Source organism: Plasmodium sp. gorilla clade G2 (genome assembly GCF_900097015.1).
Source record: "Plasmodium sp. gorilla clade G2 genome assembly, chromosome: 3".
NCBI classification, from domain to species: domain Eukaryota; phylum Apicomplexa; class Aconoidasida; order Haemosporida; family Plasmodiidae; genus Plasmodium; species Plasmodium adleri (nom. inval.).
The window spans coordinates 1-72,089 of NC_041695.1; the positions used below are offsets into that span (position 1 = coordinate 1).

Sequence of the window (72,089 nt, forward strand, 5' to 3'; positions counted from 1 at the left end):
CGATTTTATTACTTTGAAAAAATATACCCTGTTTATCATACGGTTCCATCCAAATGGACCTTTTATCTTTTGGATACATACAGTCAAAGGCTTGTTTCCATCATTGAATTCTTTAATTTCAACAGTTTTGCCATCACATGTATTACTACACTACCACTAGTGGCCTGGTTTTTATCGTCACACCACACTGGCAGATTTAAATTCACCTGCGGGTATAATCATCTAACGATTGGGCATAATCATCCCTTCGTGGTGGTCTGGACATTTTCTTCCATGCAACTACTTTTTACATCAAGCCATTTCAATGCATTATCTAAATTTTCGTGAGCATATTCGGAACGATTCCACAAAAGGAACATCCTCCATATTGAGCCTTTATCTCTATCGAATTTTCCTTTTTTGTTTTTTCATAATCAATTCTTCCACTCCCCACAAAACATTATAATGAGGTAGTATCTTAATACTACACATAGCTGGTAGAGCTTCTTCTACTATCCGATAACCGTTTTCTAGCAGCGGATATAATCGTCTCCTCACAAACATTACATTTTTCAATCCACCGACAGTCACATATTTTATTGAACAAACGGTGGGGAAACCAAAATGGCCAGAGAAACTCTTAAATAGTGGATTACGCCATATTTTAAACGCCAAATGGTCTACCACTTTTGGGGATTTTAAGATACTTACCTTCCATAATATTTCAGATACCATTACATTTTCACTGGCAACAGGATCGCTTAATTAATAACAATGGTAAGCGTGAACCACCGGACCTACGCATACTCAGTAGGATATATTTTGTACAAGTTAACTTTCAGTCAGACACTGATTTACGCACATAGAATTAAACTCAGGGCAGAAGAACGTACAAACTTGAGGTAGGAAAACACAGAAACATTCGAGATATATATTGAGCGAGAAAATGGGATGGTTTTGCAGACACCTACATTCTACATATCCTAGGAAGAATTTGGAAAGATTTAACCCGCAAGACGAGGGTGCGATACGCAAATACTATAATTTCACGTCAGTATACTATCTAGTGATTTAGTTATTGACCCTCCTGTGCACATACAATCGTTTATAATGTCCTCGTTGAATCTATGGTTTCTCTTTCACAGTATAAGAAAAGATAAGACACAAACAACATTGCCCATATTATCCAAACCCGTTTTTGTTCCCACCATTTTTTACGTTCTGCCTCATTAATTGGTGCTACCATTTTTTAAACATTACTATAAAATGGTTTTTCTCTATACTCGTTCGCCCGATTTTGCGTCACATCTAATTTTCTGACCGCGATTTGGTTCACTGTATATAGTGATGCCCTCGTATACTGTATTATTTAGAACAAAATACTGAAGGTCTTTGTATAGTTACAGACATAGATATTCACATAAAAGTCTGCGCAAAGAAGTTGGATGAAACGCATTTGGCTAGTATTGGATAGAGTAAGTTAGCTGCGTGGGATAGAAATCCGACTAATTTATAGATGGTTTTGTAGTGCCAGCCATTTTGAGATCCCCCACCGAATTTGGTTAACAGACTAAAATAAGGAAATATTTGCCATATTTGGGAAGTGGAATAGATATACGGAATATATCCCAGCCAGCAAGACGAGAATATATGGATTCAGATATTAAGACATCGATGACGCAATTGGTGAAGCTCAATATATATTGCGGTCACCTAATAGTTTGTTTGTTTAGGACGGATCAGATAGTTACTCACTAAAACATATTTTTATATTGCTATTCTACAGGATGGTCAGTCACGCTTCATTGGTATATAAGTAACCATTGGCATGGAATGATAACTATCCTCCAAGATCACAGAACTGACGGAAGGTTGTGTATTATTGTTCTGCACATACCAATTCGCCTATAGAGATTGTATCCTGCGATAGTGTGAATGTGGTATATAAGATTTTTCTTCGTCAGTTAGGTTTGACTTAGATAATGCCCTAGTTCACGCGTTACTTTTAGAGAATCATTCGCACTGGAGTGTCATAAAATGTTGAAATGGTTAAAGTAGTAATTTTCAATTGATCAACATAAACACATTGTCTGAGCCATGTGGATCTATTCTCTCGCTTTTGTTCCGTATCGTCTTGACGTCTCAAAGATTACAAGAGTAACACCCCCTGAATGTGGGGTGTAACAATTGTAGGTATTAACGTAATCCACCAGGTTTATTTACATCCGTATTTCTATATTTCCATAAAGTATAGTAATAGGGTTTCCGTCTGTATAAGCGAATCGCAATGTATCAGAAATACACCCTAATTATATTTTCCCGCTCTGCTTATTACAAATTTTTATCTTTTACTGTATTCCTGGAATCTTCACATATATTCGAAGTAAAGGATTCTTGAGATTACTCCCTCCAGTGGATGGAGCGTATCTTAACATGATGTTCGCTATAAATGAATTGGAAATGTAGATTGAATAAATATTCGAGTTGATATATAAACAATCAATTGTAGCAAGAGTTACCATAACCGATATATGGGAATCTCCAATATATTAATTTTCACATACATACCTCCGAATCATCTCTAGATTTCTTTTATATGGGATCACTAGATCAAGCTGCCTCCAACACTCATTAGTATAATTTTTTGGTATTGATCTTTAGTTTTTCCATTGAGGTTTCCATGTTTCAACGTGTTTTTTATATACTCCCGCACAGTCCTAAACACATTTTACATATTTTTTTTTTTTCTTACTCATATTTTCTTTGTTTATTTTTTTGCCACATATTTTTTACATGCTCCCACAAGAGAAAATGCGGCCTATAATTACCGTTCCAGTTGTTTTGCAATAGCTTTCTGTCCATTCAGGCATCCATTCTCATTTTTGTGGAATATAGTCATCTTGGTGGTATATAATTTTGAGTCACGACCACATTTAGATCTTGCCAGCGATATGTACCATCCGTTGATAGGTATTATTAAATGAGCTTCGTCCGGGGCAGTAGCAGGTCATTGCTTCCCATATTTCTTTTCTGTTCGCTTCCCACCAGTCTTCTCTCAATTTTTTATATGGGGGTTGGAATTTTCCGTTATCACTAGCATATTTTACCATTGTCCGCCTCCATTTTGGTTCGTGAATCTTTTTAAATATAGCTTTCAAATTAGTTTCTAGCTTTATCATATCGTCGTTTCTACTCCATATATCTCTTCCTCTAATTAATATCTCCAAAATCTGCAAAACTGTACTTCATGCATTACAATATACGGGAAGTAATCATCATAAAGTTTATGATGATATGAATTCTCCCCTCATATTTTGCTGCTAACAAGCTTGCGAAACGGTAAGAAAACTAACAATATACCGCTTTTACAAATTTATAATATTGATTCCTATCTTGGAAAGGGTTCTGGAAATCCCTGTGGAGTCCGATCTATAGATGCTAAAGAATGGAAATGTGATAAATATAGAAATAACAATCAATATAATCCAAAGGAAGATAATGTATGCCTGCCTCCACGAACACAAATTTTATGTGTTGGTAATTTAAACAAAGAAACAACTAATACACATAAAGGTAAGCAACAATCTAATATTGATGATATTGATAGTACTGAAAAACTGTTAACAGAAGTTCTTGTTGCTGCAAAATATGAAGGAGAAAATTTAAGTAAAAATTTTAAAAAAAATAACTTGGACGAAAAAATATTATGTTCAAAGGTAAAATATAGTTTTGGTGATCTTGCAGATATTATTAAAGGAAAGAAAATATACGACCCTCCTTCGAACGATAAAACTGAATCAAATTTAGGGACTATATTCCAAAAAATATATACTAATTTAAATATAGAAGAACAATCTAAATATAATGGCAGTAATGGTGAACCAAATTATACAAAATTACGAGAAGAGTGGTGGAACGCTAATAGACAATATGTATGGACAGTATTAGTAGATCGAGCCGCACCAACAGATCCTCCGGGGTGTTTAAAAAAATACGAAAATAATCCTCCGGATATTGATGGTACACCTCAATTTTTACGATGGTTCACTGAATGGAGCGAAGAATTTTATAAGGAATATGAACAAAAAATAAAAGAAATAAAAAGTGAATGTGAAAAAAACGGACAAAATAATATATGTACTAATGGAAAACCACCTGGAAATTGCGGAATAAAATGTAAGGAATATAAAAATTGGATAGAAAAAAAAAAGAAAGATGAATGGGAGAAACTCGAAAAAAAATTATAATGATGACCAAATTCAAATAAATATACTGACTATGACAATATGGCAGATATGCTTTCTCCTACAGCATATTTGAATTTTAGTTGTATGGAAGATAAATGTCCATCGATAAACTATCCAAAAGTTATGAAAATTGAAGATAAAAACATATAAATCGTATTGTAATTGTGATAGCGATGAGTATAAAAATCGAGTACAGGGTAAAGATGATAGTACTAGTAAGACTACAACAGACCCTTGTAGTATTTCGGAAACAAATTTTGGTTGTAACAAAAAAAATATTTTGGAAAATACTGGAGTCCTTATCATGTAGAAGATGAAAAATGGAAAAAAAAATTTATGGCGTCTATCGTCCTCCTAGACGTCAAAAATTATGTATAGCAAATATAATTCAGTATTCAACTAAAGATAATTTGTTAGAAAATGTACTTGTCGATGCCCAAAATGAAGCAAATTTAATATTAGAATATTATAAAAAGGAATACACAAATATAAAAAGTAATACTGATAATGATTTTCCAAGTAGCACGTATTATCAAAAAGCTTGCAGAGCTATTAAAAGAAGTTTTTATGATTTTGGAGATATAATTAAAGGTACAGATATGGAAAATGCAGCTTACTCGAACTATGCACGTTTGAGACTCAAGGACACATTTACAGAAATGGTAAAGAAAGAAAAGGATAAACAACAATTATCGTCATATGTTCCACTTGAAGAAGAAATAAAAAAAAAACGTGAAGAATGGTGGGTATCAAAAAAAGGTAATGTCTGGAAAGCGATGACGCAATGTAGGGGCATCACCAAGTGTGGAACCATCCCTGACAATGACAAGAAACCCCAGTTTTTACGCTGGTTAGAAGAATGGTACGAAGATTTTTGCGAAAAACGACAAAAAATTGGCGAACGAGGTGAAAGAAAAATGTGATACAAATAACAATAATTACTTGTGTAAGGTCTGTCATGATAAGTGCAAAGAATATAAAGATTATATGACAAAAAAGAAAAACAATGGAAAGGTCAAGGTAATCATTATAAACAACAACAAAAAAATTCAAGTAACAAAAAATATTATAAAAAAGAAAAAGCAAAGGAATACTTAAAGGAAATATAAATCTAACAATTCCGGTGGAGACGAATGCAAGGAAGTAGAAACTAATATCGAATTGTTAGATAAACAACCAGGTGATGATGTTGAAGAACACTGCAGTTGCAAAAAATATAATGATGATAAATTAAATAAAGATATTTTAGGTCAAAGTAATTGCGAAGGATTAGCAAAGGAGGCAACTACATCATCTGGGATTAAATGGATACATGATGATGGAACACCAGAAAATAAGTATTTTGGGTCAACGTGGATTATCTCAACAAGAATATGTACCACCTAGGAGACAAAAACTTTGTATGAAGGACTTGATACACTTGACGTTAATAGTGATGAAAACAAATTGAGACATCACCTTATAAAATTATTTGCAGGTGAAGGGTATAATTTAGGCCAATACTTACAAAAATAAGGAAACAAATAATGACGATGAAAAATATTCTTATCATGTCAGTCCATGTAGTGCTATGAAATATAGTTTTCTTGATTTAAGAGATATAATTTTAGGCCACGATATGGTAGAACCAGATAGCGAGGGAACAGAAAGTAAACTTAAAACCATATTTGACAAAATTGCATCAAAAGAAAAAGCAAATCAAAAAAAAGAAACGCATGAGTTAAGAAAAACATTTTGGGACAAAAACATAGAATGTTTTTGGGAAGCAATTAAATGCGGCTATAAACGTGGTAATGGTAAAGACCTAGAAAATTGTGATACAATACCTAGTGAGATTGAATACCCCGTTGGAAAGGATCGTAATGAAGGCAAAGAATACCAGTTTCTACGTTGGTTCACTGAATGGGGAGAAGATTTCTGTAAACACAAAGAAAAGAAATATACGAAATTGAAAGCGGAGTGTGATAACTATAAATGTGGCCAAAGTGGACAAAACAAAACAAATTGTGAAAAAGCGTGTCAAGATTATAGAACATTTGTTGAAAAATGGAAAGACGCATATAATAAACAAAGCCAAAAATATTTTAAAGATAAAGATAAAGATCCATATAATACTGTTCCTGAAGTAAATGATTCTCAACAAGCGTATAAATATTTATACAAATCTTTAAAAAAAAATTGTGCAAACGGTGAATGTAATTGTATGGAACAAGAATCGGAAACAACTTCCTCAAAACGTTCGCACGGTGGTAATGGTACTGTCGTAAGTGAAAATTATGATACACATAAGCCCGCATCATTGGATGAAACACCTAGTGCGTATAAAGAGAAATGCGGTTGTGACAATAATATGGCGCCCACTGCTGATAGTCTTAATCCTGGTAGTAGTGAACCAGATGGTGGTAAAGGCAAAACGAAGAATAAATCACAGGTGAAAAAGGTAACGAAAAAAGTGAAGAAACCAAAAAAAGATAATCCGGCAAAAGGTGCGAAAACTCCTAGTGCTGGTAGTCCTAAGGTTACAACCGTTACTGAACCTATAGCAGGAGGAGGAACACTTACAGTTTCTACTATCTCGTCTGATCCTGATGTGGATGACGATGATGAAGAGGAGGAGGATCCCCCGTCTAGTCTCCCTAATTCCACACCTGAACCCCCTGATGCCACTGTTGTCCCTGGATCGACACCTAGTGCCGCAGTGAACCCACAGATTAGTGGAGGAGGTATTGGTGGAGGAACTCAACCATCGTCTTCATCCACATCGAAAGATAATGTTCAACCAACACAAGGATCTCAAAAGGTACCAGATACTAACCCAAAAAAGGAAGATACAAATAAATGTAAGACTAAGAATCCTAAGAGTACTGAAACAATACCGAAGAATTGTGTAGAAAATATAGCAAAAATTTACAAGAATCTTATGAAAATAAGGTGGATTGTACATTGATGGGTAAAGGATTAACTCTTGATTGTACAAAGGAAATTACTGATTCATCTTCTAGAGACAATAGTTGCGATCATCATAAACGTTCTTCAACTAATAGATGTAATAGACAAAAAAAAAACCCATGTGGAACTAAAGGAGAAAATCGTTTTAATGTAAATACTGAATGGAAATGTTACAAAAATTTAAATCCTTATCGAATAAAAAAGGGAGTATGTATACCTCCCAGAAGAGAACATATATGCATAAGTAATTTAGATGAACAATATGTTAAAAGAGTTAACGATGGTAACTATCTTCTAAAAATGATTATGCTTGCTGCACGAAATGAAGGTATAGATATAATAAAAAATATAAAATCTAAAAACTATGGTAATCGTAATCCAATATGCGATGCTATGAAGTATAGTTTTGCAGATTTAGCAGATATAGTTAGAGGAAGAGATATATTACTTATTGATGGTGATGTTCCTCCTGTGGAAATAAAATTATATGAGGTTTTTAAAAATATATATGAAAAATGGAAAGAACAAAATAAAGGTACAAATATATACCACAATATACAATCATTTCGTTCTGCCTGGTGGGATGCTAATAGAGAATCAATATGGAAAGCATTGACTTGTTCTGCACCAACAGAAGAAAAAATTTATAAAACGGTAAAATAGAAGGATTTGAACGTTTAACTGTGATGCAGGATAAATGTGGACATAATGATGATCCCCCTGTGGACGACTATATACCTCAACCTTTACGTTGGATGACTGAATGGAGCGAATATTTCTGTAAAGCAATGAATAAAAAACTTGATGAAATGAAAGTTCAATGTGAAAAATGTAGAAGTGGGAATTCATGTAAAGATGACACTGACGGAAACATATGTAAGATCTGTAAAAATAAATGTGACGAATATAAGATTTTTATTAATAAATGGAAAGAACAGTTTGATATACAATCGATAAAATACAACGAATTGTATAAAAAAGCGGAGAGTGATAGAACTTTAGGTGAGGATATTAATAATTTTGTACAGAAGTTGAAGAAAAAAGAAAATAAATGCTCAGTTGAAAAGGCATCTGAATATATACATGAAACAAGTAGGTGCGTTAATTATAATTTTAATAAAAATGATGATTCTTCTAAACCCATATATGCTTTCGAGACTACACCAAATGGATATGACAAGGCTTGTAAATGTGAAATTCCTGACCCTTTAGATAAATGTCCCAGTAATAATACAAAAAACGAAATATGTAAACGCTTTGAGGGTGTTCATCATTGTTCAACAAACACATATGAAAATAAACTTTCTGAATGGAATAATATACTTATAAAGGATAATACTGGTGAGAATAAAGGTGTGTTACTTCCTCCTAGAAGAAGATATTTATGTATAGATCCTCTTAGAGGAAGAACTTATAAAAATAACGATCTTATTAATTTTAAAAAGGATTTGCTTGATGCTGCTTATAGTCAAGGAAGATTATTAGGAAAGAAATATCCTAATGATAATAATGAAGCATTACAAGCAATGAAATATAGTTTTGCTGACTATGGAGATATAATTAAAGGTATGGATATGGTAGATTATCAACCTTTAGATAAATTAAGAACACGATTAGATGACTTACTTAAAGAAAATAATGCTTCATCTAATAATTCTTCTGATGTTCGAAAAACATGGTGGGAACAAAATAGAACACATGTATGGCACGCTATGTTATGTGGATATAAAAGTGCTGGAGGAACAGTTACAATGAGTGACTGTATTTTACCGGATGACGATAAAACTTCACAATTTTTACGATGGTTAGAAGAATGGGCAAAACAGGCATGTAAAGAAAAATTAATTAAATCACGTATAATAAATACAAAATGTAAAGATATAGTTGATGGAAAAAAGTATGAAACTAAGGTTGATATATCAGATATACAATGTAAAAGATTATTTACTGAATATGAAAATTGGTTTAGGTATCGAAATAATGAATGGATGGAGTTATCTAAAAAATATGATAAGATTAAAAATGACAATAATTATGCTAGTAATACACCAACTGAAGAAAATGCTGAGAAATATATAAAAAATAAATGTGTAGATTGTAAGTGTGATTTAAACGATTTGAATGAAATAAACAAACATTCTAATAATGATAAAGAATTATTCAAAGAATTGATTAGTATAGCTAACTATGATGGTATTGGCCCAAATTCATTTATAAAACAAATAGGCAAAATATCTAACATTAATTCTACAACAGTTCGAAAAACTAAAGATTTCATAACAGACATGTTTCAAAAAGGATTAAACTATTCTATTCTTGGCGCGCAAATTGGAATAACAACTGGGATAGTAGGTGCTGGAAAACTGTATGATACAATAAATGATGTCATTAATAAAGTTAGCACTATTGATTCAACTCAACCCCCCGCAGAACCTCCTTCACCCCGACCACCACAAAATAACGAACCAGATATCACAAATAACATATTATCTTCCACTCTCCCTGTTGGAATAAGTTTTGCCTTAGGTTCCATCGCTTTACTATTTTACCTCAAGGTAACAAATACATATATATGTATATATGTGGGTATTTTATGTATATTATATGTGTTTTATATATATATATGTGTTATGTTTGGGTATATTATATATATGTATTAGGTTTTGATATGTTATATATATAAATTTAATATATGTATTTATATTAAAAAAAAGAAAAAGAAAATTAAAATAAAAAATTAGAAATTTTGTTAAAAAAATAAAAGAAAAAATTGGTTAAAAAAAAAAAGAAAAAAAATTTTTATTAAAAAAAAAAAAAAGTAAAAAAAATTTTATTAAAAAAAAAAAAAGAAAAAAATTTTTATTAAAAAAAAAAAGTAAAAAAATATTTTATTAAAAAAAAAAAAAAGTAAAAAAATATCTTGTGAAAAAAAAAAAAATTTTATTAAAAAAAAAATTCAACAAGAATTTTATTAAAAAAAAAATTATATAAAATTTTATACAATAAAAACTAAATTTAAATTTAAATAAAAAAAAATATATATATATTAAAATATATATATACATATATATATATACATATATATTTTTGCACCTACGTAAACATATACATATATATACCTACATATTTACATTTTTTAGAAAAAACCCAAAACTTCTCCTGTGGATATTTTTCGTGTCCTTGATATCCCACAAAACGATTATAACATACCTGATGAAACATCCACTAATAGATATGTTCCATACAGTAAATATAAAGGCAAAACATATATTTATGTGGAAGGAGAAGAAACGAACGATTATATTCGTGATAAATCTTCGTCGGATATCACTTCTTCATCAGAAAGTGAATATGAAGAAATGGATATCAATGATATATATGGTTATAAATCACCTAAATATAAAACTTTAATTGAAGTTGTTTTGAAACCAAGCAAAACATATGATGCACAAAATATACATATTGATAATAATATGGAGGATAGTAGTGATACACCCCCCAATAAACTTACAGATAATGAGTGGAATCAATTGAAACATGATTTTATTTCGCAATATTTACAAAACATACAAATGGAATTACCTAATGAAAATATCATTAATGATGATATATATAAAAATATCGAACCTAATATTTTACCAAAATATATGGAAGAAAAACCTTTTATTACATCTATTCAAGATAGAGTTTTACATGGTGATAGCGAGGTTACATATAATATTGATTGGAATGTTCCCGAAAATATTAATAGTACTACCAATATCATAAATAATCCAAAATATGTTTCAAATGATCAATATACTGGGATTGATTTAATTAATGATGCTTTAAATAGTGATCAACATATTGATATATATGATGAGTTACTCAAAAGGAAAGAAAACGAAATGTTTGGAACAAAACATCCAAAAACTTCAATTAGAACAAATAGTGTTGCAACAAAAAAACACAATGATTCGTTAAAAAGTCCAAATAGATTTATGTAGTAAATGGATTGATAGGAATCGTGATATGTGTAATTAATAGACAAAACAAAAAAGAATGGTTAAGCAAATAACAAAATTAATGGAATAACAGAAATAAAAATTATACCTGTAGTCATATCTATATTATTATATATGATATAAAAATTATTTATGAATACAAGTATTTCTATAGAAATAGTTTGGATTAAAGTGAAAAAATGTGGATTAATACCAATTAAAAAATCATGATCAGCAAAATATCCCCTTAATAAATAATAAATATTCTAATATTATGTATAAGCATAAAAAATATATTAATAAAAGAAATATTTCTTATAATCATCCTAACGGAGTCATATTATGTTAACTTTTGTAAAAGGTTAATAAATAATAAAAAGGTAAGTTAAACCCCCACGTCAAATAAAAGGATAATTTGTTCAAATATTAAATTATGGACTTTACAAAAAAAAAAAAAAATAAAATAAATATTTTATAATAAATATATAAAATATCCTCTTAATTATATTTTTAAAAGAAAAAAGTTAATTCTTTCGTTCATAGTATTTTTATTTTATTTTATTATTTTTTTTTTTTTTTGTCAAAAAACATAACGGTATATTAAAAAATTAAATTATAGTTTCAAATTTTCAAATAATTTTCATTCTTTTTTTCCTCAAACTACCAGACGACCTTTATTACAAAATACAATTCTACATATTATTCTATATTATAATAAAATATATTTAATAAACCTAAAGAAATGAGGAAATATAAGCCATTTATTTATTTAATATATATATATTTATTTATATGTATTTATATATATTAAAATAATTTCATAAAATCTCCATATAAATATCCATAATATTAAAAATATGGAAAAACATTTAGAGGTAAAATTAAATATAAATAAAAAATCAATGTCAGATTTTTAGTTTTGAATGAATTTTATATTGTTTATTTGTTAAATTTTATGATATAAAAAATAAAATCTTATTGAAAATATATTCGGTATGACTAAAACAAAAATTATATAAAGAAAAATATTCTAACAAAAAAAATTATTTTACGAACAAACAATTAAATAAAATTTTTCTAAAAATTAAAAAATAAATATTAAAAAAAAAAAAAAACTCAAAAAAAAGGAAAAAGAGAAGATAAATCTAAAAAGGAACAAATCATATACTTAATTAAAATATACAAATATAATATAAACAAACACAAATTCTAAATCATCATATATATAATTATGTATTAAAATAAAGGAATAAAAAGAAAAAAAAATGCAAAATAATTTAAAAAATATGAATATTACTATATATATATATATGTTTTTTAGTGAAATCTTGCAACCATTAATTCATCGTCGGGTACATCTAAATCCTTTTCATCGTCACTTTCTACCGATACCGATTCATTTATTTTTTCAACATCAATATAGGTACTCGTTGATTCCTTGGATACATTCGTGGTCTCATCAGTGTGTGAGAGTAATTGTGGTTGTAGTTGTGTTTCTTCCACTTCTTCAACGACAGGACAGTAATCACATCTTTCGTTTAAAAACTGTTCGTTTTTGCCACAATCGTCAAAAAAAGCAAAATCATCTACATATGTAGCCATTTTGTTTTTGAAAGCATGTTCCATATCGTATCTTCTTAAATTACTCATGGTTTCCTCGTTAGTGTCGTGCAAATAATTCATGATTTTATCTTTGGGCGACAATCTTGAAGCAATAACTTCACCTAAATACCCATATTTTTTCATATTTAAGTATGCTTCACGTTGATATTTTATTAAAAGATCACTTGTGAATTCTTTAAGTTTTGTTCTTGCATAGTTTATAAAATACTTATTGAATACTCCATAATATCTTTCCAAGAAACGGAAATTACTCGTAATATAAAAATTAATATTTTCAAAATATGCATACATTTGTGAAATCGTAAAAAAACAAAAGGCGTACATGAACCCGTTAGCTAATTCCATGAAAAAATTTCTATTAAAACTATGAACGGAAGGTTTGCGTTCGTATGTTTTTTCACTAACATGTTGTGTTTGTTCTTTTATTGCAGGACCAAACCCTCCAGGAAAATGTTTGCCGGCATCAAGATATAAATTAGTGAAAAAATAAAAAAACAAATATTGTGATGCTTGACCAGCAAGTGAGTGACTGAAGAAAAAACTTTGAGGGGATTTATAAGAATTAGTTATACTAGAAGAATCAGTACTATGATAACCTGAACAATGTTTACCAGTAGAAACGCTATTAGCATCATATTTCGGATCTGTTAATTGTGGAATTAAATGACATCCTGTTGTAATAGCATGTGTCCAACTAATTCTGAAAATAAGATAATATGTAGTTATGGGTAAAAATTTTCTGCCAATAAATTGACCTACTTTTTTGGCAGAGTAGAAATTCGCACTTGCTACTGCCTGGTATTCACATAAAAGACTTAAATTTTTATAATTCAACATATCGTACATTTTGGATGCTAGCATGAAATAGTTGGAGAAAACGAATGTTTTTCCATATTTTAATTGTGTTATTGGTTTTTTAGCATATGGTGGCAACAAACTGTTCGTCATACTATCCATAATACTTCCGTTATATACATATGCAAATGTAAGAAATGCGGACGTACTTGTTGCTACCTGGATATTTTCACTTAATCCATATGCTTTATCAAGATGATCCACATTATTACTTAACATTGTGGAAAACAACATTTGAAATGCTGCAAACATGGTTTTCGCATAATATCGTGATGCCATAGAATTATGGATTTCTTTTTCTCGTTCTTCTTTGTTTAATTTCGAATAATTATTTGCCACATTCATGAAAAAAACGTTATTAACACTCTAAAAAAAAACATATATGTAGTTGTATGTATGTATATGAATGTATATATCTATATATATTTTTGATGTATACATATAAACTTGTTTCAAATATTAATATATAAATATAAAAACATTTATGCGCACATCAATATACATATATATTATACCATCCTGTCATCTCTTCGTTGTGTCCTGTACGTTTCTTCTATTCTTCTAAATAGTAAATAAACTGTTTGTAGAAACGAAGTATCTGAAAATATATCTGTGTTAAAATTATAAATGGAAAACAGTTCGTCAACCACTTCTTTTAATATATCTTTATTTACTTTAAAGCCATATATAATACCATAATTGTAAAAATTGACAGAATTTCCCATAATACTATGCAAGGTATGATAGACGCGATCTATTACTTTTTTATATGTTGGGGTGGCAGTGATATATTTTCTCATATTAAATATATCTGCAAAAAATAATACGTCGTCAAAATGAGTTTTATACAATTCCATGGAGTCTCGCATTAACATTAATTTATTATTTATATTATAAATATTATGATATTTATATAAATTTTTCACATGTCGTTGATCAAAATACATATCATATGCGCACTCTATTAAGGATTTCAAAACTTTGTTCCATTGATTCATTTTAGGAGGTTCAAATTTTTGTGATAACACTTTATCGTGTAAATCTTTTCGTATATATGGATTGTGATAATTAGAAAAATAAAACCCTGCTGGCGAACTAATCATCCAATCTTTAAATTTATGTTCGAGAATTAACGATAAAGGATAGGATCTTGGTAATCCTAGAGGTGGTTCATTCAATTGATGGAAAAAATCTAGTTGTAAAAACGAATTTACATGGACCAAAAATGTGAGAGATTTTTTCATTTTTTCTAGTGTTCCAACTTTCATTAATTTTTCCAATTCTGTGAAAATGTAGGTGTACATATGTATAATTGTGTTTGTATGTATATGTTTATATATATGTATGTATATGTATGCGTATATATATATATAGAACCAGATACCCTATATATACAATAAATATATTTATTTTTTACCATCTACTAAATTGTTTGGAATGTGTTTTCTAACATATAATGTATAATATTTTTTTATAGGAGAAGGGAACCAATAGTTGGTCACGACGGTTCTGTTGAAGGTATCTTCATCTTTTATATTTAAATACATTGCTTCAGCGATATTTTTGGTTGAAATATCTATAATAAAAATAGATAAATACATATATGTATATATATATATATATATTTGAATATACACATATATGTATATATGTATATGTATATGTATTACCTTTAAAACTTGTAAGTCTAAATAAAAATAGGAAAGTGTACCAATTAATATCATGTGATAAGAAATTACTGTAATCTTGATAGACATCTAATGTTCTCATTAGTGATGATACTTTTTGTATTTTGAGCCCTTTAGTTAAGTATACATAAAATTTTTGCATCATCGAAGGTACTTCATCAAATTTCACTAATAAAAAAAAATAATACATATAAATATATACGTATATTTATTTATGTATATATATTAACTCGTTTAGTTTTATTTATTACTGTTTGTGTATAAAAAGGCTCCTTTACACAAATCACATTTTGTTATATCATTAAGGAAATTACTATCTTTTGATATTGTATATGTTTGATCTGAATGGCATTTTTCAATACCTATTAAAATAATATATATTTTTATTGTTTCATAAAGTACAAATAAAATATATTTATTAAACATATATATAATTATTTAATAATATGTTTATTTACATTGTATTAATTTTTCAAAGAGTGTTGAAAACTCCTTCTCTTCAGTAAATGACATTTCGACAGCTAAAAAAAAAATAATATAATATATGATGATATTTATATTATATACATGTATACATACATATATATATATACTTACTGTTATAATATCCTGGTAAATAAAGTGATGTGACATACGCTCTTGTATCATAATCTAAGAAAAAACATATATATATATATATATATATACAATCACATATACATGTATATATATATTTATTTTTTATTACTTAGAAGCCCTGTTAAATTTAATAAATGGACATATAATGTTTTTTTTGTTCCATAGGAACTATAACGTTTCATGAAATAATAATAATTCAAATATATATTATATGCACTTATTTCACGGTTAGGTTCTTCTGGGAACGTGTTTTCTTCGTTTGCTTCTTTTTTAAATTGATTCGTATGATAAATAATACATTCTTTAGGATCATTACACATGAATGAAAAGAAATAATCTTTTATATATTTATGTTCCATCATACCGTGTAAGTCAAAATCCGTATCTTGTGTCGTTTTAATTATTTCTAATTGATATTTATTAAAATAATGTATTAAATATTCCAATATATTACATTCCATACTTGTGTGTGATCGATCAACTTTCAAGTACGTTTTTCTACGTTTTTTCTCTGTGTAATAGACAGATTCATGATCACACATCATATCAAGAACTTTAAATCGATCAGACATGGAGAATTCTAAAATTTTTTGCCAACTAAAAAATTTTATACTTTTTGCTTGGAAATAACTATTATAATTTTTAAGAGCTAGTTTCAAAACAATAAAATGTCCCAGGGCTATAAAAAAAAATATATGTAGATGTATATACATGTATGTGTATGTGTAAATATATATATATTTATTTATTTATATGTGGTATATATTTTTATTTGTACCTATTAGATGAGGACCCAAATGATTAATTAACCCTAATCCATATTGATTAGTTATATCATCTAAAGCTTCCATAAAATTTATATTGGAGTTGGTCGTAAAAAAAAAATCGTTCGAATCCATTACATCTATTTTGTTATCTTCTAATATAAGTAATTCCCTTTTAGGTTTTATTTGCTGTGAATGTTGAATATCATAAACTCCAGATATAATATTTTTAAAACGAGTTAACAAATTGGTAAAAAACGTTCCGTGGTCACCTAAAGGACTAGCGGTTTTCTCTTCAACATTTTTTGATATAAATACATTATTTAATTCTTCGAGGGCAAATCTTAAATCATTATTTTGTTTATACGAATCTAACGGTATAAGCATTAATTTTATTGTTTTCAATGTTCTTACAATAAATATTTTTCTTTTCCTTTACTAGTATAACTTTTATAAAAAAACTAGAATACACAATTTTACAAAAAAAATAAAGAAATGTATATTTTGCCTTTTTTATATATTTTCATTTCAATCCATATAGGATATTACTATTTAAATACGAATTAAAAAATATTTATTATTTTATTTTATTATTTTTTTTTTTTTCACTAATATATGTTGTTCATTTTTTCATTTCACATAAATGAGATAACAACAAAATAAAGAAAATACAAATAAGAAGCTTGTATCAATACAAAATATACATTTAAATATTTATGCTATTTTGTAGTGTGCATTCTTTTTCTTAAATAAAAGCAAAAGAATTTAAACATATACATATATACATTATATATATAATTATTATATTGAATAATAAAATTTTATGGGACAAAAAGTTTTTCTTTCAATTTTTCTCAACAAGTTCGAAATCATTAAAATGTATATTTATATATATGCTTATTTAAAAAAAAATTTACAAATTCTTAATAATATGATGTATATAGCATATACATTATATATATTTTTAATACATATTATAATTTTGTTATAAAAAAAATATTACATCTTACAATATAAAATAAAATAATTATTTTAAAAAAAACAAATTACCTAAAAAAATTTACATCCTATTAAATTGTTGAATCAATATATAAATTATCATTTTCATTTGTTTTCTTTTAAAGAATATATTATCTATTTCATTTGCACATTATTTTGTTACAAGAAGGATGAAAAAAAAAAAAAGAAAAAAAAAAGAAATGATAATTCTTAAGATCTTATTATAAATTTTATTATTCAACAAATTAACCCTGTTATAAATATTATGTATTTATAAGTATTCTCTATTTTAAAGAATACTTTTAGTTTTAATTATGTTTTTATTTTAAAAAAAAAAGAAAAAAAATATATATTATTAAAATATCTTTTAATATATATATATATGATAATTCCTTTTTTCTAGAAATAAACTTTTACAATTGTCTACATAAATAAAATATATTAAAAAAAATAAACCAATTAATTTATTACATAACCTTTTTATCTAATATTCTAAAAGAACCAAAAAATTTATTATATTAATATAATATAATTATTTTTTTAATAACATTATATCATATATATTCAAAATTTAAACGTTATTATTTTTCTAACTTTTATAAAAAATAAATAAAATAATATACATTCTTATATTTTATCCACATATTCAATGTTATTAATATATTCTAATTCAATTTTAATTTATTCTTTATAATATATAAAGAAATTTCATTATTTTTAATATATATATATATATATTTATTTACATTTTCTGACTATTAAAAACATAATTATTCTCATAAGATGTTATTATCCAATATGTGCATTTAAATATTTATGTACACATAAATTTTCCACTTTTTATTTTCCTTTGACGAGATATAAAATATTCATCTTCTTATTTTGTTTTATTTTATTTTATCTTTTGTTTTACATGACTAAATTTTCATCTTAATAATATGTACATCATATATTTAAAAATACTAATAAAACAATTCAGGTATCATTTTTTTTTTTTTTTTATGAATAGTTCATTTATTTATAATTTCCCTTAAATTTTAAAATTTTTTATAATTTATATATATATATATATATTTTGTGTAATTTAAAATTTAACCTCTTAATTCTGGATATTTGTAAAATTAAGGAAAGGGTTAGTACCCTTGTAATTTTGTAAATATTACTAGGGAATTACAAGGTTATACAATTGAATCTACTATATAAGTTAAGGCATGCATGCATATTCTTTTTATTCAATAAAAACTCACGATATTTTATTTTTTCCATACATTATATTTTCTTTCTATATAAAATTTAAAGAAAAATTAAAAAAAAAGAAAAAGAATCCATAAAAATTAAGCATAATATATTAAATATATATATATTAATATATTTTTGTATAATTATTCTAAATATTGTTCTTATCAAAATTTAGTCTGCTTCATATTATGTATATAAGTCATTTTAATATATACAGTATTATATATTTACATGTATAAATATGTTATATATATATATATATATATATAATTTTAATGTATAATAATATTATATTATCAATTATTTATGTTACTAAAAAAAATAAGTACCTTTTTAAAAGTATATTGGGAAAATCAAGCTTATTAAATAATATACATATAATTATATATATATATAACTTTCCTTTTTTATGTATTAAATAATAATAATATTTATACATTTTATTTTTAAAACTTTTGTATATTATATAAATAAGTCCCTTTTAAATATATATATTTCAATATATCAAAACCGAAATAGTTTATATGAAATCAAATATTATTAATTTTACATACAATTAGTATAATAAAAATATATATATTCCCATTATTTTTCATTTATATAAATATTTATATATAATACCAGTTAATAAAAAAAAAAAAAAAACAAAATGAAAAAATGTTCTAATACAATAAATATACAACTGAAAATATATATATATATATATATATATATATATTATATATATAATGTTATTATATATTATTCATTTATTATTATATAATATATATATATCATAAATATAGAAAACTTAATAATTTTTTTCTTTTTTTTTTTTCCTTATTTTATTAAAACTTAAAGAAATATCCCAATTTTTATTTTTATACTATAAAATAAATATTTAAAAAAATATAATAAAGCAAAAGAAACAAAAACACAACTGTGTTATAATATATTACAATAAAATAAATAAAAATATTGGTTACCTCATTATTTGAACCAATGAAAAAAAAAAAAATAAAATAAATAAATAAAAATAAATTCAACACTGTAGAATTATATATATTATTATTAGCTTGTTTTTTTTTTTTTTTCTTTTTTTTTTCCTTTTTTAAAATAATTATTTAAAATATTTTCTATAAATTTTAAATATATAAAATAGAAACAATATTTTATATAATATAATATTATAATAATTAAATTAATAAAAGAAGGATAAATATATATCATAATAAAATATATTAAAACATATATATATTAATATTATATATATGTTTATAATATTGTTTATTCATTTATTTTTCTACTTATATATTTTATAAAATAAAAGAAAAAGAAAAAGCCTATAAATTTATTTGTAAATATTTTTCTAAAATAAATATTAAAATAATAAAAAAAAGAAAAAAATTTGAATCATAATAATTTGAATATTTTTTTTTTTATATTTATGTATTGAAAAAAATATATATTTTTTCTTAAATATAAAAATACCAAATTTATTATATTTTAAAAGATCCATTTTATAATTTTTGTGGTTGCAAAAATGTATTATTATTTTTCCGTACAATATTTATAATTAAATAAAAGAAAAAAAAAAAAAAAAGCACAGAGATATAATTTAAAATATTTTATATTTAAAATATCTAATAAAAAAAGACCGTATTAAATTAAAATATTATAATTTAAAATTTTTTACAAGTACTATTTTGTATGAAATATTAATAATATAAAATATAAATATTATTCTATCTATATATATATTTTTTTTTTATTTTTTTCTAAAAATATATAAATTATTCAAAATTTATATAATAATTTTTAAGTATAAATTTGTTTAATAAATAAATAAATATATATATATATATATCAATTTTGTAATAATATTTATTTTATATATCTACAATAATAATATAAGAACCAACATAAAAAATTATGTAGAATTTCTTTTTTATTCTTTCTTTTTTTTTGGTTTTGTTAATCCGTTTCATTTATATTATTAAAGTCTCCGTTTCAATCATTTTTATTGAATATTATTGATAAAAAAATATTTAGATATAATTAATTATTTTTTATTTTTGTATTATATGTAAAATATATTTATTTCATTAATATATATATGTATAAATATATTTTTTATTTTATAATATATTAAAATACGAAAGCGTCTTGTATCTTTTTATAATCTATATATAGTTTTTATATGTGAAAAAAATCAATATAGATTTTATCTTTTTTTCATATATATATATATATATATATATATATATATATATTTATTTATTTATATTTAAACTTATATATAACTCTTTTAATATGCTCACTTTTAGTAACATTTCTAATAAACTTATCCGAAATTTTTCAAACTTCCTTGATTATGCAGAAATGAAAAAATATACATATAATTCATTTAGCAATCAAAATAAAGAAAGAAACAAAATGAATAATAATATGAAATATAGAATGATTCAAAAATATTATATTATAACAATCGTTTTTTTCTTATGTCTATTAGGGTAAGTGAAAAGACAAGAATAAAAATAAAATAAATACATATTATATACATATATATTATATTTCTTATAATATCCATAGTTTTTATAATTTTAAATATATTCCTTGAATTAATATTCTTCATTTTTTTTTTTTTTTTTTTATTCTCTATATAGAATATATGTACTCCCCAATTCAAATAATTTATCGGATAAAAATATAAATATAAGAAACTTATCAAATGTAGAGTCAGAAGAGGAAAACCCAGATCAAGCAGTTAGTTCAATATTAGAATTGACATGGGGACTTGATTCTTTAGATGACCCAGATTTTCAAGTACTCGTAGATAAATGGAGTGATTTTGAAAAGAGGGTGGAAGCTGAATGGTATGAGATCGAAAGAATAGAAATTAGCCAATTAAGTAATACATTATTAGCAGCTTGGATATCAGCCATTTTAGTATCTACAATACCAGAACAACATTATGTTATATTTAACAACTGGTTCCAAATGAGCTTAACTTTATCTCATCAACGTAATATGAAAAATGAAGAAGATAATAAAACATTAGAATTCTTGATGAAAAAATTGAAATATAAAGCTTTGAATGGACATATTAAAAACTGGCATATAGAAGTATATGATTATTGGAGACATATTGTACAAATGAAAATGGCAAAAAATAAGGAATGGGCTATATATAATAATGAAATATGTAATACTTGGGTTAAAAGTTTATTTAATTAAATAAATATATAAATATATATGTATATATATATATATATATATATATATATATATATAGTTATGTATTAGTATTGTTTTATATATATCTTTTACAAATAAATTTGCTACACTTATTTATAAAATATTTCTTCAAATTAAATAATTTTATTATATTTCCGTTTATTCATAATTAAGTTGTATAAAATTAACAACACACATATATATTTTTAGATTTAATAATTATTATATTTCAAAATCATTTTAAATAAAATTTGTATTTCTTTCTTTTCATTTTTTAAAATAGTATATAAACATTTTAATATTAGACTTTTATATTTAGCATAAATTGTTTTTGAAAAATTAAATAGTAAATAAATAAAAACACAATTATACAAAAAAAAAAAATAATAAATAAAATAATAATAAATAAATTAAAAGCAAATGTGATTATATATACATATATTTATTTATTTATAAAATCACACATTTTAACGTATACGTTAATATTATTAAGTATTATCTTATGAAATACTTTCTAATCATACTGCAAAATTGTTCTTGTTATCATGTCACTTTCTTTTACATCCTTTATTAATTTGTCGTTATATATATTTTTTATTATTTCCGAATGATTATAATTCTTAACATGACCATATATATACAAATCATGAACAATTTTTTCTATAGAATAATAAAATGGAAACTTAAAAAAATTATAATTTGAAAAAGGTGGAAATATTACTTGTATAGAAAAATGATTTAAAGGGGAAGGATAAGAACAACCTATATATAAATGTTTTTTCATAGCTTTAATTTTATTCTGTATATTTTCATCTTGTAATTTATTAAAAAAATTATTTAATATAGGTTTCTTTATATTATTTAATATATCTTTATACATATCTTCATAATTTTCATTTAATATTTCAATAATATTTTTTTCATTTATATTGTGCAAATCTTTTCTTTTCTCATTTATTATATTGTCTACCTCTTTTTTATTCGTTTCATTTATATTATTATATAAATCTTCCCTTTCTTTATTTGCGAAAGGTATACTTATATTTTTCTTCTTCTCCTTAATTATTTTATTTAATTCATACAAAATTTCTAATGCTTCTTCATTATAATCCTTATCATCACCAATATTTTTGTCATACATATATTTGTAATGCATATACTTTCCTTTACTAATTACTAGAAAATATAAAAGTATATCAATAACAAAATATATATAATTATACATATGTAATAAACACCAAATATTTTTTCGCTTCAAATTTTTCATATCATATATAATACCTTTAAATAAAACAATCAAATTAAGACATGAATTACTATAAGGATTATTTAATATAATATAATCGTAACAATTATAATAGACATATAACTTTCTATTCTTATTTATAATTAAACCATTTTTAAGATGAATATATCTATCATCAATATCAACATTATTTAATAAACATAAATTTTTATTATTCTTAAAGAAATTTTCATTTATACCTTTCCATTCTTTTCTAACATTTATAATATCTGTAAAAATTGTATTTTTTATTAAACGTATATCATTATCATTCAATATATTATTACAATACACACAATTATTTAAATTATTTATATTTAAACTTAAACATTTACTGCAAACCTTTTTATATAATCTATTTGTAAAATATTTCTTCTTATCACAAGAATAATATATATTCCGTTTCACTATTTTTAACATCTTAAAAAACAAGGAAACATAAATATAATATATAATTTCCTTCAACACCTCTTCTTTTTTTCTTTTTTTAAAACCTTAAAATGAATAATTACGCGCAAATCCATTTTTAACTAAACATATATAATTATTTATATTGCTCATTAGCATATATATATATTATAGATATGTTTATATATATATATATATATATATGTTTTTTAAGGATATTTATAACACGACATTATAATATTACGATGAATAAAATAAATGCCACAAAGATAACATTTTATGTTTTATATATATATATGAGAAAAAAAAAAAAAAAAATTCAAATTATATAATTTTATATTATAAAAATCATAAATAATATAACCTTCAATTATATATTTATTTAAAAGGTAATTAAAAATATATAAGTGAAATGATTTCGCGACATTTTCAAAAAAAAAAAAAAAAAAAAAATATGTATAAAATAAATACATATATATTCATTTTTTTTTTTTTTTTCCCCTCACATATGTAATATATATAAGGCCACATTTTTCAATTATACGTATTAAATGTTTTGTTTTTTCTATATATAATATTTATATGTGTAAACAAAACATACATAATACATATTATAATATATATATTTATAAAATTATTCTTCTAAATTTATGCTTTATTTTTCTTTCAAATAAAATATTTTATTTTTTAAAAATCAGCAACCTTAAAATTAAGTTATAAGAGTGAAAATTATAATATAAAACAAAAAAAAATAAAATATAATATAATAAAAAAATAATAATTTAATTAAAAAATTAATAATAAATAATACATACATACATATATTTGTATGTATATATTTTTAATACAAATCATTAAAACATATTTGATATAATTAAAATTTAAAATTTTCATAAGGATTCCATTTTATCGGAAAATTTTCTGGAGTTGCATCTTCATTTTCTTTCCAAATCTGAAAAAAAAAAAAAATATATATATATATATATATATACATATAGATATATAACTATAAATATATATACACACATATATTAAAATTGTTAAAAAAATGTCAGTACATTAAAACATATAAACTCTTTTATGTTACCTTAATTGATTTGTCACCATGTGTTGTTATCAATCGACTTTCACTTTTATCAAATGCCATGGAAAGAGTTGAATTTTCACATTCCACCGTTCCAGGTACAACTTTATTTGATAATGTGTCATATTTATATCCACTTGACCAATCATAAAAATGTAATTGACCATTATTACTTCCTAATATTAAAATAGAAGAATCATTAAAATATGCATCTTGTTTAATTAAACTACAGTTAATTATAGAATTGAACCCTGTAATATTTCTATCAAATTCTGCATCCGCACCACACCACACTTTTACATTATCTGTACCACAACTACAAAAACTATACTCAAATGGATGTATAGATAAAGATCTTATACTTTTCTTATGATGTGTTAAAGCAATTCTACATTTCCCATTATTTAAATCCCATAATCTTATCATTTTGTCCTGAGAACCTGACACTACTTGAGGTTCTACTGATTGAGAACATATAGACATAACAGTACCTGTATGACCAGATAATACAAAAACAGAACTTTTTGTTCTTATATCCCAAACTCTAACAACAGCATCTCTTCCTCCACTCATTAATAAATCTAAAGATGGATGTAATGATAAACAATATACACCTGATAAATGTCCATGATAATCTCTTATTACTTTATTATATTCTAAATCCCAACATTTTACTCTATTATCTTCTCCACAACTAAATAGATAAGGATTTTTTTTTGATATTTTTATATCTCTTATAGCATTAATATGACCTGTTAATGTTAATTTTAATTTACAGCTAGCCAAATCCCATATCTTAATTAAACGATCATTAGATCCAGTTGCAAACCATTCATTGCTTATATCAACATCAACACAATTAACCCAACCTGAATGTCCTAAAATTACTCTATATAATTTATAAGGGAAATGCCATTTAGGTTTTTTAATCTTTTTATAAATATCTAATGTTTTTATATGTTTTAATACATCACTACTTAATATATTATCATCTGACTTTTTTATAATGGGACCAAGATTATTTAGATTATTCGTATTATTTATTTTTCCATCATTTGTATAAGGTAATAAACTATTTTGTGTATTTACATCATTATTACTTTTTTCTTCATGTACATTATAACTCAAATTATCTATGATATTATAATAATTATTATAATTATTATCATTTCTATATGTTTCATCATCATTTATAATACTACTAATAATTGATTGTTTCTTTTTCTTTTTATGTTTTTTTTTATTTTTCTTGTTTATATCATTTTCCTTTTGTATATCATTATTTTCACATTTTTTTATATATAACTTTTTTACACAAGAATATTCATCTAATTCTCTCATATTAATATTCATTTTTATACACGTTAATCTTTTTAACACATTTTCTCTTATATTACGTTTTCTATTTTTAAGTTCATTTTCTTTGTATAATTCTTCGTGTGTTTTTATATTTTTCCCATCTGATAAAGCTAAAGTTGATATTTCTTTCAGTTCTTTATTAATAACATTATCATCATCATTATCTTCATCAAGGATTGTAATTCGTTTATTTATATTCTGGTCATAGGCCAATAAATTATAGTTATATGGTGTTAATATATCATTTCCTACATACATATTTTTCGATAACAACAAGCTTCTTTTCAATAATACATTTTCCTTCTTTTCATCTTTTATAAATTTATCATCTAAATCAGTAGCAGTACAAACATCTTTCATTTCTATATTTATTTAATTAAATTTTTATATTGATTAATATATATATATATATATATATATATATATATATATATATATTATAATATAATTCGTTTTATTGCTTATTACTTTTTATAATTCATATATTAAATGAATTAAAATCTTTTAAAATATACGAAAAAAAGTGACACTTATATATTTATATATTATAACAATAAACATGTCAAATTATATTTATAATATATTATGATACAAAATTGGCATAATATATTATATTTAAAAGTTAATAAAAATATATATATATATATTTATTTATTTATTTATTTATTTATTTATTTATTTATTTATTTATTTATTTATGAATATATATTTTTTTTAGTTACATATAAAAATTATATAACATTTTAAGATGATATTATGGAATGCTTAAAATAAATAAAAATTATATATAATATATATATATATATATATTTTTAAAAATTTCTTATGAAAAAATAATTATATATTAATATAATTATATATACTTCAATATATTGTAGCTACAATTTTTTTTTTTTTTTTTTTTTAAATATAAAAAATTATTATATATATATACATATAATTCAAAAAAAGAAAAAAAAGGAAAATTATATTTTTTACTATTATATATACATTTAATTTTATAAAGTCATATATTAAAATCATTTTTCATTATTAATCGTAAATATACATATATATAATATCCATAATATTTACCAAGAAAAAAAAACAAAAAACATTAAAAAAAAATAAAAAGTTTATAAAATATATAATTTTGAACAAAATAATTAAGTAATAATAAAATTATATGAATGAAATAATATAAAAAGAAGATATTTAAGACCTTAAATATTTATATTTTTTTAATCCTTTTATTATTTTCTAAAGGACATATATAATGATCGTATAACCATTTATAGATAATTATAAATATATATACATTTGAATTATATTCAATAACAAAATATCTTCAATTGTAGCCTTCTTCCTATATGTTCCATATAAAAAAAAAAAAAAAAAATACACAAAAAAAAAAAGAAAAAATCATATAATTTGTTTAAATATTATATATCATATTTATATTTTGTATATTATCTTTGATTTCTTAATATTGGCATGACATAGCATAGCAACTAATACAATTATTATTATATGAGGTAAATAAAAATGTGTTCAAATATCTGAAACATATATTTCCTTCTTTCTACAAAAGAAAAATATATTTTCATCATAAGAATTTTACATATTATTGAAAATAAGATCATTAACATATAATTTCATAACACATTTTTGTCATATATATAAAAATAAAAAATATATATGCGATGAATTGAAATAAAAAAAAGAATAAAATAAAATCAATTATTCAAACATCAAATTATATTTTATCTTTATTATTATACCACTTAAACAATTTTTAATGATAAGGTAAGAAATAAAATAATGAATATAAGTGCAAAATACGTTGAAACAAAGTATTAAAAAATAAATGAAAGTTAATATATAGAATTTTTTTAATTTCTATATCACCAACATATTCATTTATACAGTATTTATTGTCTTATAAACTAAACTAATTTGATTACTAAATTAAAAATTATATTTATATTTTGGAAGAAATTTTTATAAACCTCATGTGTCAATATTTCTTTTCACATTCAAAAAAATAAAAATATAATATATATGTATGTCATTTACCTTACAATTATATTATGTCCATTTCTTTTTTCATTAGTCCTTTATAATATATATACACTTATAAAAAAAAAATTGTATAAGTGGTTCATATAATTTGTAATAAAAGATTAAAAAAGTCCACATAAAATATATGTTTAAAATATCCTATATAAAATATAACATATATATATATATATATATATATATATAATACTTTTATTTTAAATAATATATATTAATATGTCCTTATTTTTATATAATACACAATGTATCATTAAATTAACAATAAAACATGTAAAAATATATGTATATAAATATATATATTCAACTTTTAATATATCTTCTAATTTCACTTTAAATATGGGGAAAAAAAAAAAAAAAAAAAAATTATATGTTATACGCAAAAGTATTATATTTTTGTTAATGAGCTTTTTTTTTCTTCTGCTATAGGTCCTTATATTTTTGCATAAAAAATAATTTTTTTTTTTTTTAATTATAATGTTATGTTTATTATAAATAAGATTTTCCTGCTTATTTTATTTATTTATTTTTTTGAATTATATATATAATATAAATTTTTTTTTATTAACTTCTCTTAATTCATTTTCCACATCTCTTTTTTATATAATATATAAAATTATGTTAATTTTTTTCCCCTTTATTTTTTTATTATATGTATACAAAATATATGTACATATAATATAAAAATAACATATGTAATAAATATAGTTATATAATATATATAATTATATACGTAAATATTTTTATCATTTTCAATGTTTACCTTTATTATTTTATAAATATTATCCCATATAAAATATATGGATCTTCTTTTTTATTTTTGCAAATTAAAAAAATGATTATATAATATATATATAATATAATATAATATATATGTATAAATCATTTAGAATACAGAATAAAAAAATTAATATATTATATTGTTTATATATATAAATTTTTAATGACAGTGCTTCAAAATATTATATATGTATGGTATTTATATATAATATATAATATAATATATATGCTTATGAGAAGGATTAAATATTAATACGTTATAGCTACAAAGTAAACTATCGTTTATTTTTTATTCCCATTTTTTTTTTTTTTTTTTTTTTTTTTTTCTTAATTAATGAAAATAAATATGTAGTTAAAATATAAAACGTTATATATTTTTACATATCCAAAAAAAATTATATATATGTTTTTTTTTTTTTTTTTTCTTTTGAATTTTAATATATTATATAATGACATAATTTTTTTTTACAAATTTGAAAAATAATTTATTCAATAAATATGTTATATATATTTTTATATAAATAACAGTATATATAATCAAATTGAGCTTAAAAAGGATCCTATATATGTAAATTCATACAAATTATATTAATTTATATAAGTTTGGATAATTTGAAAATTAATAAAGTACATAAAATCTTAATATACAAGTGAAAAAAAAAAAATAAAATAAAATACACATATATACATATTATTCATATTTATATAATTGTTGCATTCCAGAAATATTTGGATAATAAAAATCTCTATGTTATGTTTGAATATATTTTTATGTATTATACATGAATATATAAAAAATATATATTAAAAAAATGAAGACAAACAATTTGTTTTATTATATACAGTTGTTATTATTGTAAAAGTAGCTAAAAGAAAAAATAAAAAATAAATTTATTTTTAAGTCCTTATATATATATAGATATTTTTAGAAGTAAAAGAACTTTATATATATATATATATATATATATATATATATATATCAATTATATATTATTTATCTATATATATACAAATTAAATATTTATATAATATAAATAACTTTTTATTATTTACTTATTTATATATATTATCATTATTATATATTTTTCCATCTTTTTATTAAATATATTATCTTGAGCTTAAAAAATAGTGATGGACTATACAGCTGTACACACACATATATATATAATATATAAATTTGATTAAATTTATATTTCGTTGGTAGCATAATATAACTTTACATAATAAATTATTTATTATATTATATATTTGTAAGTTTTTCTTTTTAGTATTAAAATATATATATATTAATTTATTTCTCCATTTTATTCTAGTCATTAGTATATTTACAATATTTTGATAAAAATATATAATGATCGCCTTTATATTATAATTATTGTTAAAGGGATAAATAAAAAAAATTATATGGAATAAAAAATATATATATATAATTATAAAATAGATCAAAAGAGTGTATATATTTTCAACCAAACATATTAAATATATATATATATATAATATTTTTATATTCCCCATGAGTTTTAGTAATACGTGCTCACTATCCAATAACAGTAACAGCTCTAGTAGCAGTGAAGATGCTACTTCTGGTAAATTGCAATATACCGAAAGTGATGATGAAGGAAGTGATGAATATTGCGAAGGAGGTTATCACCCAGTTAAAATTAATGAAATATATAATAATAGATATAGAATTGAGGGAAAATTAGGATGGGGACATTTTTCAACCGTTTGGGTTGCTACTGATTTAAAAAGTAAACCTTTAAAATTTGTTGCTATAAAAATTCAAAAAGGATCAGAAACTTATACTGAATCAGCCAAATGTGAAATTAATTATTTAAATACAGTCAAAGTTAATTCTTTTGATTCTTCATGGGTTGAATTAAAAGAACAACAAAGAGAAAGATTATTTCATTATAATATGACCAAAGGTGTTGTTTCTTTTATTGATAGTTTTGAACATAAAGGACCAAATGGTACTCATATTTGTATGGTCTTTGAATTTATGGGTCCTAATCTATTATCCCTAATAAAACATTATGATTATAAAGGAATTCCATTAAATTTGGTTAGAAAAATTGCTACACATGTATTAATAGGAATGCAATATTTACATGATGTATGTAAAATAATACATAGTGATATCAAACCAGAAAATGTTTTGGTCTCACCATTAACTACTATTCCAAAACCAAAGGATTATACCAAAGATAAAATAAAACCAAATAAAACTAACGAGGTTGAAAAAAAAGAAAATGATAAAAATGAAGATAAGAAATTAAATACTACAATGAATAATAATATAAATACAAATATAAGTGAACAAAATGAATTTATTAATGATACAAAAAAGAATGATAAAAATATAAAATATGATGAAAAATATACAAGCAGTAAAGAAAATGTTAAAGATAATATATCCTTTGTAAATCATCCAAATGATACTAATCAAAAGAATAATCTAAATAATAATATAAGTGATAATAATAACATACCAAGTAATATACAAATGGAAATACAATCTGCAATAAATAAAAATGAAAAAAATGAAAAAAATGAAAAAAATGAGAAGGATTCATATATAAACAATTCTCTTAAAAATGATGATCAAAATTATAAAAGAGAAGATATGCAATATAATGACAGCCAAGAAGCGATTACCGAATATGATATTTTAAATGTTAAAAATAATATATCTTCTAAAGAAAAAATAAATGATTATGATTCACCCAATGGAAATAAAAATAAAAATATAATAAATAATCAATGTGAAGACAATTCCATCAACATATATAATAACAAAAATAATAATATTCAAACAAGTAATATTAATGATAACACTGTTGACGAAAAAATTAATAATATATCAAAAAATAGTGTGTCAAATAATACGCAAAATAATAATGATTCCGAAAAAAACGACATTGTTTATGAACAACAATTGGTAAGTGAAGATATTTTAAAAAAAAAAACCAAAAAAAAAAAAAAAAAAAATATAAATGAACCTCCATATGTTAAACATAAACTGAGACCATCAAATTCGGATCCTTCCTTGCTCACATCTTATTCTAATATACATGCACTTCAAGAAACGTTGACAAGGAAACCATATCATTATAATACCTATTTTTTAAACAACCCTGAAAAATATAGAGATAGTAAAATGAATCCATATTTGCACAGATTGCCAAATGACTACTTGAAAAAATTCGATCAAGATGAAAGTGATGAAATAGAAGAGGAGGATGATCATTCAGATATAGATCAAAATAAGAACCAGTTAGAGGGTAACCTGCCAAATAGTAAATGTCAAAACTCTAACGGTGTGTATAAATTTTTTGAAAAAGATATTAATAAATTTCCCATATACTGCGACATGTTTAATCATCTTATACATCCAGAAGCTTTACGATTACATGATTTATATATGAAAAATAAAAAAAACATTGATTCTAATAATACAATGAATGATTTAGGTAATAATCAAAATAGTCATAAAGTAGTATATATTAATACTGAAGATGGAGACTATTGCATTAGGCCATACGACCCATCTGTTTATTATCATGAAAAATCATGTTATAAAATTTGCGACTTAGGAAATAGTTTGTGGATAGATGAATCAAGATATGCCGAAATCCAAACTAGACAATATAGAGCCCCTGAAGTTATTTTAAAAAGTGGGTTCAATGAAACAGCAGATATATGGTCTTTTGCATGCATGGTATTCGAATTAGTAACAGGAGACTTTTTATTTAATCCACAAAAAGGTGATAGATATGATAAAAATGAAGAACATTTAAGTTTTATAATTGAAGTGTTAGGAAATATACCAAAGCATATGATTGATGCAGGGTATAACTCCCATAAATATTTTAATAAAAATAATTATCGACTTAAAAATATAAGAAATATTAAAAAATATGGATTATATAAAATATTAAAATATAAATATAATCTTCCTGAAAAGGAAATTAGCCCTTTATGTAGTTTCTTATTACCCATGTTATCTGTAGATCCACAAACTCGCCCCTCAGCATACACCATGCTTCAACACCCATGGCTTAATATGGTATCATTAGAGGAAGGGGATGACATGTATATTAATGATGAATCATATTCAATTAATAATGATAGAAACATAAAAAATAATAGTAATAGTAATAATTTCATCTATGATGACCATAAGGGTAGTAAAAGTAAAAATTCTTCAAATAGAAAAAAAATTGATGTAAACTACAAGATTGGAAATAATGGAAATAATGGTTATAACGATCATTATTATAATAAAAATTATAAACATGATAAAAATTTTAACGATGTTGTAGAACAACAACCAGAACAACATGTGCATGCAAATTATAAAAATGATGTTGTGCATGCAATTTTGTGCGAAAAACCATATAATTCAAATAATGTCATTTCATACAGTAATAACAAAGGACACAAAAATAATTTGGATTTTAATTATTCACAACATAAAAATGATAATAATTCAAGCGGACATAACATTTCATTAAATACAAATGATTATACATTTAATTCTGATTATATTGCTAATATGATGGATAATGACATATATAGAAAACACATAATAAAAAATATTCCTCCACATGAAATATCAAAACTAAAAGATGGTAAAAATTTTAAGGCATATAATGAATCTATACAATATGCAATGGATGATTTTCAACAATACAATGAAAATCATTTTGAGTACAAATATAATAAGAGATTTGAACAACCACATCATATAAAAGGAATGAAACATAACAATGATGATTATGAGGAAGAGGAAGATGATGATGATGATGATGATGATGATGAAGATGAAGAAGATGCTGATAATGATGATGATGACGATGATGAAGATTATGAAGATGAAGATAATTATGATGAAGATGAATATGATGAAGGACAAGAACATCATACTGATCAAGATGAACAAGACAACAAAAACAAAAAACAAGAACAACATAAATATGGTGAAGAATATAATTATGCACATTATGAAAATAAAATGGGTTATAATAAAAATATTCAACAATATTCATATACAAATAATAATGATGATAAAAATAATTTATGTGAGGCACAAAATAATTATATATTAAAAAACAAAACAGATATAAATTTTAAAGAATGTACACCACGAAATAATATCAAAAAAGAAATAAAACATGATAAATATCAATCCAGTAAAATTATAAATCAAAAAGATAATTATTGGAATTACCAAATCAAAGAAAACACAAAATTAAGAGAACACGCAAAAAAACAACATTATAATAACAACAATAATATCAGTAATATCAATAATAATAATATAACGAACCAAATAGATACCAAAGATAAGAAATCACCAAATTCACAAGATTTATCAAGCAATAACTGTATGGATCAAAAACATGGTGCATTACAAAAAATGGATATGAACCAAAAAACAAACCAAGACAAACCATTAAATGAAGAAGAAAATTTATTCGAAAATAGAGATGACCAGAATGTTAATAAAATCAATTGTAAAGTTATTAACAAAAAATCACCTTGCGCATATACTTAATAGAATATAATTATTTATAGTCGAAATTTGCGAACAACTTATAACTACAAGTAAATATATGCAGTTTATCACATATAATAATTTTAACAATTAATAAATAAAGGAGCATGCACATAATATATTATTAAACCTAACGCATATATTATTTTACCAAATAATATATCATTTTATTATCAATTAAAACAATTATTGAATATCCATAACCTTTTTGTATTAACCTAAAATTATGTGTTTCATTAAATTCATATTTTTAAATGTTACAAAAATACAAAGAAGGTCGATTTATAATATACATATATATATATGTATATATAACATTTCGTTTTACCTAATAATGTTTATAAATTACATCAAATATGTTAATAATATATATATAATTAAGTTTTAATATATATTCCATTACATATAAATAAATACGTGCAATTGTTATTTTATATAATTTTTTTTTAATTGTAAAATATAAATTTATTTTAATACAATATAACTATTGCCTTAAAATAGTTAATATATATTATAAAATAACTAAATAATCTTATTTAAATTTATTATTCTTATGTAAAATACTTATATATATATATATTGAAAATTATGTATAAAACATTTTGAAAGATATATATATATAAAAAAAAAAAAAAAAAAAAAAAAAAAAAAAAAAAAAAAAATTTAAATATAAAATAAAATAAAATTATATATTTTAATAATTTAATTTTTTTCTAAATTCACAAAATTGCATTTCCAAAAAAAAAAAAGTTTATTGTCTTATTTAATTTTTTTTTTTTTTTTTTTTTTTTTTTGGAGCTGCTCCGACATTAAAAAGAAACGAAACGATATGTATTTTTTTTATAATTAATATTCACGGTTACGTTTCTATTTTTTTTTTTTTTTTTATTTTATTTCTTTTTCTTTTTTTAATTAATTATTTATTTGTATTAATTAAAATATTTGGAAGTATGCAAAATTATGCATACTCCTAAATGTAAAGAGTACAAAAATGGAGAATTCACTTATATTTTATGTCTATTATATATGTCCGTTCGATATTCTTATTGTTTATTATCAAAATGGTGTAATTATAAAAATGGTCATTATTGGTATTGTACAAATATGTGAAAATTAAAAAATATGTCTAATAGTAAAAAAATATATTATTAAATTATTTATATTTATAATATTTCATATACACAAATATATATATAATATTTTTGTGTACTCCTTATTGAATACGGTTTATATTTTTTTTTATTTATATTCTGGGTTATTGTCTTCTGTACTTTTTTAAATATATATCGTAATAATAGTTGTTGAGTACGCATTAATATGTCACTTTGAAATAAACACTATATAATTCAAAAAAGTATTAGTAAAAAATGGCTTCGTTTTTTAAAACTCCAGTCATTATTTTAGTTTTGTTTTTATACTTACATGAAAAGGTACTATGTTCAATAAATGAAAATGAAAATGCAATAGAAAATATAAACGAAAATTTAAACGAAATTGAAACTGTTAATCAAACTATAAATGGATATGACAATATTGATCAATTAAAATCCATGATTGGAAATGATGAACTACATAAGAATTTAACAATACTAGAAAAATTAATTTTAGAATCGTTAGAAAAAGATAAATTAAAATACCCTGTCCTTAAACAAGAAAATGAAAAGTTCCTAGACATATCGAAATTTAAAAAAAAAAATATTACAGACGCTAATGATGAATCTTACATTATACCTACCGTCCAAAACAATTTTCATGATATTGTCAAATATGAACATCTTATGAAAAAACAATTAATAGAAATTTATAATTCTGATATTTCAGATATAATTAAGAAAAAAATATTTATTGTAAGAACATTGAAAACAATAAAATTAATGCTTATACCGTTAGATTCGTATAAACAAAATAATGATTTAAGATTTGCCCTCGAAGAATTAAATAATGTATTTATATCAAAAAATGTTGAAGAGAAAACCGCTAGTCCTTTAGGTGACCACGGAACGTTTTTTACCAATTTGTTAACTCGTTTTAAAAATATTATATCTGGAGTTTATGATATTCAACATTCACAGCAAATAAAACCTAAAAGGGAATTACTTATATTAGAAGATAACAAAATAGATGTAATGGATTCGAACGATTTTTTTTTTACGACCAACTCCAATATAAATTTTATGGAAGCTTTAGATGATATAACTAATCAATATGGATTAGGGTTAATTAATCATTTGGGTCCTCATCTAATAGGTACAAATAAAAATATATACCACATATAAATAAATAAATATATATATATTTACACATACACATACATGTATATACATCTACATATATTTTTTTTTATAGCCCTGGGACATTTTATTGTTTTGAAACTAGCTCTTAAAAATTATAATAGTTATTTCCAAGCAAAAAGTATAAAATTTTTTAGTTGGCAAAAAATTTTAGAATTCTCCATGTCTGATCGATTTAAAGTTCTTGATATGATGTGTGATCATGAATCTGTCTATTACACAGAGAAAAAACGTAGAAAAACGTACTTGAAAGTTGATCGATCACACACAAGTATGGAATGTAATATATTGGAATATTTAATACATTATTTTAATAAATATCAATTAGAAATAATTAAAACGACACAAGATACGGATTTTGACTTACACGGTATGATGGAACATAAATATATAAAAGATTATTTCTTTTCATTCATGTGTAATGATCCTAAAGAATGTATTATTTATCATACGAATCAATTTAAAAAAGAAGCAAACGAAGAAAACACGTTCCCAGAAGAACCTAACCGTGAAATAAGTGCATATAATATATATTTGAATTATTATTATTTCATGAAACGTTATAGTTCCTATGGAACAAAAAAAACATTATATGTCCATTTATTAAATTTAACAGGGCTTCTAAGTAATAAAAAATAAATATATATATACATGTATATGTGATTGTATATATATATATATATATATATGTTTTTTCTTAGATTATGATACAAGAGCGTATGTCACATCACTTTATTTACCAGGATATTATAACAGTAAGTATATATATATATGTATGTATACATGTATATAATATAAATATCATCATATATTATATTATTTTTTTTTTAGCTGTCGAAATGTCATTTACTGAAGAGAAGGAGTTTTCAACACTCTTTGAAAAATTAATACAATGTAAATAAACATATTATTAAATAATTATATATATGTTTAATAAATATATTTTATTTGTACTTTATGAAACAATAAAAATATATATTATTTTAATAGGTATTGAAAAATGCCATTCAGATCAAACATATACAATATCAAAAGATAGTAATTTCCTTAATGATATAACAAAATGTGATTTGTGTAAAGGAGCCTTTTTATACACAAACAGTAATAAATAAAACTAAACGAGTTAATATATATACATAAATAAATATACGTATATATTTATATGTATTATTTTTTTTTATTAGTGAAATTTGATGAAGTACCTTCGATGATGCAAAAATTTTATGTATACTTAACTAAAGGGCTCAAAATACAAAAAGTATCATCACTAATGAGAACATTAGATGTCTATCAAGATTACAGTAATTTCTTATCACATGATATTAATTGGTACACTTTCCTATTTTTATTTAGACTTACAAGTTTTAAAGGTAATACATATACATATACATATATACATATATGTGTATATTCAAATATATATATATATATATACATATATGTATTTATCTATTTTTATTATAGATATTTCAACCAAAAATATCGCTGAAGCAATGTATTTAAATATAAAAGATGAAGATACCTTCAACAGAACCGTCGTGACCAACTATTGGTTCCCTTCTCCTATAAAAAAATATTATACATTATATGTTAGAAAACACATTCCAAACAATTTAGTAGATGGTAAAAAATAAATATATTTATTGTATATATAGGGTATCTGGTTCTATATATATATATACGCATACATATACATACATATATATAAACATATACATACAAACACAATTATACATATGTACACCTACATTTTCACAGAATTGGAAAAATTAATGAAAGTTGGAACACTAGAAAAAATGAAAAAATCTCTCACATTTTTGGTCCATGTAAATTCGTTTTTACAACTAGATTTTTTCCATCAATTGAATGAACCACCTCTAGGATTACCAAGATCCTATCCTTTATCGTTAATTCTCGAACATAAATTTAAAGATTGGATGATTAGTTCGCCAGCAGGGTTTTATTTTTCTAATTATCACAATCCATATATACGAAAAGATTTACACGATAAAGTGTTATCACAAAAATTTGAACCTCCTAAAATGAATCAATGGAACAAAGTTTTGAAATCCTTAATAGAGTGCGCATATGATATGTATTTTGATCAACGACATGTGAAAAATTTATATAAATATCATAATATTTATAATATAAATAATAAATTAATGTTAATGCGAGACTCCATGGAATTGTATAAAACTCATTTTGACGACGTATTATTTTTTGCAGATATATTTAATATGAGAAAATATATCACTGCCACCCCAACATATAAAAAAGTAATAGATCGCGTCTATCATACCTTGCATAGTATTATGGGAAATTCTGTCAATTTTTACAATTATGGTATTATATATGGCTTTAAAGTAAATAAAGATATATTAAAAGAAGTGGTTGACGAACTGTTTTCCATTTATAATTTTAACACAGATATATTTTCAGATACTTCGTTTCTACAAACAGTTTATTTACTATTTAGAAGAATAGAAGAAACGTACAGGACACAACGAAGAGATGACAGGATGGTATAATATATATGTATATTGATGTGCGCATAAATGTTTTTATATTTATATATTAATATTTGAAACAAGTTTATATGTATACATCAAAAATATATATAGATATATACATTCATATACATACATACAACTACATATATGTTTTTTTTTAGAGTGTTAATAACGTTTTTTTCATGAATGTGGCAAATAATTATTCGAAATTAAACAAAGAAGAACGAGAAAAAGAAATCCATAATTCTATGGCATCACGATATTATGCGAAAACCATGTTTGCAGCATTTCAAATGTTGTTTTCCACAATGTTAAGTAATAATGTGGATCATCTTGATAAAGCATATGGATTAAGTGAAAATATCCAGGTAGCAACAAGTACGTCCGCATTTCTTACATTTGCATATGTATATAACGGAAGTATTATGGATAGTATGACGAACAGTTTGTTGCCACCATATGCTAAAAAACCAATAACACAATTAAAATATGGAAAAACATTCGTTTTCTCCAACTATTTCATGCTAGCATCCAAAATGTACGATATGTTGAATTATAAAAATTTAAGTCTTTTATGTGAATACCAGGCAGTAGCAAGTGCGAATTTCTACTCTGCCAAAAAAGTAGGTCAATTTATTGGCAGAAAATTTTTACCCATAACTACATATTATCTTATTTTCAGAATTAGTTGGACACATGCTATTACAACAGGATGTCATTTAATTCCACAATTAACAGATCCGAAATATGATGCTAATAGCGTTTCTACTGGTAAACATTGTTCAGGTTATCATAGTACTGATTCTTCTAGTATAACTAATTCTTATAAATCCCCTCAAAGTTTTTTCTTCAGTCACTCACTTGCTGGTCAAGCATCACAATATTTGTTTTTTTATTTTTTCACTAATTTATATCTTGATGCCGGCAAACATTTTCCTGGAGGGTTTGGTCCTGCAATAAAAGAACAAACACAACATGTTAGTGAAAAAACATACGAACGCAAACCTTCCGTTCATAGTTTTAATAGAAATTTTTTCATGGAATTAGCTAACGGGTTCATGTACGCCTTTTGTTTTTTTACGATTTCACAAATGTATGCATATTTTGAAAATATTAATTTTTATATTACGAGTAATTTCCGTTTCTTGGAAAGATATTATGGAGTATTCAATAAGTATTTTATAAACTATGCAAGAACAAAACTTAAAGAATTCACAAGTGATCTTTTAATAAAATATCAACGTGAAGCATACTTAAATATGAAAAAATATGGGTATTTAGGTGAAGTTATTGCTTCAAGATTGTCGCCCAAAGATAAAATCATGAATTATTTGCACGACACTAACGAGGAAACCATGAGTAATTTAAGAAGATACGATATGGAACATGCTTTCAAAAACAAAATGGCTACATATGTAGATGATTTTGCTTTTTTTGACGATTGTGGCAAAAACGAACAGTTTTTAAACGAAAGATGTGATTACTGTCCTGTCGTTGAAGAAGTGGAAGAAACACAACTACAACCACAATTACTCTCACACACTGATGAGACCACGAATGTATCCAAGGAATCAACGAGTACCTATATTGATGTTGAAAAAATAAATGAATCGGTATCGGTAGAAAGTGACGATGAAAAGGATTTAGATGTACCCGACGATGAATTAATGGTTGCAAGATTTCACTAAAAAACATATATATATATATAGTAATATTCATATTTTTTAAATTATTTTGCATTTTTTTTTCTTTTTATTCCTTTATTTTAATACATAATTATATATATGATGATTTAGAATTTGTGTTTGTTTATATTATATTTGTATATTTTAATTAAGTATATGATTTGTTCCTTTTTAGATTTATCTTCTCTTTTTCCTTTTTTTTGAGTTTTTTTTTTTTTTTAATATTTATTTTTTAATTTTTAGAAAAATTTTATTTAATTGTTTGTTCGTAAAATAATTTTTTTTGTTAGAATATTTTTCTTTATATAATTTTTGTTTTAGTCATACCGAATATATTTTCAATAAGATTTTATTTTTTATATCATAAAATTTAACAAATAAACAATATAAAATTCATTCAAAACTAAAAATCTGACATTGATTTTTTATTTATATTTAATTTTACCTCTAAATGTTTTTCCATATTTTTAATATTATGGATATTTATATGGAGATTTTATGAAATTATTTTAATATATATAAATACATATAAATAAATATATATATATTAAATAAATAAATGGCTTATATTTCCTCATTTCTTTAGGTTTATTAAATATATTTTATTATAATATAGAATAATATGTAGAATTGTATTTTGTAATAAAGGTCGTCTGGTAGTTTGAGGAAAAAAAGAATGAAAATTATTTGAAAATTTGAAACTATAATTTAATTTTTTAATATACCGTTATGTTTTTTGACAAAAAAAAAAAAAAATAATAAAATAAAATAAAAATACTATGAACGAAAGAATTAACTTTTTTCTTTTAAAAATATAATTAAGAGGATATTTTATATATTTATTATAAAATATTTATTTTATTTTTTTTTTTTTTTGTAAAGTCCATAATTTAATATTTGAACAAATTATCCTTTTATTTGACGTGGGGGTTTAACTTACCTTTTTATTATTTATTAACCTTTTACAAAAGTTAACATAATATGACTCCGTTAGGATGATTATAAGAAATATTTCTTTTATTAATATATTTTTTATGCTTATACATAATATTAGAATATTTATTATTTATTAAGGGGATATTTTGCTGATCATGATTTTTTAATTGGTATTAATCCACATTTTTTCACTTTAATCCAAACTATTTCTATAGAAATACTTGTATTCATAAATAATTTTTATATCATATATAATAATATAGATATGACTACAGGTATAATTTTTATTTCTGTTATTCCATTAATTTTGTTATTTGCTTAACCATTCTTTTTTGTTTTGTCTATTAATTACACATATCACGATTCCTATCAATCCATTTACTACATAAATCTATTTGGACTTTTTAACGAATCATTGTGTTTTTTTGTTGCAACACTATTTGTTCTAATTGAAGTTTTTGGATGTTTTGTTCCAAACATTTCGTTTTCTTTCCTTTTGAGTAACTCATCATATATATCAATATGTTGATCACTATTTAAAGCATCATTAATTAAATCAATCCCAGTATATTGATCATTTGAAACATATTTTGGATTATTTATGATATTGGTAGTACTATTAATATTTTCGGGAACATTCCAATCAATATTATATGTAACCTCGCTATCACCATGTAAAACTCTATCTTGAATAGATGTAATAAAAGGTTTTTCTTCCATATATTTTGGTAAAATATTAGGTTCGATATTTTTATATATATCATCATTAATGATATTTTCATTAGGTAATTCCATTTGTATGTTTTGTAAATATTGCGAAATAAAATCATGTTTCAATTGATTCCACTCATTATCTGTAAGTTTATTGGGGGGTGTATCACTACTATCCTCCATATTATTATCAATATGTATATTTTGTGCATCATATGTTTTGCTTGGTTTCAAAACAACTTCAATTAAAGTTTTATATTTAGGTGATTTATAACCATATATATCATTGATATCCATTTCTTCATATTCACTTTCTGATGAAGAAGTGATATCCGACGAAGATTTATCACGAATATAATCGTTCGTTTCTTCTCCTTCCACATAAATATATGTTTTGCCTTTATATTTACTGTATGGAACATATCTATTAGTGGATGTTTCATCAGGTATGTTATAATCGTTTTGTGGGATATCAAGGACACGAAAAATATCCACAGGAGAAGTTTTGGGTTTTTTCTAAAAAATGTAAATATGTAGGTATATATATGTATATGTTTACGTAGGTGCAAAAATATATATGTATATATATATATGTATATATATATTTTAATATATATATATTTTTTTTTATTTAAATTTAAATTTAGTTTTTATTGTATAAAATTTTATATAATTTTTTTTTTAATAAAATTCTTGTTGAATTTTTTTTTTAATAAAATTTTTTTTTTTTTCACAAGATATTTTTTTACTTTTTTTTTTTTTTAATAAAATATTTTTTTACTTTTTTTTTTTAATAAAAATTTTTTTTCTTTTTTTTTTTTTAATAAAATTTTTTTTACTTTTTTTTTTTTTTTAATAAAAATTTTTTTTCTTTTTTTTTTTAACCAATTTTTTCTTTTATTTTTTTAACAAAATTTCTAATTTTTTATTTTAATTTTCTTTTTCTTTTTTTTTAATATAAATACATATATTAAATTTATATATATAACATATCAAAACCTAATACATATATATAATATACCCAAACATAACACATATATATATATAAAACACATATAATATACATAAAATACCCACATATATACATATATATGTATTTGTTACCTTGAGGTAAAATAGTAAAGCGATGGAACCTAAGGCAAAACTTATTCCAACAGGGAGAGTGGAAGATAATATGTTATTTGTGATATCTGGTTCGTTATTTTGTGGTGGTCGGGGTGAAGGAGGTTCTGCGGGGGGTTGAGTTGAATCAATAGTGCTAACTTTATTAATGACATCATTTATTGTATCATACAGTTTTCCAGCACCTACTATCCCAGTTGTTATTCCAATTTGCGCGCCAAGAATAGAATAGTTTAATCCTTTTTGAAACATGTCTGTTATGAAATCTTTAGTTTTTCGAACTGTTGTAGAATTAATGTTAGATATTTTGCCTATTTGTTTTATAAATGAATTTGGGCCAATACCATCATAGTTAGCTATACTAATCAATTCTTTGAATAATTCTTTATCATTATTAGAATGTTTGTTTATTTCATTCAAATCGTTTAAATCACACTTACAATCTACACATTTATTTTTTATATATTTCTCAGCATTTTCTTCAGTTGGTGTATTACTAGCATAATTATTGTCATTTTTAATCTTATCATATTTTTTAGATAACTCCATCCATTCATTATTTCGATACCTAAACCAATTTTCATATTCAGTAAATAATCTTTTACATTGTATATCTGATATATCAACCTTAGTTTCATACTTTTTTCCATCAACTATATCTTTACATTTTGTATTTATTATACGTGATTTAATTAATTTTTCTTTACATGCCTGTTTTGCCCATTCTTCTAACCATCGTAAAAATTGTGAAGTTTTATCGTCATCCGGTAAAATACAGTCACTCATTGTAACTGTTCCTCCAGCACTTTTATATCCACATAACATAGCGTGCCATACATGTGTTCTATTTTGTTCCCACCATGTTTTTCGAACATCAGAAGAATTATTAGATGAAGCATTATTTTCTTTAAGTAAGTCATCTAATCGTGTTCTTAATTTATCTAAAGGTTGATAATCTACCATATCCATACCTTTAATTATATCTCCATAGTCAGCAAAACTATATTTCATTGCTTGTAATGCTTCATTATTATCATTAGGATATTTCTTTCCTAATAATCTTCCTTGACTATAAGCAGCATCAAGCAAATCCTTTTTAAAATTAATAAGATCGTTATTTTTATAAGTTCTTCCTCTAAGAGGATCTATACATAAATATCTTCTTCTAGGAGGAAGTAACACACCTTTATTCTCACCAGTATTATCCTTTATAAGTATATTATTCCATTCAGAAAGTTTATTTTCATATGTGTTTGTTGAACAATGATGAACACCCTCAAAGCGTTTACATATTTCGTTTTTTGTATTATTACTGGGACATTTATCTAAAGGGTCAGGAATTTCACATTTACAAGCCTTGTCATATCCATTTGGTGTAGTCTCGAAAGCATATATGGGTTTAGAAGAATCATCATTTTTATTAAAATTATAATTAACGCACCTACTTGTTTCATGTATATATTCAGATGCCTTTTCAACTGAGCATTTATTTTCTTTTTTCTTCAACTTCTGTACAAAATTATTAATATCCTCACCTAAAGTTCTATCACTCTCCGCTTTTTTATACAATTCGTTGTATTTTATCGATTGTATATCAAACTGTTCTTTCCATTTATTAATAAAAATCTTATATTCGTCACATTTATTTTTACAGATCTTACATATGTTTCCGTCAGTGTCATCTTTACATGAATTCCCACTTCTACATTTTTCACATTGAACTTTCATTTCATCAAGTTTTTTATTCATTGCTTTACAGAAATATTCGCTCCATTCAGTCATCCAACGTAAAGGTTGAGGTATATAGTCGTCCACAGGGGGATCATCATTATGTCCACATTTATCCTGCATCACAGTTAAACGTTCAAATCCTTCTATTTTACCCGTTTTATAAATTTTTTCTTCTGTTGGTGCAGAACAAGTCAATGCTTTCCATATTGATTCTCTATTAGCATCCCACCAGGCAGAACGAAATGATTGTATATTGTGGTATATATTTGTACCTTTATTTTGTTCTTTCCATTTTTCATATATATTTTTAAAAACCTCATATAATTTTATTTCCACAGGAGGAACATCACCATCAATAAGTAATATATCTCTTCCTCTAACTATATCTGCTAAATCTGCAAAACTATACTTCATAGCATCGCATATTGGATTACGATTACCATAGTTTTTAGATTTTATATTTTTTATTATATCTATACCTTCATTTCGTGCAGCAAGCATAATCATTTTTAGAAGATAGTTACCATCGTTAACTCTTTTAACATATTGTTCATCTAAATTACTTATGCATATATGTTCTCTTCTGGGAGGTATACATACTCCCTTTTTTATTCGATAAGGATTTAAATTTTTGTAACATTTCCATTCAGTATTTACATTAAAACGATTTTCTCCTTTAGTTCCACATGGGTTTTTTTTTTGTCTATTACATCTATTAGTTGAAGAACGTTTATGATGATCGCAACTATTGTCTCTAGAAGATGAATCAGTAATTTCCTTTGTACAATCAAGAGTTAATCCTTTACCCATCAATGTACAATCCACCTTATTTTCATAAGATTCTTGTAAATTTTTTGCTATATTTTCTACACAATTCTTCGGTATTGTTTCAGTACTCTTAGGATTCTTAGTCTTACATTTATTTGTATCTTCCTTTTTTGGGTTAGTATCTGGTACCTTTTGAGATCCTTGTGTTGGTTGAACATTATCTTTCGATGTGGATGAAGACGATGGTTGAGTTCCTCCACCAATACCTCCTCCACTAATCTGTGGGTTCACTGCGGCACTAGGTGTCGATCCAGGGACAACAGTGGCATCAGGGGGTTCAGGTGTGGAATTAGGGAGACTAGACGGGGGATCCTCCTCCTCTTCATCATCGTCATCCACATCAGGATCAGACGAGATAGTAGAAACTGTAAGTGTTCCTCCTCCTGCTATAGGTTCAGTAACGGTTGTAACCTTAGGACTACCAGCACTAGGAGTTTTCGCACCTTTTGCCGGATTATCTTTTTTTGGTTTCTTCACTTTTTTCGTTACCTTTTTCACCTGTGATTTATTCTTCGTTTTGCCTTTACCACCATCTGGTTCACTACTACCAGGATTAAGACTATCAGCAGTGGGCGCCATATTATTGTCACAACCGCATTTCTCTTTATACGCACTAGGTGTTTCATCCAATGATGCGGGCTTATGTGTATCATAATTTTCACTTACGACAGTACCATTACCACCGTGCGAACGTTTTGAGGAAGTTGTTTCCGATTCTTGTTCCATACAATTACATTCACCGTTTGCACAATTTTTTTTTAAAGATTTGTATAAATATTTATACGCTTGTTGAGAATCATTTACTTCAGGAACAGTATTATATGGATCTTTATCTTTATCTTTAAAATATTTTTGGCTTTGTTTATTATATGCGTCTTTCCATTTTTCAACAAATGTTCTATAATCTTGACACGCTTTTTCACAATTTGTTTTGTTTTGTCCACTTTGGCCACATTTATAGTTATCACACTCCGCTTTCAATTTCGTATATTTCTTTTCTTTGTGTTTACAGAAATCTTCTCCCCATTCAGTGAACCAACGTAGAAACTGGTATTCTTTGCCTTCATTACGATCCTTTCCAACGGGGTATTCAATCTCACTAGGTATTGTATCACAATTTTCTAGGTCTTTACCATTACCACGTTTATAGCCGCATTTAATTGCTTCCCAAAAACATTCTATGTTTTTGTCCCAAAATGTTTTTCTTAACTCATGCGTTTCTTTTTTTTGATTTGCTTTTTCTTTTGATGCAATTTTGTCAAATATGGTTTTAAGTTTACTTTCTGTTCCCTCGCTATCTGGTTCTACCATATCGTGGCCTAAAATTATATCTCTTAAATCAAGAAAACTATATTTCATAGCACTACATGGACTGACATGATAAGAATATTTTTCATCGTCATTATTTGTTTCCTTATTTTTGTAGTATTGGCCTAAATTATACCCTTCACCTGCAAATAATTTTATAAGGTGATGTCTCAATTTGTTTTCATCACTATTAACGTCAAGTGTATCAAGTCCTTCAATACAAAGTTTTTGTCTCCTAGGTGGTACATATTCTTGTTGAGATAATCCACGTTGACCCAAATACTTATTTTCTGGTGTTCCATCATCATGTATCCATTTAATCCCAGATGATGTAGTTGCCTCCTTTGCTAATCCTTCGCAATTACTTTGACCTAAAATATCTTTATTTAATTTATCATCATTATATTTTTTGCAACTGCAGTGTTCTTCAACATCATCACCTGGTTGTTTATCTAACAATTCGATATTAGTTTCTACTTCCTTGCATTCGTCTCCACCGGAATTGTTAGATTTATATTCTTCCTTTAAGTATTCCTTTGCTTTTTCTTTTTTATAATATTTTTTGTTACTTGAATTTTTTTGTTGTTGTTTATAATGATTACCTTGACCTTTCCATTGTTTTTCTTTATTTGTCATATAATCTTTATATTCTTTGCACTTATCATGACAGACCTTACACAAGTAATTATTGTTATTTGTATCACATTTTTCTTTCACCTCGTTCGCCAATTTTTGTCGTTTTTCGCAAAAATCTTCGTACCATTCTTCTAACCAGCGTAAAAACTGGGGTTTCTTGTCATTGTCAGGGATGGTTCCACACTTGGTGATGCCCCTACATTGCGTCATCGCTTTCCAGACATTACCTTTTTTTGATACCCACCATTCTTCACGTTTTTTTTTTATTTCTTCTTCAAGTGGAACATATGACGATAATTGTTGTTTATCCTTTTCTTTCTTTACCATTTCTGTAAATGTGTCCTTGAGTCTCAAACGTGCATAGTTCGAGTAAGCTGCATTTTCCATATCTGTACCTTTAATTATATCTCCAAAATCATAAAAACTTCTTTTAATAGCTCTGCAAGCTTTTTGATAATACGTGCTACTTGGAAAATCATTATCAGTATTACTTTTTATATTTGTGTATTCCTTTTTATAATATTCTAATATTAAATTTGCTTCATTTTGGGCATCGACAAGTACATTTTCTAACAAATTATCTTTAGTTGAATACTGAATTATATTTGCTATACATAATTTTTGACGTCTAGGAGGACGATAGACGCCATAAATTTTTTTTCCATTTTCATCTTCTACATGATAAGGACTCCAGTATTTTCCAAATATTTTTTTGTTACAACCAAAATTTGTTTCCGAAATACTACAAGGGTCTGTTGTAGTCTTACTAGTACTATCATCTTTACCCTGTACTCGATTTTTATACTCATCGCTATCACAATTACAATACGATTTATATGTTTTATCTTCAATTTTCATAACTTTTGGATAGTTTATCGATGGACATTTATCTTCCATACAACTAAAATTCAAATATGCTGTAGGAGAAAGCATATCTGCCATATTGTCATAGTCAGTATATTTATTTGAATTTTGGTCATCATTATATTTTTTTTCGAGTTTCTCCCATTCATCTTTCTTTTTTTTTTCTATCCAATTTTTATATTCCTTACATTTTATTCCGCAATTTCCAGGTGGTTTTCCATTAGTACATATATTATTTTGTCCGTTTTTTTCACATTCACTTTTTATTTCTTTTATTTTTTGTTCATATTCCTTATAAAATTCTTCGCTCCATTCAGTGAACCATCGTAAAAATTGAGGTGTACCATCAATATCCGGAGGATTATTTTCGTATTTTTTTAAACACCCCGGAGGATCTGTTGGTGCGGCTCGATCTACTAATACTGTCCATACATATTGTCTATTAGCGTTCCACCACTCTTCTCGTAATTTTGTATAATTTGGTTCACCATTACTGCCATTATATTTAGATTGTTCTTCTATATTTAAATTAGTATATATTTTTTGGAATATAGTCCCTAAATTTGATTCAGTTTTATCGTTCGAAGGAGGGTCGTATATTTTCTTTCCTTTAATAATATCTGCAAGATCACCAAAACTATATTTTACCTTTGAACATAATATTTTTTCGTCCAAGTTATTTTTTTTAAAATTTTTACTTAAATTTTCTCCTTCATATTTTGCAGCAACAAGAACTTCTGTTAACAGTTTTTCAGTACTATCAATATCATCAATATTAGATTGTTGCTTACCTTTATGTGTATTAGTTGTTTCTTTGTTTAAATTACCAACACATAAAATTTGTGTTCGTGGAGGCAGGCATACATTATCTTCCTTTGGATTATATTGATTGTTATTTCTATATTTATCACATTTCCATTCTTTAGCATCTATAGATCGGACTCCACAGGGATTTCCAGAACCCTTTCCAAGATAGGAATCAATATTATAAATTTGTAAAAGCGGTATATTGTTAGTTTTCTTACCGTTTCGCAAACGACCTTTATTACTTTGAAAAAATATACCCTGTTTATATACGGTTCCATCCAATGGACTTTTATCTTTTGGTATACATACAGTCAAAGGCTTGTTTCCATCATTGAATTCTTTAATTTCAACAGTTTTGCCATCACATGTATTACTACTACTACCACTAGTGGCCTGTTTATCGTCACACTCACACTGAGATTTAAATTCACCTGGCGGGTATTCATCTAACGATTGTGGCATATCATCCTTCGTGGTGGTCTTGGACTTTTCTTCCATGCAACTACTTTTTACATCAAGCATTTCTAATGCATTATCTAAATTTTCGTGAGCATTTCTGGACGATTCCACAAAAGGAACATCCTCATATTGAGCTTTATCTCTATCGAATTTTCCTTTTTGTTTTTCATAATCATTCTTCCACTCCCCAATAAATTTTCTATATGCTTCACATTGTTTTCTACATTCCTCACAAACATTACATTTTTCACCAGCACTACTACCTCCATTTACCTTACATTTCATGCACGCTTTATACAAGTCGTACAACTCCTTCAGGTATTTTGTACAAAACTCGTCGCCCCATTCGATGAACCAACGCAAAAACTGAGGAGTCGAATCAGTATAGAGAACATTCAGACCCATTTCAGAATTTAATTTATCAGGGTCATATTTGTAGTTAGTGATTAGTTTTCTTTGCACCTCGTTTTGCGTGTTCTTTTCCTTCACAGTATGTGATAGTGCACAAACCATCCCTTGCCATATATCCAAACCGTTTTGTTCCCACCATTTTTTACGTTCTGCCTCATTAATTGTGCTACCATTTTTAAAAACATTATCTATATTCGTTCGTGCCGTTGTCACATACACATTACTTTTAGGATCCTTTACTGATATATCTGAATTTAAACATAAATCCTTAAAATCCCCAAAGGTGTAGACCATTTGGCGTTTAAATATGGCGGGGATAGTTCCACTATTTAAGAGTTTCTCTGCATTTTGGTTTCCCCCACCGTGTTCAATAAAATATTGCCAATGAAGAAACGTTTCCGCCGCAGCGGTTTGGATAAAAGCTCTACGCAATTGGGTTTCGTCACCAATAGTTTGTGTTAAAAAATGTACACATAACTTTTGTCTTCTAGGTGGCATACACGCTCCAGTATTACCATTTTCTATTAGATGTTGTTTTTGTTCGCAATCCCATCCAGGATATGTGTTTTGTGGATTGTTTTTTTGATCATATTTTAGATTACATTCACCTACTTTAGTGTTTCCATCGTTATTGTCAAGTATTTCTTTCACTATTGCGCATGGATCTTCTCCCTTTTGTTCCGTCGTCTTGACGTTCGGTTCAGGTTCCGCCCCCGATGGGTTTTGTGGTTTAACGTCCCATTTACATTCCGTATCATACTTATATGGTTGTTCTCGAAACGTGCCTTCAGTACCAGTATTTTTTCCGTCCTGCAATTCTTTCTGTCCCGCATCTATACAATACCTATTACCCCCCATTGACGTAACATAGTTCGCAATATTTGAATAATCGGTATTATTTGTGCAAAGGGTACTACCATTTGGATCCTTTAATTTTTTCATAAAATCATCTTGTTCTTTAATTGGATCACTACCAGCAGCACCACCATCATTGTATAATTTTTGGTATTGATCTTTTAGTTTTTCCCATTGAGGTTTCCATGTTTCAACGTGTTTTTTATATACTCCGCACAGTCCTACACACATTTTACATATTTTTTTTTTTTCTTCACTCATATTTTCTTGTTTATTTTTTGCCACATATTTTTTACATGCTCCACAAGAGAAAATCAGCGGCCTATAATTACGTTCCAGTTGTTTGCAATAGCTTTCTGTCCATTCAGTCATCCATCTCAATTTTTGTGGAATATAGTCATCTGGTGGTATATAATTTGAGTCACGACCACATTTAGGATCTTGCCAGCGATATGTACCATCCGTTGTAGGTATATATAAATGAGCTTCGTCCGGGGCAGTACAGGTCATTGCTTCCCATATTTCTTTTCTGTTCGCTTCCCACCAGTCTTCTCTCAATTTTTTATATGGGGGGTTGGAATTTTCGTTATCACTAGCATATTTACCATTGTCGCCTCCATTTTGTTCGTGAATCTTTTTAAATATAGCTTTCAAATTAGTTTCTAGCTTTATCATATCGTCGTTTCTACTCCATATATCTCTTCCTCTAATTATATCTCCAAAATCTGCAAAACTGTACTTCATAGCATTACATATACGGGAAGTATCATCATAAAGTTTATGTGATATGAATTCTCCCTCATATTTTGCTGCTAACAATACATCTGCAAAAAAAGAATCATTAAACTTGTCATCATCAACAGATTTAAGGTGGCCAAGATTACCTTTTGTACCTAAATATTCTAAATTTGATGTACACATATCTAGTCTTCTTGGAGGAAATAATACACCAGTATGGTTTGTATTAACATCTTTATGTGGTTCCCATTTTTTTCCTATATTAAATCTCACTTTTTCGTTTCCACCTTTACCAGTACAAGGACCACTATGTTTACCACCATCTTTACCATCAGCACTAGCATCATATGTACGTTTATCATTCGTATGTTCTTCTTTCTTAAGTTCGCAAATATTTCCGCTAGACATGGTTTTCCCATCTTTAAATTGCGCGTTCTCTATATTTCCTTTCAATTTATCAAAAGCACGAGATTTTGCTTCCTCATATGCTTTTTGTTGTATATCTGTTGCAGTATCAATTACTTTATTCCCAGTACATTTACTAGTGGGAGCACTAGGAGTTTGTGGAGGTGCTACCTGTGTTACCTGGTCACAATTACATGCGGCCTTATAATCTTTAGGTGTTTCATTAAAGGCGTAGTCCTCACTACCACTACTTGCATCCTCGAAATTATGCTGTTTAGAGTATTGACATTGCCCTTTAACACGCATTGATTCTACAAATTCTGCAACTGTTGAATACGCATTGTTATTACCATTATTTCCTTCCTTTAATCTTTTTAAAAAAACGACATTTTCATCATTCGTACCTGTACCAGAACCACTATGGTTTGTTTTAGATATATATTCGGTGTATTTTTCTTCTTGTTTTTTCCATTGTTCTTTCCATTGTTTTACATTTTGTACATATGTTTTACACATACCTGAACACAAGGTACATTCGTTTCCGCCTTTTGTACATTGTCCATTAACACCACCCTTACATTTGTCACAAACACTTTTCACTGATTTATAATCGGCATGCTGTTTTCTGCAATAATTTTCAACCCATTCACTCATCCACCTTAACCTTTGTGGGATATAGTCGTCAAATGGAGTAACATTAACACCATATCCACAATTTGGTTCCACCTTGTATACACCCCCACGACTTGGTCGATCCAAAACCGAGAAAGCATTATAAGTTGCAACATGACATTTCATTGCTTTCCATATTTGGTCTCTATTTGCTGACCACCAGTCGGAACGTAACTCTAAATATGGGGTTTTACTGTTCTTATATTTGTTTAGATTTCCAGGAATTATATCTTTGATTTTTTCAAATATTTTCACCAAATCTTGTTGTAGCTGTTGCATACCACTTTCTTGAGTCCATACATCTCTACCTCTTATAATATCTCCAATATCTGCAAAACTGTTCCGTACAGCACGACAAACAGCAGGATGATCATTTGGGTCGCTGTAATTGTTTTTTATCCATTCTGCTTCTTTATATGCTGTGAGAAGTACATCGCCCAAAAACGAATCATTAGCAAGTTTAGCATTATTATTTGTACCACCTAGAAGTGGGCTTCCAGCATTCGTGTTCAAATTCTCCAAATTTGAGGTACACATGTGACGACGTCTAGGTGGTAATAAAACACCTTGGTGTTTTGGATTTATTTGTGTGTCTTCCTGTTTCCATTCAACTCCTATGTGAAACCTATTTTCATCATTACCTTTGCCATGACATGGTCCTTGTGAAAGGTTAGTATCAACATTGGAATACTTTTCGTCAATGTTGCAAAATGTGTCTTGCAAATTTTTTGCTACAGCACTATTGGTATATTGACCTTTAGATGCATCAGCCTTCAAAGTACTCTTACCTAAATAATCAACACCAGCACGCACATTTTCTTTCTCTTTTGCCTCATGTTGCAACTCTGCGGCGATTCCATATACAGACTTACCATTGGGCTTTGCCATTTTCGTTACTTGTCGTATGATTATATTTGTTATATTTTCGTTCAATTATCATTTTATAAACATATATATTATTTTGTGGAGGAATTTCAATAAATTATATAAAATTTTTATAAATTTATGATCTTCACATATATCTTTCCATTTATCTCTTACATTTGAAATATATTAAATATTTTTCTATTTTGTAAGGTTTTTCCATTTTTATAAATATAATACTAATTTTATATAATTGAGGATTTTAATTGTGGGTTTGTTATATAATGTATTATATATACATATATATTTTTTTGGTAATTATATATATATATATATATATATATTAATTATTATTTCAATAGAAGCTAATATTATTTACATTAATATATAAATATCTAAATAAATATTATTATTATTAATTCTAGTATTAATAATTATACTATCAAGATTTAATTTTTTTTTTTATTTTTTTGAACATCATATAAAAAAAAAAAATTAATAATAATAAAATAAAATAATAAAATAATTGAAAAAATCATATCACTTTTAAAGGAAAACCTATGACAAAAATAAAATAAAAAAAAAAAAATATATACTTATCAAAAAAAAAAAAAAAATCATATATATATAAAATACATATCACACAACATTTAATATAAAATAAATATATAAGTATACATATATTCACAATATATACATTTATGTAAAGGAATGCTTATGACATAAGAATACGTATGATATTAGAATATATATTACAAAAATACAAAATAATTTATACTATTAAAAAATATAAAAAAATACCTACCATTATAATGTATATATAACCTAACTATCCAGCATACATATGTAGTATATATTGTAGATATAATAATTTGTTTCTTTTTTTTCTTTTTTTTTTTTATTTTAAAACACTTATATAAATTAATATATATATATATATAATAATATTTTACTAATGTTATATTCAAAAAAATATATATACATCACATAGGATATATTAATTATATATTTATTTATCAGAGGAAAATAATAAAAAAAAATTAAAAAGTAATATTTATATATATAATAAAATAAAATTTTCAAAAAAAAAAAAAAATTACAAAGTGGAAAAAACGAAAATAAAGAGTATTATTATATTAAAAAAATATATATTCATCTTATTTTTTTCTTTCTTTTCTTTTTATTTATTTCACGTATTTGTTATATTTCCTATATTAATTGTAATTACTATATCTATTATATATCTTGTATTTGTAATAAGAAAATAAATCAAATAATAAAAAATGTAATAAATTATTATATATATATATATATCATACTTCTACTGTTATTTTTCATAAATTATAGACCATATAATTAACATATTAAAATAACCCAATAAAATATTATACCAAAAATTGTTTTAGAAAAATCACTTTACTCCTTATATTTTTAATTTTTTTTTATATCTCATTGTTTTTTTAATTCATTCAATTATTAGAAAATTTTCGTATTCTTAATAGGTAGTTTTTAATTACAAATAGGTAGTTGTATAATATGTATACTATGGTAATATAAATATCATCAATATAACCGTTATAATATGAAATTGCAACCGTCATATAAAGCTTTTCAAACAAATTACATATAGATATGTCCGACACATATATTATAATAGGTTATGTTATTATTATCGTGGTTCTTATTAAAATGTATGTGAATAATTAACAATTATAAATATTATATGAATAACCATATATGAGATTAATGATAGTACCACGAAGTTTTATATATAGGTGTAGACTGTCACTTCTATAAATAAATTATTAGTACAACTGTAAATTGTTTGTTCTATTGTGATAGATTTTTATATATTTTTGTACGATTTTTATTCTTTAAAGAACAGAAAGGAATTTAAATAAACATTTTTCGTTAAAATACATAGTGTATCATTTAATAATATAAATATATGATGTATCATTTATAAAAACATACTGAAAAATAAAATCATAAAGAACGATTATATTTTACACTAAACTCACAAGAAATTCATCGCAACTTTTATAATTAGAATAATATCCATTTTTTTCATATTTAACTATCTTTCATTACCATTAATATAAACACACATAGCTAAGAAAAAAGTATAAACTATTTAAATGTAAAAATCATTCCCATATATATATATATATATATATATATATTATTACTTATATTTATTACTTTAGTATTTATTATTGTAATAATAAGAATAAAAAATATAACTTAGAATATCATGTATATATATGATACAAATAATAATAATAATAATATTAAAAATAATATACTTATTACTTTATAAGTCATATAAAACTAGAACGTATCATTATATAATATATATATATTTATTATATTATGTTCTAATATTGAATAATATATATATATATATATGTAAATAAATATTTTTGTACAAAATTATATTATTATATATTTTGTACAATAATGTTTATTATAATATAACCTCTTTCTTTTTTATTCTTTAATTTAATTTTTATTATTTTTTTAATTTACATTCTATAAATATATAGTCATCTATTAAAAGAAACAACTGAATGGATTTATAATAAATGTTAGTTAAATAAATAAGTAAATATATATATATACAACCATATATATATATATATATATATATATATATATATATATATATATATATTATGATAACCATTATCTGAAGTAAAAACAACAAATTATCCAGCACTTTTTGTATATATATGACATAAAGAGCAGCCAATAAAATACTTGACCATTATACATACAGAAGCATATACACATATATATATTATATTAGTTATACTATGGGCTTTATTTAAATTGTGTATTTTATATTGAACAAATATATTTTTCAAATTACATTTATCCTGAATCAAAATAATAAAAATATGCTTTTGTTTATAAACATTATTATATATATATATATATATATATATATATATATATAATAATTTATGGTTCATATAAACCTATATAATTTTAAAATAGTTTTTATGAAATACATAATAAAAATTGTTTATTTCAGTTTAAAATATGTCTATATATACGTCCTTTTTTAACAAAAAATAATTATTATTAAAAAAAAAATAAAATAAAAATGCCAAAAAAATGTATAAAATTCTAAAACCTTCTAACTATTATATGATATTTATGTTTAATTATAAAACAGTAATTTAATTCATGTAAAATATAAAAATATATATATTATTGTTCATACATATAAAAGGAAAAATAATAATTGATTTTACTTTGTTTTTTTTTACTTCAGTAAATTATATATTTTAAATCATTATTGTAATTGTTATTTATAATAGCGCAGTATATATTTTTAATATATATTTATAAATATATATATAGATATATATTAATTATAAAGAAATACAAATCAAAACTGTATGGAGGTTTTATAAAATATAAACAATATATATATTATATGAAAATGTTTTTTGAAAAAAAATGGAAAATATGATTCATGCTATAAGAATATATTAACAAAGATGAAAAAAAAAAAAAATGAACGAAGTATTATAATCTAACGTCTATAATAATAATATATATATATATATATATATTCCACTATGTATAAATAGGTGCAATTGTTATTATGTATTTAATATAATTTATTTTTTATTATTTTTTTTAATTGTAAAATATAATTTTTTTTCAATACAATATTCTTATGGTTTTAATACGGTTAATATATATATTATGAAAGAACGAAAATATCTTATTTGAATTTATTATTATTATTTTATTTTATATTTAATTTTTATATATACATCTATAAGAAATTGTAAAAAAAAAAAAAAAAAAAAAAAAAAAACCTTTCAAATATATTTTAAAAAAAAAAATAAAATAATAAAAGAAAATAATAAAATAATAAAATAATAAAACAAACCAATAATATATGTTTTAATTATTAATTTTAATTATTATTAATTGTTTTTAAATTGACAAAAATTATTTTTCTAAAAATCTATTGTCTAATTTTATATAATTTAATTTTTTAATTTTTTATTTTCTTTGTTTTTTTATTTATTTATTTGTACCTGCACCGACATTAAAAAGGAACGAAACGATATATATTTTTTTTACATATAATGTTGGAGGCTACGTTTCTGTTTTATTTTGTTTTATGATATGTTATTTTTATTAAATAAATGATCTATTTTTATTAATTAAATTATTTATTTTAATTATTTATTTTATATTATTTATTTTTAATAATTAAATTATTTATTTATTTGTATTATTTGAATTATTTCTTTTTTGTATTAATTAATAAATTAGGAATTATGCAATATTCTGCATTATCAGAAGCGTAAAAGAAAATAAATATGGGAAATTTAACTTATATTTCATTTTTATTATATACATCCGTTCTTCTATTTAGAATTGGTTTATTTTGAAATAGGTGAAATTATAAAAATGATCATAATTGGTATGGTATAAATATGTGAAAATTAAAAAATATGTCTAATAGTAAAAAATATATTATTAAATTATTTATATTTATAATATTTTATATACACAAATATATATATAACATATAATTGTGTACTCCTTTGTGAATACGTTCTTTATTATTATTTTTTTTTTTTGTATTCTGGGTTATATTCTTCTGTACTTTTTTTTTTTTTGAAATATAAATAATAATAATATTTGAGTACGTGTTAATATGTAATTTTGAACTAAAAATTATATACGTGTAAAAATTAATAGTAAAAGATGGTTTCATTTTTTAAAATATTTTTTTTCATCCTAATATTCATTTTATATTTAAATGAAAAGGTACTATGTTCAATAAATGAGAATGAAAATGCAATAGAAAATATAAACGAAATTGAATCTGTTAATCAAACTATAAATGGATATGACAATATCGATCAATTAAAATCCATGATTGGAAATGATGAACTACATAAGAATTTAACTATATTAGAAAAATTAATTTTAGAATCGTTAGAAAAGGATAAATTAAAATATCCTCTCCTTAAACAAGGAACTGAACAGTTTTTAGACATATCAAAATTTAAAAAAAAAGATATTACAGATACTAATGATGAATCTTACGTTATACCTACACTTCAATCGACTTTTGACGATATTGTAAAATACGAACATCTGATGAAAAAACAATTAATAGAAATATATAATTCTGATATTTCAGATATAATTAAAAAAAAAATATTTATTGTAAGAACATTGAAGACAATAAAATTAATGCTTATACCATTAAATTCGTATAAACAAAGTAATGATTTAAAAACTGCACTCGATGAATTAAATAATGTTTTTATATCAAAAGATGTACAAGAGAAAACAAGTAGTCCAATAGGAGACCATCAGACATTTTTTAGTAATCTGTTAACACGTTTTAAAAATATTATATCTGGCGTTCATGATATTGAACAGTCACATGAAATAAAACCCAAAAGAGAATTACTTATATTGGATGATACCAAAATAGATGTAATGGACACGAACGATTTCTTTTTTACGACCAACTCCAATATAAATTTTATGGAAGCCTTAGATGATATAACAAATCAATATGGATTAGGTTTGATTAATCATTTGGGTCCTCATCTAATAGGTACAAATAAAAATATATATAATATATATATATATATATATATATATATATACATTCATATACATACATATTTACATATATATTTTTTTTTCTACAGCTCTGGGACATTTTATGGTATTAAAATTAGCACTTAAAAATTATAACAATTATTTCCAAGCAAAAAGTATAAAATTTTTTAGTTGGCAAAAAATTTTAGAGTTCTCCATGTCTGATCGATTTAAAGTTCTTGACATGATTTGTGACCATGAATCCGTTTACTATTCCGAAAAAAAGAGAAGGAAAACGTACTTGAAAGTTGATCGATCACACACATCCATGGAATGTAATATTTTGGAATATCTAATACATTATTTTAATAAATATCAGCTAGAAATAATAAAAACTACACAAGATACCGATTTTGATTTACATGGTATGATGGAACATAAATATATAAAAGATTATTTCTTTTCATTTATGTGCAATGATCCTAAAGAATGTATTATTTATCATACGAACCAATTTAAAAAAGAAGCAAACGAAGAAAATACTTTTCCTCAAGAAGAACCTAATCGTGAAATAAGTGCATATAATTTATATTTAAATTATTATTATTTCATGAAACGTTACAGTTCCTATGGAACAAAAAAAACCTTATATGTTCATTTATTAAATTTAACAGGACTTTTAAGTAATAAAAAATAAATATATAAATGTATTTGTGTGGGTACATATTTATATGTATATATGTTTTTTTTTTTTTAGATTATGATACGAGAGCGTACGTAACATCTCTCTATTTACCAGGATATTATAACGGTAAATATATATATATATATATATATTTAATGAAACAAACTATATAAATTTCAACATAATTTTTTTTTTTTTTTTTTTTATTTAGCTGTCGAAATGTCTTTTACGGAAGAAAAAGAGTTTTCAACACTCTTTGAAAACTTAATACAATGTAAATAATTATATTATTAAATAATTATATATATGTTTAATAAATATATATATATATTTTTTTCGAATTAATATATATTATTCTTTACTTGATGAAACTATAAAAATATATATATATATTTTATTTTAATAGGTATTGAAAAATGCCATTCTGACGAAACAATACAAAAATCAAAAGATAGTAATTTCCTTAATGATATAACTAAATGTGATTTGTGTAAAGGAGCCTTTTTATACTCAAGCAGTAATAAATAAAACTAAAGGAGACAATATATATACATAAATAAATACATATACGTATATATTTATATATATATATATTTTTTTTTATTAGTGAAATTTGATGAAGTTCCTTCGATGATGCAAAAATTTTATGTATACTTAACTAAAGGGCTCAAAATACAAAAAGTGTCATCACTAATTAGAACGTTAGATATATATCAAGATTACAGTAATTTTTTATCACATGATATTAATTGGTACACTTTCCTATTTTTATTTAGACTTACAAGTTTTAAAGGTAATAAAAATATACATATAAATATATATATATACACACATATATGTACATTTATATATTAATTTATAGATATTGGGAACAAAAATGTTGCTGAAGCAATGTATTTAAATATAAAAGACGAAGATTCATTTAACAGAACGGTAGTGACAAATTATTGGTTCCCCTCCCCTATAAAAAAATATTATACTTTATATGTTAGAAAACGTATTCCAAACAATTTAGTCGATGGTAATAAACAAATATATTTATTATATATATATATATATATATATATATATTTGTAATCACTATATATATATACCCACATATACAATCATATATATATATACATTTTTGCAGAACTGGAAAAATTAATGAAAGTTGGAACATTAGAAAAAATGAAAAAAGCACTCACGTTTATGGTCCATGTCAACTCGTTTCTCCAACTAGATTTTTTCCATCAATTGAATGAACCACCTCTAGGATTACCAAGATCATATCCTTTATCATTAATTCTCGAACATAAATTTAAAGATTGGATGATTAGTTCGCCCGCGGGGTTTTATTTTTCAAATTATCATAATCCATATATAAGAAAAGATTTACATGATAAAGTTTTATCACAGAATTTTGAACCACCTAAAATGAACCAGTGGAACAAAGTTTTGAAATCGTTAATTGAGTGTGCATACGATATGTATTTTGATCAGAGACATGTGAAAAATTTATATAAATATCATAATATTTATAATATAAATAATAAATTAATGTTAATGCGAGACTCCATGGATTTGTACAAAACCCATTTTGACGACGTGTTATTTTTTGCAGATATATTTAATATGAGAAAATATATGACTGCTACCCCAACATACAAGAAAGTTAAAGATCGAGTGTACCATACATTACACAGCATTATGGGAAACTCGGTCAATTTTTATAAATATGGTATTATTTATGGATTTAAAGTAAATAAAGAAATATTAAAAGAAGTGGTAGACGAACTGTTTTCCATCTATAATTTTAACACAGATATATTTTCAGATACTTCGTTCCTGCAAACGGTTTATTTATTATTTAGAAGAATAGAAGAAACGTACAGAACACAACGAAGAGATGACAAGATGGTAAAAAAAAAAATATACATATGTATATATATATATATATCCACCTACATATATGTTTTTTTTGCAGAGTGTGAATAATGTTTTTTTCATGAATGTAGCAAATAATTATTCGAAATTAAACAAAGAAGAACGAGAAATCGAAATCCATAATTCTATGGCATCAAGGTATTATGCTAAAACGATGTTTGCAGCATTTCAAATGTTGTTTTCAACCATGTTAAGCAACAATGTAGATAATCTTGACAAAGCGTATGGATTAAGTGAAAATATCCAGGTAGCAACAAGTACGTCTGCTTTTCTTACATTTGCATATGTATATAACGGAAGTATTATGGATAGTATGACGAACAGTTTGTTGCCACCATATGCTAAAAAACCAATAACACAATTAAAATATGGAAAAACATTCGTTTTCTCCAACTATTTCATGCTAGCATCCAAAATGTACGATATGTTGAATTATAAAAATTTAAGTCTTTTATGTGAATACCAGGCCGTGGCAAGCGCTAATTTCTACTCGTCTAAAAAGGTGGGTCAATTTATTGGTAGAAAATTTTTACCTATAACTACGTTATTTTTAATAAAAAGAATTCAGGGATCAATAGAATGGGCAGGAGGAAAAACATGTCAAGCTGCTGATCATGATTCAGCACATAATGGTGGTTCTAATGCTAATTGTGGTCAAGTAGATCCTTCCCCTCATAATTTCTTCTTTACTGACTTTCTTGCTGCTCAAGCATCCCAATATTTATTTTTTTATTTTTTCACAAATTTATACCTGGATGCAGGCAAATATTTTCCTGGAGGGTTTGGTCCGGCAGTAAAAGAACAAACAAAACATGTGAAAGAACACACGTACGAACGCAAACCTTCCGTTCATAGTTTTAATAGAAATTTTTTCATGGAATTGACGAACGGGTTCATGTACGCTTTTTGCTTTTTCGCAGTGTTTCCTTTATATGCATATTTTGAAAATATTAATTTTTATATTACGAGCAATTTCCGTTTCTTGGATCGATATTATACTGTATTTAATAAATATTTAATAAATTTTGTGAGAACCAAACTTAAAGAATATACAAGTGATATTCTGATAAAATACGAACGTGAAGCATACTTGAGTATGAAAAAATATGGGTATTTAGGTGAAGTTATTGCTTCAAGACTTTCTTCTAAAGATAAAATCATGAATTATTTGCACGAAACTAACGAGGATATCATGAGTAATTTAAGAAGATATGATATGGAAAATGCATTCAAAAACAAAATGGTTACTTATGTGGACGATTTTTCTTTTTTTGACGATTGTGGTAAAGATGAAAAATTTTTAAATGAGAGATGTGATTACTGTCCTGTCGTTGAAGAGGTGGAAGAAACGCAACTACAACAACCATTACTCTCACACACTGATGAGACCACGAATGTATCAAAACAAACTAGCACTTATATAGATATTGAAAAAATTAATGAATCGGAATCTGTAGATAGCGACGACGATGAAAAGGATTTCGATGAACCGGATGATGAATTAATGATAGCACGATTTCACTAGAAAAAAATATATACAATTTTGTACATAATATTAATATTTTTTTAAATTATTTTCCATTTCATTTCTTTATATTTTTTTCTTTATTTTTAATATATAATTATATATGATGATTTAGAATTTGTGTTTTTTTATAATATATGTGTATAACTTTAATTAATTATGTGTTTTGTTTGTTTTTAGGTTTACCTTCTCTTTTTTTTCCTGTTTTTTTTTTTTTTTTTTTTTTTTGGGGTTTGTTTTTCTTAATATTTATTTTTTAATTTTTAGAAAATTTGATTTAATTATTTGTTCGTAAAATAATTTATTTTTTTTTTTTTTTTTTGATAAAAATATTGTTTTAAATTTTATTATAATTTTTCAATATAAATTAATATTTTAATGTAGAATTACTTTTTTTTTTGATAATTAAATTAAAGAAATAAAGAATATAAAATTAATTGAAAGGAAAAAAAAAAAGATCTCCTTTTTGATTTTTATTATTTTTTTTTTTTGGAATATTGAAAATTTATATATTAGTTTTAAATAATATATAATAGTATTTAATATAATAAAAAAAAAAAAAAAAAAAAAATATTAATTCTTTAATGTATATAAGATATATGATATATATATATATATATATATTTTTTTTTTGTGTAAGATTAAAATATATAAACCATACGTATTACACAATCCAATTAATGAAAAAAAAATATATTGAAAGATATAAAATAAACCATAATTATTAAATAAGATTATATAATCAATATTATTTAATTTAGTAAAAATTAAAAAAAAAAAAAAAAAAAATGTGATAACAAACTAAATATATACTATAAATAAAAAATGATTAACAAAACATTTATTTCTACAAAAGGAAGAAAGAAAAAAATATGAAATATTTATTTATTTCCTTATTGTTGTGCTATAATTTAATCATATATATACATTGTGTTTCAAAAAATGCATATAATATAAAAGAGAAAAAAAGTTGGGAATGCATATTCCCCATAAATCATCAAAGTAATAATAACACAAAATCCCTTTTTATGAATAAATATTTCCATAGAAAAAGGAAACATACTAGTACTTTACCATTCATCAAAACGTATGACAATTTAAAAAATAAAAACAAAAATGATATATTAAAAATATCATATTATTCTATAAATAATAATAAAAAAATATATAATAAAATACACACACATATTCTTTTCATGAATAATAACAATAATAATAATAATAAAGAGCATATACAAGATAGTAATACCAATATGTTGTTAAGCATATATAACAAAATATCAGAAGATGGAAAAACCAAAAATAGCCTACTTAGCGATATATCAAAATTATTCAAAATTGTAAAAGAAAGCAAATTATTATTTGTAACTGGATTTTTATTAACAACCTTGTCAGCAATTGTCGATTCATACATTCCAATTTTTTTATCCAAAACTGTATCTTTTGTAATGGAAAAAAGAATTTTTACAATTATTAAAATAAACAAACCAAATTTGTCAGTTGTAAAAGATTTAATAGAATATCTCAAATTTTGTAGTAGTAACCCTTTCCATATGTATGTATTAATATCTGTTATAAGCTTATTATTTTCTTCCTTTCGTTCATATATTTTTAATGTGTGCGCATATGTAAGCACAAATAATTTACAAAAATTTCTTTTCAATGTATTATTACATAAAAATATTAACTATTTTAAGAAAAAAGGAAAAGGAGAATTAATAAGTAGACTTAATATTGATTCAACTGAATTAATTGATATTTTTACAACAAACATAATTGTATTATTTCGAAATATGATAAAAATGGCTTTGTCATTTTATTTCTTATATAAAATTAACGTACATTTATTTATTGTTTCTTTATTTATTGTTTTTATTATTTCAAATATATCCATTTTTTTTTCTAATATATTTCGTAAGCTAGCCAAAGAAGAAAGTAATGTAGTTGCTCAGTCAAATAATATTGTAGAAGAATCAATTTACAATTTTTCACTTATAAGTGCATTTAATACACATAACAAGGAAATAAAAAAATATAATAATTCATTAGACACTATTTATATGTCTAGGATGAAATTAGGGCTATTATATATTATAGAGAAGTTTTTTATACGTATAATAGATATGATGACATTTATATTAACCTTAATTTTAAGTAAACAAACGTTAATGTATAATCTAAATACTGATACAAGAACGATAATTTCGTCTGTTATATATATGCAAAATATAATTGCTCAATCATGTACGATAGAGCAACAATATTCTAGGGTTCAAGAACTTATAGGTAATGCAGAAGATGTTATAAAATTAATAGAAAAGGACAATATGCGCAACAATAATAATAATAATAATAATAATACCAAATTGGTATCTTCCAAATATAATTTCTTTTCTATTCTTTTTAATATAACCGATATGAAAAATTTTATATTTAAACATTCCCTTTTGAAAAAATTTCAAATCATACAAAACAATTCTGATTATGTTTTTAATATAATTAAACCGAATTATCTAAAATTATTTGAAAGGAACTATAACAATTTAATTAAATTATTTTTCAATGAGAAGCATTTTAATCAATGCGATGAGAACCTTTTCAAAAATGTATCAACTGATAATATAAATAATATTGATATGAATGAAAAAAAAGAGGAAACAAATAAAATAAATGATTACCAAAATTTTATAAGTAACAAACAAGTGTATGACAATAAAACAACGGACTATACTTTAAAAAAAAAAAATCAAGATCATTCAATTTATTATAATACACCAAATAATAATGTTCAAATGAAACATGTATCACCTGAACATTCTTTTAATAAATCAGAAAATTTTCAAAATAAATTAAAAAAAAAGATACAAGAACTAAATATGCAAGATGTATACCAATTTATTAAAAATGATCATGAACTTATTATCAAATATAAATTAGATCGAAAATTTATAAAATTCTTAAAGACAAATTATAAAAAAAATATCATATTATTTATCTTAAAATTATATAAAGAAAGTAATAATTCAGTATCAGATGATTTTCTATTCCTTTTTGATAACATTAGTTCATTTAAAAATTTATCAATCAAAGACAAAAAGAGCATCTTAAAAATGAGTAATATAACAAATAAAACAATATATATTATTTTACTTACCTTCCTATTTTATAATTATTCCAAGTTTTATTACAAGAGGCAGAAAAAAAAAAATTTCATAAATTTTATTGAAAAAAAAAATAAAATGTTAAAGAATAATCAGAATGTTGAAAGGCACGAACAGGCATCCAGCACGTATGAGAAATTGTATGAATCATTGGAGGATGAAATAAATATAAACGATGTCTTAAGTGATACTATATGTGATAATATAAATGATAGTATAAGTGACACTATAAGTGATAATATAACAGATAAAACAAATAATAGTATATCTAACAATTCCAATGATATTTCAAACAATTATCAATCTAACCAATATTTATATCCAAACAATATGCCCACTACGACAAATAAAAATGATCAATATAATAACCAAACAGACAATTTAGAATTGAATAACGAATCAGTTAATTTAAATAAAACAAAAAGTAAAATAAAAAAAAAAAAAAGTTTAAACAGTATCTTACCTTATATTATAAAAAACGCTATAAAAGAATTAGAAATTTTAAAATTTATTGATGCAAATTATAAAAGTATAAATGAAAATTTAATATTAGATAATATAAAAGATAATAAAAAGGGAAGTACTTTAATTTTTGAAAATGTAGATTTTTATTTTGCAAAATATCCAAAAAATAAAATTTTATCAAATATTAATTTAAATTTGTCAAATAAATATACATATGGAATATTATGTTATAATGACTCAGGAAAAAATTATCTTGCCAAATTAGCTGCTAGGTTATATAATAAAACATATGGTAATATATTATTAGATGATGAGAATATAGAAAATATATCTAAATATATATTAACCAAAAAAATATCATTAGTAGAAGAACAAAGTTATATTTTTAGTGACAGTATAATCTATAACATGCTTTATTCATATAATTGTATTACAAAAGGAAACAAAAATTTTTATTATTTAAATTATAATTTCAAGTTGAATCAAAATAATATAAATAATTGTGTACACCTTTTTTCTCACGATAATGATATTATAACAAATTATTATAATAATAATATTAATAGTGGTAGTAATATTAATAGTACTATTAGCAGTTGTAGAAATAATGACCAATACGAAAAAATAAAACAGAAAAACAAAAAAATAAAAGTAAAATATAAAATAAAAGAAAATAAGTCATCCACATACAACATAAATAATACAACAAATGACAATGTTCCAGACCAATCATTATATACATTTAAAAATTTTAAAAAAGAATGCTTAATGTGTGGAAGAATTATAGACACAAAATTATTGGAAGAACAAAAAAAAAGTCAAAGTTATAATAAATATAAAGTTCATTTCATAAAAAAATTATATAAAGAAATAATTAAAGTCTCAAAAATTGTATGTTTATATGATGTTATCAATTCTTATCCAGATAAATTTTTTCATAATATTAATGATAAAATTTTATCAGGAGGACAAAAACAAAAAATTTCATTAGCTAGAGCTATTATAAAAAAACCAAAAATACTTATATTAGATGATGCTTTTAGTGCGTTAGATGCAGCAAATGAATTAAAAATATTTTCAAGTATAAAAAATTATTTACCAAATTGTACTATCGTAAATCTCTCTCATAAAATAACCACAGTCAATAAGTGTGATTATATTTATGTTTTAAAAGATGGAAAAATTATAGAACATGGATTACGAACAAAATTGATACAAAATAAAAATAGTGAGTATATTAAAAAATTCAATGAATATTAATCAAATGTAAATATTTTATTTTATAAACCCATAATTACTATATTGTTAATGCAATATGTTATAATGATAATAATTATAATTTATGTTATTTTTTTTTTTTTTTATGTCTTAATATATATACTATATTAATAAATTTTATTGATTAATTATAAAATATTTATGAATTAATTAATATGTGACATTTATTTGTTTTCATGTCTTACCATAATTCAATATATTTATTGTCTTATTAAATAAACATATATATATATATATATATATATTTCTTTTATATTTGTATTTATCAATTTTTTATTGTTCTGTCAAAAACATATACACCTTCATTAATGTCTATATTATTTTTAACCATTTTTGTTAATTACTTATTTTTAAGATTAGTCATTATGATTTTAAAATTTTTTCAATATATTTTGGCTATATTAACTTTTTTTTTTTTTTTTTCTTATTATAAAATTAAAAAAAAAATAAAATAAAATAATCTTCTAAAAATATAAAATTGTGAAAATATCATTATATATAAGATATGATATAATTAATACACAATAACAAAAAAAAAAAAAAAAAAAAAAAAAAAAAAAGAAATATATATATATATATATATATATTATATCACATTGTATAAATTAATTTGTACAAAACTAACGCCCTATATCTAATTTCAAAACAATAATAGACAAATTATACATACATATTTTTAATTATTTTCTTAATTTTCAGTATTCAAGTTATATAACTTTTCCTTCTTTGTATATAATACTGATGACGTTAGAACAAAAAAAGATAACAAAACATATTTTTTAAATTTATAATTTATAATAGGTGTATTAAACAATTTAAAATTAGAATTATCCGCTTTTATATAAGACATTTTATTATTTAGTTTTATATACTTTTCATTATATTTTTGTTTCTTCAATTTTTCTTCCTCTGACAATTTGTAGCTGACTAACTTGGCAACGTATGGTCCAACATTGTCACCATTTTCAACAAATATCTAAAGTAAAAATTAATAGGATATGTATATGTATAAATATATATATATATATGCATATGTTTATATTTATAATATATTTTATTTTCTTTCTATATTTATAACCTTATGTGTATCATCGCAATAGGGAAATTTAGCTGATTGCCAACATCGACAAATTCTTATAACTTTCTCATTTTCATGTTCAGACGGACTGTGTTCAATTAACTAAATGTATATATATATATATATAAAAAAGAAAAAAAAAAAAAAAAAATTTAAATATGTAAAGCATATATAATATATAATATTCAACTTTTTTTTTTTTTAATACATGAGTATATTGAGGAAACTTATTCGTATTAAAGTTTATTTTATTTAAATATTCTAATGGATCCTTCATTACTTATTTATTATAGTTCATTTGAAAATACAAGAGAGGTTAATATTAAGTATAAAATAAATATATACATATCTATTTTATATATTATATTATTTTTTTTTGTAAAAATATTTTCTTAACATGAATTTCATGTAGCCATATAATTTTTCTTAAACATCATTTCTGCTTTAAAAAAATTTTTAAATTCAATTCACAAGAAAAAATAAAATATAAATATATATATATATATATATAAATTTTAAATTAAAAAAAAAAAAAAAAATTCTCAAATTGTTATCAAAAATATTATGTGTTAATAAATATATTGATCATATATATATTATATATATATAATATATTTTTTATTTTTTTTTCGCCCTCACATATCAATAATAAATAAATAAATTCCTTTTTGTATTTTTTATACATTCATATTAATAAGAGCAATAAAATAATATATACTTATATATTTATAATACATATGTTGGAAAACCAAATGTTTATATTATAAAATACCAAATGAACATTATTATAAACACCTTTAACTTAATAAATAATTTCTTACCTTAAAAATTAGCAACATATTTTTTTAAATTACCCTATAAGACACAACAGTGCAAAATATATATTATACATATATGTATATTTTTATACAATGATATAATGACACTTCCTTTTTAGCACAAAAATATTTATGAAACTTCATATATATTTCATATTACAATTAGAAGATAATTATTATTAAAAAGTTTAACAGTATAAAAATCAAGTTAATATATAAAATTTGATTTCAAAAAAGAAAAAGAAATACAAAAATAATTTACTGAAAAAAAAAAAAAAAAAAATACAAAAAGTTACTTTTTATTGTAACTTCTCTTATATAATATCGAAAAAATTCCTTTCGTTTAATACCTTATAGTTTCCAGATATAGATCAAAAAAAAAATAAATAAAATGAATGAATAAATAAAATATATTTATATTTACATATATCCTTGATGTATGTAAAAAAAAAATTCCATTTCATTAAAATTTTCGTTTTTTTCCATTCGATTAGAATCTACCATTTTTTTACATTTTGGTTATTACCATATGAACCATTTATATTCATATTATATGAACTATTATTGTTGTTATTCCTTTTATCGTTGTCATTTTTTGACATGTTTTTATTTTTCTTATTATAAGAAAAATCATTTTTATATATCTCCTTTTCCCCATAATTGTTTTCCTTAAAACCTAAATATTTAGTTGAACCATCAGAATTATACATATATTCATGCCTTTTAAATGACAAATTTTCTGGTAAAACAAAATTATTATCAAGACAAAAATCTACAAATTCTTGAAAAAGGGAATTTAATAATTTCATAATCAAATCTATTGCTTTTTTATATGCATTTAAATTATCAGATGTTATAGATAAATGCATTCTCTCAACTACTGGAGCTTCATTTATTGGTTTCCCTTTTATTTCTATATTTACCATATTATTTGTTTGTTCATTAATATAATTTATATTTGAATTGTTTTTACCTAAAATTTTATTCATTACATCAAATTCATTAGGAAATCCAAAAATATCAATAAGTTC

At 23.6% G+C, this 72,089-nt stretch overlaps 12 protein-coding genes and 1 pseudogene across 12 annotated transcripts in view, besides 1 other annotated feature; 6 read left to right on the forward strand and 7 right to left on the reverse strand.

Moving 5' to 3' along the window:
• Positions 1–1,770: 1,770 nt before the first annotated feature.
• On the reverse strand, positions 1,771–3,158 carry PADL01_0300100 (erythrocyte membrane protein 1, PfEMP1, putative; the record flags this gene model as incomplete). Its single annotated transcript, XM_028682893.1, has 6 exons — positions 1,771–1,884; positions 2,003–2,112; positions 2,181–2,248; positions 2,332–2,422; positions 2,544–2,568; positions 2,937–3,158. 6 exons carry the CDS (start codon positions 3,156–3,158, stop codon positions 1,771–1,773), a joined length of 630 nt encoding a protein of 209 aa, XP_028536425.1.
• A 186-nt stretch (positions 3,159–3,344) lies between these two features.
• On the forward strand, positions 3,345–11,161 carry PADL01_0300200 (annotated as a pseudogene).
• Positions 3,345–11,161: a sequence feature (erythrocyte membrane protein 1, PfEMP1, pseudogene).
• A 1,314-nt stretch (positions 11,162–12,475) lies between these two features.
• Positions 12,476–17,093, reverse strand: PADL01_0300600 (cytoadherence linked asexual protein 3.1, putative; the record flags this gene model as incomplete). The annotated part of the gene is made up of 9 exons (XM_028682904.1): positions 12,476–14,002; positions 14,152–14,918; positions 15,054–15,212; positions 15,307–15,492; positions 15,576–15,686; positions 15,783–15,845; positions 15,922–15,975; positions 16,052–16,621; positions 16,721–17,093. The coding sequence occupies 9 exons, from the start codon at positions 17,091–17,093 to the stop codon at positions 12,476–12,478; spliced, it is 3,810 nt and encodes a 1,269-aa protein (XP_028536426.1).
• Positions 17,094–21,236: 4,143 nt separating this feature from the next.
• PADL01_0300700 (Plasmodium exported protein, unknown function) lies at positions 21,237–22,160 on the forward strand (the record flags this gene model as incomplete). The annotated part of the gene is made up of 2 exons (XM_028682915.1): positions 21,237–21,436; positions 21,590–22,160. The coding sequence occupies 2 exons, from the start codon at positions 21,237–21,239 to the stop codon at positions 22,158–22,160; spliced, it is 771 nt and encodes a 256-aa protein (XP_028536427.1).
• A 514-nt stretch (positions 22,161–22,674) lies between these two features.
• Positions 22,675–23,865, reverse strand: PADL01_0300800 (conserved Plasmodium protein, unknown function; the record flags this gene model as incomplete). The annotated part of the gene is made up of 1 exon (XM_028682926.1): positions 22,675–23,865. The coding sequence occupies one exon, from the start codon at positions 23,863–23,865 to the stop codon at positions 22,675–22,677; it is 1,191 nt and encodes a 396-aa protein (XP_028536428.1).
• An 862-nt stretch (positions 23,866–24,727) lies between these two features.
• On the reverse strand, positions 24,728–26,656 carry PADL01_0300900 (golgi organization and biogenesis factor, putative; the record flags this gene model as incomplete). The annotated part of the gene is made up of 2 exons (XM_028682937.1): positions 24,728–24,805; positions 24,941–26,656. The coding sequence occupies 2 exons, from the start codon at positions 26,654–26,656 to the stop codon at positions 24,728–24,730; spliced, it is 1,794 nt and encodes a 597-aa protein (XP_028536429.1).
• Positions 26,657–30,644: 3,988 nt separating this feature from the next.
• On the forward strand, positions 30,645–34,691 carry PADL01_0301000 (serine/threonine protein kinase; the record flags this gene model as incomplete). Its single annotated transcript, XM_028682948.1, has 1 exon — positions 30,645–34,691. One exon carries the CDS (start codon positions 30,645–30,647, stop codon positions 34,689–34,691), a length of 4,047 nt encoding a protein of 1,348 aa, XP_028536430.1.
• A 1,367-nt stretch (positions 34,692–36,058) lies between these two features.
• On the forward strand, positions 36,059–41,183 carry PADL01_0301100 (cytoadherence linked asexual protein 3.2; the record flags this gene model as incomplete). The annotated part of the gene is made up of 9 exons (XM_028682959.1): positions 36,059–36,938; positions 37,038–37,607; positions 37,684–37,737; positions 37,814–37,876; positions 37,973–38,083; positions 38,167–38,352; positions 38,447–38,605; positions 38,741–39,507; positions 39,657–41,183. The coding sequence occupies 9 exons, from the start codon at positions 36,059–36,061 to the stop codon at positions 41,181–41,183; spliced, it is 4,317 nt and encodes a 1,438-aa protein (XP_028536431.1).
• A 1,314-nt stretch (positions 41,184–42,497) lies between these two features.
• PADL01_0301200 (erythrocyte membrane protein 1, PfEMP1, putative) lies at positions 42,498–54,551 on the reverse strand (the record flags this gene model as incomplete). Its single annotated transcript, XM_028682970.1, has 2 exons — positions 42,498–43,343; positions 43,932–54,551. The coding sequence occupies 2 exons, from the start codon at positions 54,549–54,551 to the stop codon at positions 42,498–42,500; spliced, it is 11,466 nt and encodes a 3,821-aa protein (XP_028536432.1).
• A 4,716-nt stretch (positions 54,552–59,267) lies between these two features.
• Positions 59,268–64,258, forward strand: PADL01_0301300 (cytoadherence linked asexual protein 3.1, putative; the record flags this gene model as incomplete). Its single annotated transcript, XM_028682981.1, has 9 exons — positions 59,268–60,135; positions 60,233–60,805; positions 60,880–60,933; positions 61,019–61,081; positions 61,214–61,324; positions 61,415–61,600; positions 61,670–61,828; positions 61,940–62,706; positions 62,774–64,258. The coding sequence occupies 9 exons, from the start codon at positions 59,268–59,270 to the stop codon at positions 64,256–64,258; spliced, it is 4,266 nt and encodes a 1,421-aa protein (XP_028536433.1).
• Positions 64,259–65,130: 872 nt separating this feature from the next.
• Positions 65,131–69,144, forward strand: PADL01_0301400 (ABC transporter, (TAP family), putative; the record flags this gene model as incomplete). The annotated part of the gene is made up of 1 exon (XM_028682992.1): positions 65,131–69,144. One exon carries the CDS (start codon positions 65,131–65,133, stop codon positions 69,142–69,144), a length of 4,014 nt encoding a protein of 1,337 aa, XP_028536434.1.
• Positions 69,145–69,850: 706 nt separating this feature from the next.
• PADL01_0301500 (CDGSH iron-sulfur domain-containing protein, putative) lies at positions 69,851–70,517 on the reverse strand (the record flags this gene model as incomplete). The annotated part of the gene is made up of 3 exons (XM_028683004.1): positions 69,851–70,138; positions 70,241–70,342; positions 70,449–70,517. The coding sequence occupies 3 exons, from the start codon at positions 70,515–70,517 to the stop codon at positions 69,851–69,853; spliced, it is 459 nt and encodes a 152-aa protein (XP_028536435.1).
• Positions 70,518–71,555: 1,038 nt separating this feature from the next.
• The window catches only part of PADL01_0301600 (conserved Plasmodium protein, unknown function), a gene marked incomplete at both ends in the record, with an annotated part of 1,218 nt that continues 684 nt past the window's right edge, over positions 71,556–72,089 (reverse strand). Inside the window, one exon of the mRNA XM_028683015.1 lies at positions 71,556–72,089. This exon is cut by the window's right edge and continues 684 nt beyond it. Within this exon, the coding sequence (XP_028536436.1) occupies positions 71,556–72,089 (534 nt within the window).